The 72089-nt window shown below is 33.6% G+C and overlaps 4 protein-coding genes across 7 annotated transcripts in view; 2 read left to right on the plus strand and 2 right to left on the minus strand.

The window, feature by feature from the left end:
• The window catches only part of 5-HT2B (5-hydroxytryptamine receptor 2B), a 166511-nt gene extending 163190 nt beyond the window's left edge, over nucleotides 1-3321 (plus strand). The window contains exons 8-9 of one of the 2 annotated variants that reach the window (XM_073984450.1): nucleotides 205-322; nucleotides 2131-3321. The gene's annotated coding sequence lies outside the window, so the exon portion shown is untranslated. The remainder of the gene's footprint in view (nucleotides 1-204; nucleotides 323-2130) is intronic. The other variant, XM_073984359.1, reaches the window with a different exon arrangement.
• Nucleotides 3322-27438: 24117 nt separating this feature from the next.
• Nucleotides 27439-29550, minus strand: Or85e (Odorant receptor 85e). Its single transcript, XM_073963204.1, has 5 exons — nucleotides 28827-29550; nucleotides 28559-28758; nucleotides 28112-28394; nucleotides 27791-28051; nucleotides 27439-27727 (listed from the first exon to the last, which is right to left on the minus strand). Exons 1-5 carry the CDS (start codon nucleotides 29421-29423, stop codon nucleotides 27665-27667), a joined length of 1404 nt encoding a protein of 467 aa, XP_073819305.1. The 5' UTR covers nucleotides 29424-29550; the 3' UTR covers nucleotides 27439-27664.
• A 19238-nt stretch (nucleotides 29551-48788) lies between these two features.
• Cyp313b1 (Cytochrome P450 313b1) lies at nucleotides 48789-59673 on the plus strand. 2 transcript variants are annotated; one of them, XM_073984673.1, is made up of 7 exons: nucleotides 48789-48997; nucleotides 49197-49394; nucleotides 49544-49726; nucleotides 49958-50027; nucleotides 58472-58598; nucleotides 58661-58849; nucleotides 58923-59673. In XM_073984673.1, the coding sequence occupies exons 1-7, from the start codon at nucleotides 48841-48843 to the stop codon at nucleotides 58974-58976; spliced, it is 978 nt and encodes a 325-aa protein (XP_073840774.1). In that variant the 5' UTR covers nucleotides 48789-48840; the 3' UTR covers nucleotides 58977-59673. The 2 variants fall into 2 exon arrangements, with proteins under 2 accessions (XP_073840774.1, XP_073840689.1); XM_073984588.1 differs by having other exon boundaries at nucleotides 58928-59673.
• An 8428-nt stretch (nucleotides 59674-68101) lies between these two features.
• The window catches only part of Mkk4 (dual specificity mitogen-activated protein kinase kinase 4), a 7994-nt gene continuing 4006 nt past the window's right edge, over nucleotides 68102-72089 (minus strand). For both annotated transcript variants that reach the window (XM_073985040.1, XM_073985100.1), the window contains one exon: nucleotides 68102-69751. In XM_073985040.1, the coding sequence (XP_073841141.1) occupies nucleotides 69577-69751 (175 nt within the window). In that variant the 3' untranslated portion in view covers nucleotides 68102-69576. The remainder of the gene's footprint in view (nucleotides 69752-72089) is intronic.

The following is a 72089-nucleotide window of genomic DNA, read 5'->3' on the forward strand; positions in this document are numbered from 1 at the left end:
TTATCGGTCACTCCTTCCGCTACCGATACCAAAGTTCAAAAAAAAATTTGCTAAAGTGGAATGCGTAATATGCAGAACAGACAATCTTTTATTCAAATGCATGTTTTACATTTAATTACACTCTTTTCATTCATATTTTGTACTTATTCTGAAAATTACGGTGTTTTTAATAAATTTTTATATGCTTCTATTTTCAAAATTAAGGAAAGAGACATGTTAATGCTGTGTATACCGATTTTCAGTTGATTTGGACCTAAAGTGTAGAAAATGATTTTGGAACGAATTAAATAAATTCACTACTTTTCAATAATGCCGCGGTTAGGTAACGGAACTACTACCTCTTATTATACATGGGTGAATATTCCGAAAAGACTTTAATTCTTAGAAACGGAATAAGAAAAACAAAATGTCCTTAAGCGAGGCTCAAAAATCAAAATAAACTATTCTACATATTTATATGAAAAAATTGGTCGCAAGGTGCGAGTACTTATTACCGTGGCGTGTCCCCAGTCGTGTTGTCGTATTTCAAAATATATTATATAAATGTCGTACGCCGAGTTATTCTAGAAGAATGAACAATGTCCATTTTAATTTCATAAATATAATTTTATTTTTTTTAATTATGATTTTGAGACATTGTAGTCGTGTCCCTATTTTTTGTCATTCCCGTGCGCCAATGTGTTTATCAAGAAAAATTACTTTAAACCGGTTTTTGTTTATTTGTAATCTGTCAATGTAACGACAATTCCCGTTAGTTTTAAAGATAATCGACAGAAGTTAAAAATATAGTCAATTGTTTGAGAACTGTTGAAGTGTTTTTTTGTGCATGTTCCCGAAAATTTGTCATTCCCGTGCTGAGTATTTTTTCCCTTATTTAAAGGGTTATCCATTTTGTGGTTTCAAAAGTAAACGTAAATAAAACACATATAAAATATGTTTTTTCATGATATTTCTTTTAAATTATAAAGTTTTAACGTTGATATTTTTTATGTGAAACACTACATCATTTAAATGACCTTTACGCGAACTGTTGCAAGCATGGAATTTTTGAGGTCGTTTTCGACCACTTTTTTTACAAATATTGGGCGGTATCTCAGCCATAACTTGACGAATGTTGGTTTTTAAGTGCTCAAGAGTTGAAAGTTTGTCTGCATAAACACGGTCTTTCGCGTAGCCCCCCCTAAAAAAGTCTAATGGTGTCAAATCACATGATCTTGGTGGCCAGTTGATATCGCAACGACGAGAAATAAAAAATGTCTCCTGCGATAAAGCCATATACGCTCGAGTTGTGTGGCATGTGGCACTGTCTTGTTGAAACCACATATTCTCCAAGTCGTATTATTCAATAGCAGGCAAAAAAAAGTCGGTTATCGTATGGCCATTCCGCTCCGAATTGACCGTGACAGTTGTTTTCGAAGAAGGAAGGTCCAATCACACTTTCGGACCAAAGACCGACCAAACAGTGACTTTTTCTGGTAGTAATGGCCTCTCTTCAATTACCTGAGGATTCTCAGAAACCAAAATACGACACTTTTGTTTATTAACGTACATTTTTTATTATTATTCAAAAATCACGAAAAATCAGTCAAACAAAAAATAACCATTTTTGTAGCAGGATTTGATAATTTTTATGCGTTTTGTGATAGTTAAGCGATCCATTTTCGAAAATGTCAGACTTTCAACGGAAAATAAAAAATTGGTTTAACAACTTTGTTTGACAAATGTCCAATTCCAGCCCCATACTTTTGAAACCACGAAATGGATAACCCTTTATATTATAATTTCCAAATTTATGATAATGGTGTATTCATTTCTTAAGCCTTCATTGAATTATATTATATTTTGTAACACATTTTTAAGATTTCCACATTTAAATCCAAGAATAATCACGTTTCCATCATTACCGTGACACTCATTACTCAATAACAAAAAAATGGCCCATCGCTAATTAATGCACACAATTGTCTTATAAAACAGTATAAGCCGAAAAATATTTATTTAAACCCATTTTCGCACTTTGCCGTGTTCGACATCAAAAACAAGTTTTTCGCAATATTCACCCACATACATATGTATATGCTCTTATATATTATTTCTGTTTTTTTTTTTTTGTCTTTTTTCTAATTTCAGTAAACCTGTGTCCGCCGAGTAACATGGTTTGTGCCTGCGTCTTAAGTAACCTTTAAAAAGGGGAGCTGAATGAGCGTTAGACAATGACAACACTAAGGACTCTTCGGAATCCTTGTAAATATCTACTTATACAAGTGAAATTTTTAGAATACATATATACATACTTATATAGCAAAACCAACTTTTGTGTATATATACTAAATGTACGATTTTATAGTTGTTAAGTAATTTTATACTTCCTATGACTTATGAACGCTAGACCATAGGAAAAAAAAACTAGAAGAAGAAGAAATATAGTAGAACAAATATTTTGCAAAATAACCCATCAAAGTGAGAAACAAAACGACATAGCAAATAGTTGAAACTATACAATCAACACTTCTTGGTCCTTCTTTGTCCCTTACTGGAAGAATTCAAGGAGTGTGCAATTCATAAAATATGGGAATTTTCTTTGGACTAGTTTCTAAGTAAATTGACAACAATATGATAAGCTCAATTCACACAGACTTACTTACACACATCATACATACTCGTAGTACAAATATATTGGATGGGAAGTCATGAAATTATTTTGATGTGCCTAGGAATTCAGCACAATCGTTTTCACTGAACATCAATATGATTTGATATGTGGTAGTTGCTCGAATGTAATCAAGAATTTCATGAAACAGAACAAGTTTTTGATTTCACCAGAGAATAAATCTAGAAATAGCCTCAATAGGAGGAGGAATTGAAAATCCATATCGTTTTTGTACCTTAAGTTTCAGTAGATGCCAGGCATACATAGCTACCAGCTACCTACAACAAACATATCTGTCCGTAGTTCCTAGCGTTATACCATTCGCTACACGCCATCATTCACCATGTCGGAATATATACATACATAAATACACATTTTGCATTATTTTTTCCTGTTCGTTGTCTGGTTTTGTTTTCCTTTGTATATTTCTATTAGAATTTTTTTTATTAAAGGACTTTGATTATAAAACAGAAAAATGTGTATTTACATATGAATGTTATTGTATTTAGGTATATGACTATTCTTCTTCTTTTGGTTATTTTGTTGTTGTTATTATATTTGATTTTTAAAAAAACAAAAGAACTCTTTGTACAATACAATCAGTGTTTGTATAGCAGTGAAAGAAAAAAAATATAATAAAAAAGACTAGATGAAAAAACTAACAGAAACGTTATTGTCACATTGTAACTTTATTTTCGGATCGTATTCTGCCCCCAGGTAAGTATCAATAAAATTAAAAACAAGGATTAGTTTGCGGGAACATTACTTTCATGGAGGTAGGATCCGAATAAAATACACAAAATGGCACTTAAGAATTAAATTTCACTATCATATAAAACAAAAGCCTTATTCAGGGATTCTGATGCACCAATTTGGTTTTGTTGAAGTCCATGGAAGACGAAAATACCTTTCGTTTTTCGGTCACTTTATAAAATGATTATTTAAATGGTTACAACTTTTTTCACAATGGATTTCTATAATTTTTTTCTTTAGAAGAGTCGAAAATTATCTTTCAAAAAAGTGACATATTTTTTAAATCGGTTAACTTCGGGCTCTAAGCTGTTTATCAGATACCAAAAAATATAAGTATGCTTTTATGAAAGGGCGCTCGGCGGGACAAGACGTGGGTAGATACCTATATTTATCAATTTTTGTTTATTTGTATTATAACCCAGCAAAATGTTCGATGCCAAAGATGACATTCAATCATGGGTGCAAGTGATCTAGCATGTCATCTTTTTAGCATCTTCATCGATGAATTTTATATGAGCGTGGACCCCAAAAGATGACGTTCTTTTCTGGATCCTAAGCATGTAATTTTAACCAATGCGTTGACATGTCATTTCAACCTATGCTTTGGCATGTCATTTCCACCAATGATTTGACATGTCATTTTCACCAATGCTTTGACACGTCATTTTCACCCATGCTTTGACATGTCATTTTAACCAATGCTTTGGCATGTCATTTTCACCAACCCCTTTGCATGAAATTTTCATATTGTTTGGAAAATGGAAATGCTGTATTGAAATATGGTTTTCATGAAAAACAAAACTCGTTATTAATTCAAACGAATTCATGAAATAACTACAATTAATTTATCAGTTTAGTTTTTCAAAAGTTTACATCCAAAATTGCAATGTAATCACCACCGCTGCAACGCAAAAGATTTCTTCCTCCGTTCTCCGCAACTGATATTCTTTCATCTTACAAAAGGTTTTTTCAATTATCTTCCCATCACCAGTTCAGATTTCGACATGGACTCCAAATGCACTCCTTTAAGTATTTTTATTTCGTAAATTACTTTTATTTTATAATTTTGTTATTTTATAACAACATTTTGGTAATTTATACTCTTTTGTTTAGTGACGGAAATATGTAGGGATCTACAACCCGGTTTGCTTTAGGGATCTCTAAGAACAAAATGTAACGAACGGGGAGGAGAGACTTTTTATGGAAAATGCCATTTATGCTTAATTAATTTATTTTTAATTGTTTCTTTCCAAAAGTAGTTTCTTCTTTATTTTCAGATTCTTGTTTCTTTTCGATTCGGACTCGTTTTTCAAATTCCAAGAAGCGAGATTTGATTGATTTCATTCTATGTCAGATTTAGAACAGAGAAGGGAACTTTTAAAATAGCAATGTGTGCAGTCCGATTCTATTTTTAGCTCGATGGTTGGGACTTCATATAATACCAATTGTTTAGAAGTTTAAGTTGTTTAATATGCAGGAAATGTAAGACAACATCACGACGACAGTTCTCACAACTTTGGTCTGTTCCAGAAACTGCAAGAATCTACTTATTTTTACTACGATAACAATTTTTCCTTTATGTTATCGGAAAAAATAGTAAAAATTAGTAGATTTTTGCAGTACTGGAACATACCAAAATAAAAATAAACAGGTGTGTAAATAAAAACACAAACATCATCTCTATTGGATCGATGGAATGGGTACAAATGCTGATGAAAAGATCGGATCTTTCACGACTTCCTTTGCATTGGTTCAAATCCTAATGAAAAGATCGGATCTTCCACGACTTCCTTTGAACCAATGCAAAAGATGACATGAAATCACGTCATCGCAAAGAACCCCTTCCGTCAAATTTTGCTGGGAATTTTTATTATTCTTAGTTTTAGGTTTCAACTCCTAGAGTTAAGATTTTCTCTTTATATAAAAGTCCCGGGAGCAGGGGCGTACACTTTTCCATGTTATCTCCACCATATTGTCATCTTATTAGGTACCCAGCAAAATGTTCGATGCCAAAGATGACATTCAATCATGGGTGCAAGTGATCTAGCATGTCATCTTTTAGCATCTTCATCGATGAATTTTATATGAGCGTGGACCCCAAAAGATGACGTTCTTTTCTGGATCCTAAGCATGTCATTTTAACCAATGCGTTGACATGTCATTTCCACCAATGATTTGACATGTCATTTTCACCAATGCTTTGACACGTCATTTTCACCCATGCTTTGACATGTCATTTTAACCAATGCTTTGGCATGTCATTTTCACCAAACCCTTGGCATGAAATTTTCATGTCTTGTTTGGAAAATGGAAATGCTGTATTGAAATATGGTTTTCATGAAAAACAAAACTCTTTATTAATTCAAAAGAATTCATGAAATAACTACAATGAATTTATCAGTTTATTTTTTCAAAAGTTTACATCCAAAATTGCAATGTAATCACCACCGCTGCAACGCAAAAGATTACTTCCTCCTTTCTCCGCAACTGATATTCTTTCATCTTACAAAAGGTTTTTTCAATTATCTTCCCATCACCAGTTCAGATTTCGACATGGACTCCAAATGCACTCCTTTAAGTATTTTTATTTCGTAAATTACTTTTATTTTATAATTTTGTTATTTTATAACAACATTTTGGTAATTTATACTCTTTTGTTTAGTGACGGAAATATGTAGGGATCTACAACCCGGCTTGCTTTAGGGATCTCTAAGAACAAAATGTAACGAACGGGGAGGAGAGACTTTTTATGGAAAATACCATTTATGCTTAATTAATTTATTTTTAGTTGTTTCTTTCCAAAAGTAGTTTCTTCTTTATTTTCAGATTCTAGTTCCTTTTCGTTTCGTTTCAAATTCCAAGAAGCGAGATTTGATTGATTTCATTCTATGTCAGATTTAGAACAGAGAAGGGAACTTTTAAAATAGCAATGTGTGCAGTCCGATTCTATTTTTAGCTCGATGGTTGGGACTTCATATAATACCAATTGTTTAGAAGTTTAAGTTGTTTAATATGCAGGAAATGTAAGACAACATCACGACGACAGTTCTAACAACTTTGGTCTGTTCCAGAAACTGCAAGAATCTACTTATTTTTACTACGATAACAATTTTTCCTTTATGTTATCGGAAAAAAGAGTAAAAATTAGTAGATTTTTGCAGTACTGGAACATACCAAAATGAAAATAAACAGGTGTGTAATAAAAACACAAACATCATCTCTATTGGAGCGATGGAATGGGTACAAATGCTGATGAAAAGATCGGATCTTTCACGACTTCCTTTGCATTGGTTCAAATCCTAATGAAAAGATCGGATCTTTCACGACTTCCTTTGAACCAATGCAAAAGATGACATGAAATCACGTCATCGCAAAGAACCCATTCCGTCAAATTTTGCTGGGTAACGCATGATGCTGTATAACAACCAATGTTATTAAGATAATACATTATATATAGTCTTAAGGTTTTTTATCATATTGTACCAATATCATCTTATTGTTAAAAGCCTCAATAAATTAACTTAAATTAACAATATAAGTATTTATTTTTATATGTATTTAATATTTCTTACCTAATTAGAAAGGTTAGTTAGAAAGATTATAAAATTAATTAGAAATATTGTTGGCGTTTTTTATTGTTGGACTGCAGAATTTTACATCTTTGTGTTTATTTCAGCTTAAGTCCATATTTTGTTGTAATTCAATTGTTTGAATAACAACAAAATATTTTAAAGTGGATATGAAATTGATTAGTTGCGGGCGAAGGGTAGGGAATACTATAGTTTCAGATGTCACCAAACAACTTCATCAGTTCCCTTTTTCGCCGACTCTGTATCGATAATCAGGTCAATAAAGCCATCTAGCAAATTAGACAAAATGAGAAATTTGCTGTATGGCCCTAAAGCTGTTTACAATACAATTTGAGTCGAACTAAGGAATTTCATATCCACCACTGTTTTTATGTCGTCTTTGCTTCGCAAAGAATACGAACATAGGAATGTGCTTCAATAAGCGGGGTTAAAAAAGGGAACTGATGAAGTTGTTTGGTGACAACTGAAACTATAGTATTCCCTACCCTTCGCCCGCAACTAATCAATTTCATATCCACTTTAAAATATTTTGTTGTTATTCAAACAATTGAATTACAACAAAATATGGACTTAAGCTGAAATAAACACAAAGATTAGAAAGATTATAATAAAGACCTGAAGCAATAGAGACTAGACAAAATTCATGATACAAAAATGTGTATGAAACAATGTATAGAAACATTACTATTAATTTAATTTAAAATCTCAATTAAGGAGGGAAATTCAAGTAATAGTATCAGAAACTAAATTTATCGGTTCAAGGATACCTTCAAGTGCAATTCCTTGTACATAGGATTCTAAATAATGCCTAAATTGCGTATAAAAGTTTTAACTCTGGTCAGTCGTATGGTTATTATTATGTTAAATATAAATATAAACAAAGACATAGAACTGTAAAGGCTGGAAAATATGCGTAATGCAAAAATGTTTATGAAACAAAGTATATACACATTTTACCAACAACAGGGGTATGTTAATGATAAAACCCCATTAAAGCGCAATTCGGCTTACACAAATTGTAGGAAAGCAAAAAGTTTTGAAAACAAATCGCATATCCTTATTTAACATATTCTTTCTTCAAATCAAATTATAAAACTCACGTTATTAAAAGTGCAAAAATCTACTTTTTGCCTAAAAACCTGTCGAAATTACATATAATGCAATGTTAAGGAAAAAAAAGAAATACAAATATTAAAACCAAATTAAAATCATGATTTCGGAGCCATTTTTGGTTCATGAGAAAATCTTTAAGCTTTCAATATATGTCAAATCACGGGGCCATAACAACGTTGGCCTATGATGACAATTTTATGCAAGGAGGATCTCTACATAATAGGGAAATAAGTGACATTAAAAAGGGGTTGAGAAGAATTCTGTGTCAAAAATTCTATATTGAATTCAACAGACAGACGAGCATGACACAATCGGCATTGAAATTATGATTATGGACGATTAAAAATGCAATGCTGATAATTTAAGGTTTGGTGAATCATTGTTTTTTTCGCTTATTCCATTTTATAACTCGGAAATCTACACATAAAAATAAACAAGTGAGAGAGGGCAATAGTCGGACGGGGCCGACTATGTGATACCCTACAGCACTTCTTTTGGGAACTGGGTACTGCAGCACTTTTCATAATTTATTATTGATATACACAATTTGCATCAAGGGAGAGGCCAAGAGTTGGATTTTAGGTTTCGTGTTCGTCATTTGTCGGAATGTGGCCCCAGAATTTAAAATTGGGCCAAACAATAAATTTGGATATTTTTTCCCACAATGATGAATGGACCAAACCTCTTACTTCGTGCAAAAATTTGTGAGTATTGAAATATAACTGCGACCTCTAGAGTGATTATGGTTATACAGTAGAACCTCGATAATTCGTAATTCAAGGGACCGTCAATTTTATACGAATTATCGAGGATTTCGAATTGGCGAGGTTAAAATGCGAAGGAAATTTCTTCAAGGTACCGACAGCTTATACGAATTATCGAAGTACGAATTATCGCGACTCTACTGTACTACAACAATTAAAACTGTGGGATCCCTGTATACACCAGGCTGTAACTCTATTATCTGACCACGTACATCAGCATAACTCGCATCAATGGAAAGGTCAAGAGTTCCTCTTCTAAGTATAACCAACGGGCGAGGACCATATTTTCTAGGAATACAAAAGTTTTGGTCCCTTTCACCCGCTAACTCGTATCTGATCATCGTGTTAACTTTCAAGCTTCTTCTTTGTCGCAAACCCAAGCCTTACTTAAAGTAAATCAGTCCATCGCTATGACCTGCAGACACTCTACAAATTCGGAGAAAATGGTTGTTTTTGGTCCATTTCACCTCATTAACATTTCACAATACCACCCAAAACTAATCGTTTCTATTCATACAAAATTTGGTGACGATTGATCCATAATTGCGGCTTGGAGTTTGAATACAATTTTTAATGGGCGGACAGACGGACACACATCTCAAAATTTATTTGTCTCGTCGAGATATGTATTTCGGTATGCCACATGGGGGGTCTACGACGAATATTTCGCTGTGTTACATGAATTTTCGGAAAAAAACAAACTTATAACACCATTCCCACATTGTGGGTGTATTTCGTCACCATAAATGCCAAAAGTTGTAACTAACAAAATGATAATTTTACAGGAGAAGCAAAAAACTTTATAAAATGAAAAACAGTTTTATGGAATATCAATCTTATAAAGGCGAGTATATGCGATATTGGTTTTGGGATCCGTTATTACAACAAAATCTGCAATTTTATCCCAAATGCCTTTTCTTGAATACGGTCGTTATTTTTTAACGTAGAAGCTTGAAATTTTGCAAGAGCATGTATTTTAGTCTAATGTATTAGATTCAATCAAAAAACTAACGGCATGTTTCACTAAGATGATTCGAATACAAAATCTTTCGAACTACAACCACACTTCAGTTTTTTGAAAAATATTTGAATTGTTTTTATTTTCAATAAAACAAACATTTCCTACAACAATAGGAGTTTGGTAGTAATTCGAACGAATTTGAATTTTTACTTTTTTGGCTTTCGGGATTATAGCAATATCTTCTTGGAATATCATGCAGGACTATTTAGTCTACATTTCGAACGACAAAGCGGGTAACTTTATTACAACGACTCCATGCGGTAAAATGTCTAATTGTACCAGCAAATTGAAGTGGAAAATAAACAGAAGACCAGTAGCTCTTTTCATATAAATTCAGTTGTTCTTTTTATAAAAGTCCTGTGGCTCATAGTCAATCAATAGCTCTGTTCCTTTAAGTGCAAGAATCGTCAAGTTTTACCGCTTTTTACTCGAAAAGCGTTCCTTTACTTCTGACACCATACAATTCATATGCGAGCAGTTTACAACTTTTACTACTTTTGCCGGTTTTACCATTTTCAAAAGGAAATAAACAGACCAAATATGACTTCTATAAAAGACCAGTAGGAGTTATGCAGAAGACATGTTAGTCATTTCATTGATGATTAGTTCATTCATAAGTATTTTCATAGAAAACAAGAATAAATTTTTATTTGAAGAAAAAATGAGAAGAATACGCTCTTTATATATGGGATCTAAAATAAATATGTACTCCAAAATATATTTTATTTATAAATATGGGGTTTTACTAAAAAGTAGATCCAGCTTGAAAAGTGCAATATTATGTAATTCGATTGCCAAGGAATTTTAAATTTAGAGGATTAATTAGACCGAAAAGTTCTCGATATTATTTTTGAAATCAAAATAGTAAATATCCTTCGCTGAGTATAACATAGTTTTTCCTTACATGTTTTCTCATAGTTTTCTTATAATATGATTAAACTAGATACCAATATTTAATAATAAAATAAAGAGTGTATTGATAAATATAGAAACAAATTTTGCCCGGACTCGGAGTCGAGTTATTTTTTTCGACTCAGACACCGACTCCGGCAAAATTGCTCGACTCCGGCTCTGACTAATAAACTTTGGTTAAAACTAATCCGTTGTGAAAAGTTGAAACCCGTTTTACTCTATATTTACAGTTAAATAAAAAACCACCCTAAAAAATTATTATGTACCACAAAAAACCTATTTAAATTACGAACATCACAGCTACAACACGTTTCCTTTCAGATTTCAACTTTCACATAGTACATTTTATCATTTTTGAACTCTAAGTAGAAACTGTAATAATCTATTTTATGAATAACTTCCTACGTAAACTGTTAGGTTAAACTTAAAAAAATGTGATACAGTAATTTTTCAGGAGAAGGTAAATTAAATTTATTTTAATTTATTAAATTATAAGTTCATCAAAGTCAATTTGTCACATCACGGTGATTGAAATAACATTTTTTGGCATCTTCGTAAGTATGAAATCCCAACCATGAACCTAATATGGGAACTGTAGATGACACTGCAAAAAGTTTAGAAATAAAATGGTTGCCACATAACTTTCCATTTTTCTTCCAAATCATTTGTCTAAATAAAAAAAGGCAATTCATGATTTTTATTTTTGCTGGGTCATGCAGCGTCCACATAAATATACATACTAACATATTCGTCTGTCTAATCTTTAGTTTAGTAACTCCAAATTACAACAAAATGTTTCTTAATATGAAAGTGTATAAAATCTATAACCCTTTCAGCTTTATTACTTCCCCTGTGACACATCGGACTTTGACATTCAAGCAGGCGTTTGTATTAGAGTATTATGTGGGCGGCACGAACATTTGAACCGTGTACTCTTTAGTGTCGGAAATGTTTAACAACTCTGTCGAGGTGGAAAACACTCAAATGCGCGCGCACACAAACATACACATTTAAAAGGGTGCGTCTTTATGTGTTCGAGGAATGATGGCTAAAGTCACCAAGTAAAAAATGAAATTATTTCAATTGCCTGCTAAAGTAGTTTGCTAATGTCGCGGTCACATTCCTTTAACGCAATTTTATTCAGTGGTGTTGGTTTGTTGATTAGTCCAACAACTTTGCCTGCAAAAGTGCTGACGGTGGCGGAATATTGCCAATTTGAAGAATGTTATGGTCGAATTGGCGAATGACTTAAATCGCTCACAGTCAATGTTGCTCACTGTAAACTGTTTGCCTGGCGTAAATTAAATTCCTTAAGTATTTCAACGAAAATAACACTTTATTGATTGTTTCCAATTAAAACTTTCTTCCATCCTTGCGGTTTAGTCATCACAATAAATAACTTTAATTCTTCTGGTCATAACTTTAGCAGCATTAAATTGGCGGTATTAGTTGGAGTTTACTTTGATTCTTAATCTTCCGACCTAAATTAAATTAATTTTCTTATGAAACATAAGACGAGACAACTTTTGGTTAGGGCATTCAAGGTAATAAACAATCACTCCTGTATTTAATCTTGGACAAAAATAAGAAACAACGTCGCATAAAAGTGAGAAAATGTAGAATTTGGAAGAATCACCGCAGTTCGGACTCGGCGATAAAAGGTTGGTCCCATATCATTGAGCAAATACAAAATTTTAGGTCTATACCTTGTTCCAATACTAAAACCAATACAATTTAGTGCTTTTCGTTCACTCATAGTACGCATTTCCATAGTAGAAATCTTACGAAATTCCACAAAATTATCATTATAACACACCTTCACTTCAAACGGAACCCTCACTCGAAATTTCAAGATTCGCTATTCATTACAAAAATAAAAAATCGATGTAAGATTTGGCCGTTTTTGTGTATTTACATTGTACTGGATTAAGTAACTTCAGTTGAATTAGTCAATACAATACACAAGTCAAATAAAAAATTATCAAATAATCTATTGAATGAAGAAGAGTTTTGGCGATTGACAGCTGCACTTAAATTTTTTATGGAATTATGTATGAATATTTTATAAAAATGGTATATGTTATGACATATTTTTTCATCTCAATAATAAATAAAAAGGTCCAAACCAAATGATATTAGTTTCATCTTTTATGTTGATACATATACGATTACACCAAACCAGTATATGTTAAGGTTAGAAATATAAATACTTTTCCAATGTCCTACACCTATTTTGGAAAATATCCTAGCAGTAATCCGATCAGAGTTAAGTATAATATTTGTCATATTAATACAAGAAAATAAAAGAAAAAAAGTTATTTCAATATTTTACAACATATCGTGTATGGTATGGATATGGTATTTTAAAGACCAAACACATCATCCATCATTTCAAACTTTTTACTTGACGAACTTCAGTTACAATTACTATTCCGTAAGATATATCTTATCTATTCGATTCCCATTCAGTCCATTGGCTTGCTGGGTTGTTTTTAAGAAGTTTTCGCATATTTGAAACGTAGAACAAATATATTTTAAATGACCATCCGTACACCTTTTACCTACATATTCCATACATGCCAAAAAGTTTTTATACTTTTTTTTAACTTTTGTCATAATGCTGTTAACCGATTTTTCGATAGCACCTACTCACACATAAAGCAATAAGCCTGTGTGACTTAGCTTACGGATTCAATTTCTGATTAGCTGTGTCTTTTTACGTGATAATTTGTAATAATTATTACTAATGTTGCAGATTTTGACAGTTTTATAAAGGAAAAGTTGCTGAAAAAAATGTTTCAGCAACATTTAGTAAGTAAAAAGACACACCAATTATCATGGGAGCAACACCATCAACAAAACATACTGCATGTACATTAGAGTGACACAAAAAAATTTCTTTTTTGTTGGATTTCCTACCCCCTAAATTGTTTCCATTTGATCCAAACACCTTATATATGAAATTTTATGGTGATCGATTAACGTTCTTCAAAATTGTTGTAGAAATCGTTTTTTAGCTACAAAAATGAACTGGTAAAGTTTTTTTTATCGATCGGACCATAATTGTGGCATTTAGAGAACTTTCGTGAAAATGCGCCTTTGGCCCCATACAAATTACTATGGAAACAAGATCGCTAGGTTGGCACGGGATAACCGGTCGCCATAAAATTTCATATATAAGGTTTTTGGATCAAATAGAAAACATTTAAATGTTATGATATTAAAAAAGATTTTTTTTTTTGGGTCACCCTAATGTACATATGTACATACATAAGTGAACAAAAATCAGAACGACTTAACAACTTGAAAGTTTTGACTACTCTCGAGAATACGTTTGGGGTACATTGCGATACAACTTTTCCATTTCATTTACGTGCCTATCAATAGGGAAAAGGGTTTCCTCATTATAGGCATTTATGTATTTTCAAAAACTTCTGAACCTAAACGGATGTGGTAATTTATCGATTCAACGAAGTTTCTTCTTAATATTAGCAAAATGTGGAAATAGACACTTCTGGTTTTCATTCGCCTGAATTTAACAAGATATGTATAAGAACCAATTTTCCTATGGTATAATTAAATAAAGCAAAATATGTGCATAATAAACAATCATATGTTTAACAATTTTTCGAAAGTACGTAGATATGTACATATCGTGGCCATAAATGCCCAAAGACGTAACCCACAAAACCAAAACTTTACAGGAGAAGCAAAAAACGTTTTAAAACGAAAAACTATTTTATAGAATATCAATCTTATGACGGCGAGTATTTGAAGTATTATCAAACATGTACGAATGGAAGTAAGTAATGAAACTGAAACCGCAAAAACGCTTCGATTTTCAGGTGGGTTACGTCTTCGGCCATTTGTGGTGACGATATATACAGTTAGTCAAGCAAATGCCAAAATTGAAGAAAATTTCATATTCGTTTATGGCAACAAATTATGTAAAAACTTTGTGCAAATCTCTTGCTATTGGTCCTCAAAACAATATTCCGTCAAAATAGACGAACTTTATCTCCAACTTATAACAAATACGGACTAAAATAAGAATTACCTACGACTTTTATGTGAAAAGGGAAAAGCAGTACTATAAAACTAATCGTTATTGCTAATTTTTGTAGTCATTCTGTATTTGTATGACCTTTGCGGAGGATCTTCATACAGGTAAAATACGATTGAGACCATATTAACAATAAACAATGACGAATCGGCCACAGACAAATATGCAAAGAATGAATATTTAACTCAATATGTATTGTCAGAAAATGGACCAATGTACAACAGTCCGATTTTCGCTTTGAAAACGTGAAAATACCTCTGGAAAGTATAGGGGAAAATAGACCCTCAGTGCATCGTTTTGAAACGACCTACAGCAGAGCTCTATTTTCTCTCTCAATAATATTGTAATGACTTCATTTTTAATAAATGGATAGATATTGCCCTCTGCTTTCATAATAAATCTCAAAAAGTGAGCCAAATCCAATAAAACCCCTCAAATATGGGAATTAAATCCCTCCTGGAAAAGCGGGAATACCGAATTTTTGGGTAGTATATTCTTTACCAAGCAAAAAAGTATGCGAAATCGGTTTCACGGATATAATAATGATTGGGAAGACATCCCCACTGATATAATTAGGAAATATTTAATAGCCATCATTCTGAAAGTCTGTAAAAGGGATCCAGAAAGCTCAAACAATTTCAACTACCACAATTCCAAAGGCCAGATCATGACATATTAATCTTATTTGTGTAAATTGCTGATGTGATATAATAACACTAAACTAATAAATACCTCGGGCCAAAATACTGATATCAATCCTTATAAAATTGTTGGGTCCATTTTAAGAAAAAAAACTCGAAAAAGATCCTTTAAGGAAGGATCAAGATTTACTAAAAATTGGGGAACCAGTACCCTTAGAATGGAACATGACGGGCCTTAATTTTGGGTTAACTAGGCTCAATAAAGCTCCAATGAATGTCCAAAGTGGATAAACAACTTATTGAGGAACACTACATTGGTAATTCTTCAAGAAATCATAGATTTGGTAATTTTTGTTGTAAAAAAAACCTTTGTTTATTTTGAAGGAATATTGTTTTGAGGACCAATAGCAAGAGATTTACACAAAACCGTCTGCTTTTTACATTCGTTGCAATAAACGAACAATTGGTATGACATTTTTACAATGTTGATCTTTGCAATATACATATTCGTTGTCTAACTGTATATCCAGGTTGAGATTTGAACCCACGTACCCAATAAAGTGGGTATAACTTTTTGTAAGATTTACCGGAATGTTCCATTTTACTAAATTAATGAAAAACCTGGGCAAAATTCGCATAGGTAGTAGCTTTTTATACCCTCCACCATAGGATGGGGGTATATTAAGTTTGTCACTACGTTTGTAACTACTCGAAATAATAATTGTAGACCCCACAAACTATATATCACCAATATTTTTGAAAATTTAACATAGCTGAAGCCAAGGTTTGCCCTTTTAGAACACGCGACTTGTGATTGTATATTATACAAATTAAATGTTTATGGATAAAATGAAATGTTTTTGGACGTGGCAAAAAATATTGGCCTCAAAAGTTAATTTGCGTGGAAGCTGTGGCTATATTTATGTTAGAAAATGGGTAAAAATGGGTTGAAGCCAACGTGTCTTTTTTTGTTTTCTCTCGATTTGTGAGCAAACCACACTTCTCACGATTTTCCTGTCAAAGTAAAAGTAGAAGCCAACTAAATAAGGATAATCTCACTAATGTATAACTTTTCAAAATTTCATCTGCGTCTACCATTAAATGACGCTGACATTTTGAAGCCAAATTTACAGTGTTTTTTGACATTTTCTTCTAGTCGCTTTCCGCAAACAGATTTTTCAAAAAGGCTTTAATAGGATTATAGTACTTGCGATTCTGAGCTTTTTGATACGTATATCGTGAATGTAGCCTCCGCAGCTCCACAGAAATATGTATCGAAATGACGAAATTTTGTGTGAATATTTTTCTAAAAATCATATTATTCGGGCCTAATTTTTACAATTGTCATTCGATTTCCTCGTACTTGATTGCACATTTTAGTTTTTTACGTTCCGGATCTAATAAATCGTTCTCCGTGAAAATCCATCCATTAAAACGCGAGTTACAAGAAAATCCAAAGTAGAAAAATCACCTAAAATTGTTTTTGGAAATATCGCGTATTTTATCGCGTTTTCTGCGGTTCGTTTCCACTGCAATGAAAAAACTAATACAGCATCTTCGTTTTAGCGGAAACAGAGATTTGAAAACTTCACTGATAAGGGAGCTACATCCATTTTATCCCAAAAAATAGTGTGTGATGCTACATCCACGGTTCTTGATTGATCGCCTTGAAATAGATATATATCGATGTAAATTTTTATGGTGGACACTGAAATCGGATGCGGACAAAAGGTGTATGCACTTTGCGCAAATTAGCGATATTTTATAGGTTTTTTAGTGCTAAGACGCAGCCGATGCTACATCCTAGCCTCCAAATTAAATTTCGAAAAATATTTACAAATTAAAAGATATGGTCTTGCTGTACATGAAAATCACATGCGGACAAAATGATTTTGATAATTACGCGATTTACACGTATTTTAAAATGCATATAAATTAAAATGGGTTATTTGACCTCTATTTCCATTTCAGAAGCTTCGAGATATATCCTTATCAACCCAATTACCTTCCTTAATGGGAAAGCTTTAATACGAATGTTAATAAAGCAAAATCCGTCTATTTTATTGGGAGATTTAAGCAAAATGAAGGAAGTATTCCTATAGATTTTTACAATATTTTCTACTACATAATGCATGGAAAAAAATATTTTTCAAACAAAAAATTACTTTTTTGACCAAAATCTGTGCTTATTTTTGATGTAACATCGAAACTATAACACCAATCTGTATGGTTGTAGTCTCATTTGATTCGCCGTGAAGTTTTGATACACAAAAAATTTTTATGTCATTTTATAATAATTATCGTTTTTATAATATTTTCTTTCTTAGAAAGCGAAATAAAAGCGCCATAACTATTGTCCGCAACAACCAAAAATTGGCTCGCGACCAGATTCGTACTGCGAATTTTTTTCTTAACCTACATATCAAAAATCGTTGATGCAGCGCGAAAAAAAATTATCCTTTTTTTCTGAAATGGAATATGAAATAATTGACAATATTCGTGATATATTCTTGATCAGCCTGCAATTCTACATCGATATAGCCATGCCCGTCCGTCTGTCCGTCTGTGGAAATCACTCTAGCGTCCGAACGGATTGACGTAGGTGGATGAAATTTTGGGAAAATCTATTATTTGTACGTAGGATTTTTGGTATTGAAAGTGGGCTATGTAGGTCCACGCTTTCGTATAGCCCCCATACAAAATGACGCGCGACGCGTCGTCGTTTTAAGGAATTGTTAAGATATTTGTCCCATTTTACCACCGAATTGGTTGTAACTTGGTATTTTGTGTCTCCAGAGGCCAAAAAACATTCCTACCAAACTTGGTTTATATAGGTCCACGTTTTGGTATAGCCCCCATATAACGCCCCATATAAAGTACGCGTCATTTTAATATATTTTGAATGTATTAGTCCCATTTGACAACAGAATCAGTTGCAACTTTGTATTTTGTGTTTCCAGATGCTAAGAAACATTTCTACCATAAAATGTTTATATAGGTCCACGTTTTGATATAGCCCCTATAGGACGATATCTCCCGATTTTCGGTATTTTGAAGGTTTTGGCCTCATTAGCACACCGAGATGGGGATACATTTTTATTATAACATGGACATTTTCAGAAAATATGGCAACACCATTATGATTTTTCTTGTGAATGTTGACATGGTATAGGACTCTCAAAAACTATATAGTATGGACCTGTTATCCGAATACAGATGTAGAAAACTTACCACACAAAAAGGGAAATTTTTAAATATATTTAGATGATAAATCTATTTTTGAAAATTTGATAGAAGAACAGGCATTAGACGTCATTGTTGGTTTCGTTTATGCCTAGAGATGGTTTTTACCGGGTATTTACCCGGTAAATACCCACACGGTGGGTAAATACCGGGTAAATACCCATTTGTGGGTATTTATTTGGGTATTTACTATATTGAATGGCAAATACAACATTTTACACCCTATTCCTGGGTTTAGGTTGTAAATTCGTTTCAAATGGATAGTTTTACAATACTTTAGACTAGTGGGTAAATACTTGGGTAAATACCCGATATGGGGGCTATATCAAAACATGGACCCAGAGACCCCATGTTCAGTACCAGAAGTTCTTTTGACATAAGTAAGATTTGAGCCAAATTTTGTCAGCCTACGTCAAGTGGGTTGGCAGTTAATGAGTTTTTACCCAAAAATTGGGTAAATACTCGAAATCGGGGTACCCTTATATGGGGGCTATTAGAAAACGTGGACCTATGTTGACAAGTTTTTGCAAGGGTATTTTCTACATATTGAGAACTCACTATGCCAAATTTCAGCCACTATGATTGTACAATGAGGCTAATAGGTAAAAAATACCTTAAATCGGGAAGTACACGCAGAGAAAAAAATATGTTTGATCCAACAATATTCCAAGAGCAAAATATGTATTGTTAACATATTGTTGGATTCCTCATGTAGTATTGTAAATCCAAAAATAGTTTGTGTCAACTGAACAATATTTCTCTCTTTTCTTCGAAAATTTGTTTCTCTTCTCTCGCTATTCGATGCCGTGTTGAAAAAACAATTTTGGTGAGTTGTGGTGTGTTTGTATGACATGCTGCCTTTACCTTTGTTTTTGTGTGTATATACTTGTGAGACTCTTGTTTTTATTTGTTTCTGTTTTGTTTCATTCTTCTTTCCTTTTCATGTTTGTTATGGTGTTTAATTATTCCTTATGTTGTGGTGGGTGCTTGTGGCTCTTTGTTTGTCTTTGTTGTCAGCCAATGCAGCAAACCATGTATTGTGTTCATCAATGATTGCAATATTATACGCGACATTTATATCCAAGTTATGCGAAAAGTGTATATGAGAAGTATATGCACTCAAATCAAAAATTTCTGGGCTGGTTTTCTGTATTGACAATACTTTTTGTAAACAAAATTAGATTATGATAGTTCCTACAATCGGTATTGTTAACGATTTTAACAATATTGCGGAAATTCGAAAGTTGTTTTTGTTTTCTATGTTTGGAACAAAAGATGGTATTTTTGGATTTGGATTACAATGTTTGAACAAAACAAATACATTTTTGGAACCAAAACATATATTTTTGTTCCAACAAAAGCGAAAAATATTTTTTCTCTGCGTGTACGGCTATATGGGGGCTATATTAAAACATGGACCTAGAGACCCCATTTTCAATACTAAATACTAAATATATCAATATAAGTAAGATTTGAGCCAAATTTCGTCAGCGTACGTCAAGTGGTTCGGCAGTTAAAGAGTTTTTAACCAAAATTTGGGTAAATACTCGAAATCTGGGTACACTTATATGGGGGCTATTAGAAAACGTGGACCTATATTGACAAATTTTTGCAAGGATATTTTCTACTCCTTGAGGACTCACTGTGCTAATTTACAGCCAATTTGGTTGTAAAATGTGGCTAATAGATGAAAAATACCTTAAATCGGGAGGTACGGCTATATGGGGGCTATATTAAAACATGGACCTAGAGACCCCATGTTCAGTACCAGAAGTTCTGTTGACATAAGAAAGACGTAAGCCAAATTTTGTCAGCCTACGTCAAGTGGTTCGGCAGTTAATGAGTTTTTACCCAACACTTGGGTAAATACTCGAAATCGGGGTACACTTATATGGGGGCTATTAGAAAAGGTGGACCTATGTTGACAAGTTTTTGCAAGGGTATTTGCTACATATTGAGAACTCACTATGCCAAATTTCAGCCAATATGATTGTACAATGAGGCAAATAGACAAAAAATACCTTAAATCGGGAGGTACGGTTATATGGGGGCTATATCAAAACATGGACCCAGAGACCCCATTTTCAATGCTAGATATTCTCTTGACATAAGTAAGATTTGAGCCAAATTTTGTCAGCCTACGTCAAGTGGTTCGGCAGTTAATGAGTTTTTACCCAACACTTGGGTAAATACTCGGGTATTTACCCAAGTATTTACCCACTTGTTTAAAGTATTGTAAAACTATCCATTTTGAATCGATTTCATAGCCTAAACCCAGAAATAGGGTCTAAGATGTTGTATTAGCGATTCAATATAGTAAATACCCAAATAAATACCCACAAATGGGTATTTACCCGGTATTTACCCAATTTACCCAATTTACCGGGTATTTACCCATTGGGTATTTACCCACTGTCCATCTCTATTTATGCCAAAATTGGTTCACCAATACTAAGAAATGTTGCTTGATGTAGTTTGAAGAGTATTCTTGATAATTTCATTCACATTATATAGAAAATAATGGGCAAATTTGAGCAGTTTCGCAGGCCACCGTAAAGTACCTAAAACAAAGCATAGTTACACCAGCATTTGCAGAACCGTCTAATAATATGGACATATCCTTAATTGAAAGTTCAATTTGTAAAATGTATGTATGTTATATCAATGAAGCTATACTGAAAATAAAAAATCTTAAAAATATACATATTTTTTGATTTTCATTTGTTAATGTTTGGCGGAAGGGCGGTAAGGCCCAAACAAAGAATCTATGCTGTAAATGGTTTAATTAGAACATATTCTATTCAACGAATTCAAGTAAACTAAACTCGGTTGTCAATAATTACCTAACACCTTCAAAATACATATGTATCTCAAATGGGGAGACCCCTCATATTGGAGCTATAGCAAAACGAGCACATACGTTGCGGGTTTGTACCTAGCAAGAACAAAAAATGCCAAAATACAAACAAATAGGTTGGTAAATGTGCATGGAACCTTTTAAATATGTCATATCGGCCGGTACCGCTCAATTGGGGCTATACCAAAACGCGAACAGATATTGACCATATCTGGTACATATGTTCTCCATCCACTGAAACCCCAACATACCAACTTGCGGCAAAATCGGTTGAAATATTAACCTAGTACATAAAAACGGTCGGTCGATACGTGGGGGCTATAGGAAACCGCGGGTTTATGTGGCCCATATTTATCCACATACGATCCACAAATATACGAAACATTTTTGGAAAATTTTAGTAATCACTAAAGTGCCCATATTTCCCACTGTGCGACCCACAAACCATTATTTTTTTCTGGATGAAGTGGCAGCTCTTGAATCTCTTTAAGTTGCTCTTCTTCACGAATGTGGCAATTTTGCTTCTTTACATACCTATAAAGCCAGAAATGTGCCTCATCGCTGAACAAAATTAGGCTCGAAACACACTCCCCACATAACGCGAATTTTCGTAATAAAGTTGAACGATTTGTAAAAGTTGTAGAGGTGTAAGCTTTTCCATGATAAAATGTCCAACAATACTAAACAAAAATAACACGAACACGTAACACGACTCACGCGTGATCTATCAAAAAAAGGCTGTTGAAAAAAATACAAAAAATCACCCGTTAGTATCAGAAACAAAAATTATGGGTTCAAGAATATCTTCCTTCCATTGTGTATAGAAGTTTCAACTCTGTTACATATGACATCATTAGACATCGGATTTTTGCATGTTTTTTATTTCTCATCTCAAATTTTGGATCTAGGCGTTTTAAGGGTCAACTTTTCGATATTTGGGGTCATATCAAAAACATGCAAAAAATATGCAAAAAATATGCAAAATATATGCAAAAAATATGCAAAAAATATGCCAAAAAATATGCAAAATATGCAAAAAATATGCAAAATATGCAAAATATGCAAAAAAATATGCAGAATATGCAAAAAATATGCAAAATATGCAAACAGTTTTTGGCCGAAAATCATTATAAAAGTCGTAAAATTGTCAATTAATGTTAGAAAAATCGTCAAAAATCTTCAAAGTGTTCTAAATTAAGATAGTTGGCCGCTTAACGTTGATTTTTTAGCAGATTATTGTGTTATCGAGACCTCTTACGACAGTGTGATGTAGGGTATAAAAGAATGGTATTGTAATACAATTTTTTTATTATTAAACTATGCAAAACTATAAAATTTGATAAAATATCAAACGTTCTTTGTAAAACTCAATATTATCTTTATTATAATTTGTAGCGTTGGGCTGGTTATTGTTCAAAGGGAACACATCGATGACAGATTTTTTAAGGCGGCAACCGCATAAAGTTTTTAGTTTGGTCAGATTTTAAGACTGTCAAAGTTTGAGCACAATTGGAATATGTTAAAATGTGCCATTTTTTGGCTATTTAGCGATTTCGGCGACCCATTTCTCTGGAATGGTTAAAGCTTTTTGTCCATATTAAGCATTAAATTAAAGGTCATTCCGTTTATAACATTTCTTGCTGAACAACAAAATATAAGTATATATGTATAATAAATCTAATACTAAATAGGTATTACAGAATTCGAGATAATAAAGCCAATGTCCCGAAAAACGTGACTAGGTACGCCTTTGTGCAAAAACGGAGACTATTAAAAAAACATTATCTTCATTTTTATCAATTTTTGGAATGAAAACAAATGTCTTTTACATTTTGTTCTAAATTAAATTTATTCGAGAGTCAGACATCATGTGGTTTTGGAGCTATCTGGGTAGTCTTTGCTTTGTTAAGATTTTTGTTGTTATTTCCTTTTTCGAAAATTTGTGTGTCAATGTTTTCATATTTCAATACATTTTCAATGAGGTCTAGGTCTTGTTTTGATGCTAAACGTATCGTAGAATCTGAAGAACCTGAAGAACGATCTGTCACGAATACAATCAAGCGTGGCTTCAAGAAAGTCGTAACTATGCAATTGTCATTGGTGCTGGACCCCTGTAAGTGTATATGAACGTTACTAGTATCATTATGGCTACAGTAGAAGCTATCGGAGAGGATCCCTACAAATATAAGATCTCTAGAAGCTTTATCCGTGAACAGCGGAGAATAAATCGTGAAAAATAAACGCAACAGCTTCAAGGAACGAGGCTATTTGTGTACACTGGCATGGTAAACTATTACCAGATATACTCAAAACAGGGAAGAAAAAACGGGTTGCTGCTCTGGTATCACATGGGGGTAAAGAACAACTCCTAGGTGTTCCTGAAACTGACAGTAGCTCATGGGAGAAACAAGAACTAGCAGTGTACAAATGCCTAGAAAAATGGGGTCTCACCACCTCGAGCAGATATTAGGTCGAGAGCTTCTGTACCACCGTACAAACTTGTTACAAAATTGTCGACTTCTATAAGAATAGTCTGCGATTGCCAAATTCAAGTTCGAAGTAGGCGAAAATGTTTTAAAACTACTGCCCAACCCACTTCCCAAGAACAAGAGGCCGTAGAAGCACCTTGCGTTTAAATCGTTCTAGATTGGACGCCCCAGAATGTTTTTTCTATTTTATTTATTTATTTGGTATCCCACACGACAACAACTGAGTGTTATAGGTGAGAGTTTGGTTTATTGATTTTACAAAACGTATAAGGAACAAGATAATGTTTATATAGATATAATATAGGATATATTGGGTAAACATTATCAATAGGTTAAAAAGAAATAGAGACAATAGATTGAGTTTAATACAAAAAATAGTGAAAACGATATTCAGAAATATTTTTAGGTCCAAAACAAGACCTAAACCGCATTGAAGATTTACTTAATACGAAAGGCATTCAAAAACAAATACCAGATAAAGGAAATTAAAAAAATGATAAATCATATGTGGTACCTTAGTCCTGAATTTATTGGTCTGGCATTGTTTGATCTGATAGTGCAAAACACCGTAAAGATCCAAAAGACGACAAAAATCTTAACAAAGCAAAGATAGAAATTTCTCCAGAAATAATCGATCCAAACTTACAAAAATCAACTGCCGAAATTCCTAGAAAAAGGTTTACCAGGCATAATTACAAGTGAGACTTAATTGTTGTTCAAGAGATTAAACTTTAACTCTGAATTTCTTGAAAAAGATAATGCAACTTGACCACAGAACATCAATTACCAGGAGGGGTAAAGGATGGTAAATGTCACGAAAATTGTGAGTCGAGTTCATCACCAAGTTGTCATCTGTACCCAGATGGCTCCAAAACTACATTATGTCAGTCCCTTAATGCCCGTAATTTCAAGACGTAGCTATCTATGAGTTCACAGATATCTCCCGTGTAAGCAACATTTTATAATTTCAACGCATAGGTAACGTTACCGAGTCAAAAATGGCCGTGTTACTTACACCAAGGATTTTACCGGTTTAATCGTTGCCAATGTGTTAAAAGTTGTTAAACACTTCTAAGTGGCAATGATTTGGCGAAATCATGAATGAAAATCACCAATATTACCACATGATTTCAAAATTTACACGACTCGGTAAATGACATGTAGAAATTACCAAACGCGTAGGTAAAGATAACTAATAGGTAGCTACCTACCCGTTTAACCAGACGTTGAAATTGCGGGCATAAGTAAATTAAAATATGTATGAACAAAATGTAAGCGTCATTGAAGCCATAAAATGAATGTACAAATGTCCATCTTTGTGAAAACAAAATTACATTTGAAAAAGGAAATGTTTGATGGATAGCGATGCCATTCCACGGCCGATATGTCTGATGAGCCTCTACAAAAGGGGTTCGAATCTTAAGCTTTCCTTTTTCACTTGCAAGCATCATCGGTCATTAAGCTCGACTCCAACGAGAAATGAATAGAAAAAATAGACCTTCGCCCTAATAAGCAACATTTTCAAATAAAGTGAAATATATTCGTTTTCATTCGCTAAATTTTGATAATATAGGAAGAAAACAAAAATTTTTTTTGCCCTAAGGCCTTTTTCGGGACATTGGGTTTATTATCTCGAATTCAGTAACACTTACGTACTTTGTTGTTCAGCAAGAAATGTTAAGAACAGAATAGCTTTTAGTTAAATGCGTAATACGGGCAAGTAGCTTTAACCGTTCCACATGTATGGGCCGTCGAAGTCGCCAAATAGCAAAAAAATAGATTTTCATAATTTCGAGGCCCCAGTACCACGTTGTAACATATTCGAATTGTGCTCATACTTTGGCAAAATCTAACGATACTAAAAGGTTTAGGCGGCTCCCCGGCTAAAAAATCCGAAATCAATTTGGTCCTTTGAGTTAAAAGCAGCCCAATGCTACAAATTAAATTAAGATGCTACAAAAAAGAAAATATTGAATTTTACATAAAACGTTTGATATTTTATCAAATTTTATATTTTTACATAGTGTAATAAAAAAAAATGGTATTACGGTACAATATTTTTATACCCTACACCGCACTGTCGTAAATGGTCTCAATAACATAATAATCTGCTGAAAAAATCGACGTTATACTGTCAACAGGCTTAGTTTAGAACACTGTTATGTATTTTTTGATGGTTTTTCCAACTTTAAATGCCAATTTAACGACTTTTATGAAGATTTTCGGCCAAAATCTTTTTGCATATTTTGCATATTCTGCATATTTTCTGCATATTTTGCATATTTTTTGCATATTTTGCATATTTTGTGCATATGCAAAATATGCAAATATGCAAAATAAATACGAAATATGACCCTGCCATTGAATTTAGATTTCTTTGAAACGAATTTTGGTCCAATCAGAATCTTCGTATCTCTAATATTAAAAAATATGCAAATATGCAAAATCCGATGTCTAGATATCATGTTATGTGCCTAACATAATGGTTACCTAACATCATGCTATATATTTAGCTGATGGCCATTGTAGCCAATGCTTTTTCCTCTGTTAATTTACCATAGTGTTAATAACTGTCCCATCGTACTATATTTATGTCTTTGTTAAAAACAAGTAAAACCGGGGTTAAGTTACGACGGGCCGAACTTTTTATACTCTCCAGCATAAAAATGTGGACCTCTGAAAACATGAAGTCTCAAATTAAAATCAATTCGGTGGGCAAATGGGACTAATACCTTCAAAATTCCTTAACGTGTTGCATTATATGGGCCTACGCATAAACGAAGTATCGCAAACATTGTTCAATCCATATAAAACTTCCAAGAAATGTGATTATTTAAATTTCCCCAGTGCCCTTCAATTTGAGATGCCTTCGACATAGAGCAGTTATTCTAGTCGTGGGAAAGTACACCTGTATGAGCCACAAACTTTGCATGTATCTTTTATTTGTTTTAAATGTTTCGAATTTTTTGCTTTCCAATGATCCCATGGCTCTCCTATACAGTAGACCGTAATAAGTTTGCATTGATGATTTTAGTTGTGGATAAATTATTCCATTGACTAAAGGTAAGATTGGATGTGTACTCACAATCTTCCTCACCTTCCCACTTTTATCTGCAAGATTAACTTTGAAGTTAAATTGCCCCAGGTTGATAAATTGTTTGGAGATATAAATTACACAGTGATTTGTGTTTAACCTAGATTTGGGCTGAACCAGCAATAATTACAAGAAAATTACAACTACAACAACATTCGTTTGGATGATGACTGGAGTACCTAATTTTGTTAACTTAAGTTGTCATGATATCTTTGCTGAACTTGAAATATTGAAATCAAACGTTGGAGTTCAGGGCCACGGTGCTATTATGATATACATATTATTCATATTTTTATTTGTTTAATTTGCGTATAATTGTTTTTAAGTGCATGAATCTAATTTATTTTAATAAATACCCAATATGAAATATAACATCGTAATAGCGACAGCAGCTGCAGCAGGTGGATGATGAATTGACAGCCTGAGCCGCGATTTATATATGTAATGTGATAAAAGTCACCAAAAACTAGGTGATTATTGATTTTTCTCCGCCAACTTCTGTAGTAAGGTAAGGAATGAAAAAGCCTGCGTAATGACCTACAAAGTGAACAGCATGAGAATGAATAACATTGTTATATCAGTCACTGAGTCGAATGTTACCGAACGTAGTCTTTGCACATCCATACGATACAATTTTCCAGCTGTGACAGTTACAATTCGCTTACTGTTGACCATAAATATCAAAACGTCCCGCTTGATAAGATGACTGTTTGACCACCATTGTGAACGCCAGAATGCTTCGCCGACACGAATGCTGTGACTACTTAACAGTTCGCCACAATATGTAAACATCAATAGCTCCGATAGAGTCAGTGCGAGGTACTGAATCAGGTTGATAGTCCTCATGGTGGAACGCTCACCCTATATTAAGACGTCATTAACAACGTTGTATGGAAGAGTAATTGTAAGCGAAATTTTTACCTCCACACCCACGAACGCCAACAGACAAAGCTGGAGGGTGATTTGAAGCGATTTGATAAGGCAATACGGATTGAAGAGTTCTTCCAAAGTATTGCAACTCCTCAGAATGAATTGATGAAGGACAACACACTCAACAAGAGAATTGTGTAGTGCTTCCCTTAGATTCGGTCGTGCAGTTGATTTGGAGACTTCGAGAGTTTTTAAATCTGTTAAATGTTCCTCCAAAAGTGCATACTGATTTAATTCGTCATCTTTACTTCTTGGTAGGTCACTTTGAATTTTCCTACATTGAAATACATACATACATACATACATACATACATATTTGTTAATAACATAAAATACCGAACTTATTCATATTTTCCTGACTACCTACCTGGTGTTTTGTTACAATGATCACAAAATGTAATATCTACATAAATGTTGTCTTCAACATGCAATACTTACCGCAATGTGTTGAGGTCTTCTCCCGTCAACAGCCGAGCATTATAATCAATATTCTTTAGACTGCAGTAGAGGACATCAAACTGACCCAGCATAATTAAAACCACTGACACAAAAAGGGCGGAACCATTGCCGAAAATGCAACCCATTAAAATCTGACACCACAATTGGGTGGCATAAACAATTTCATAAACTATTGGCCTCTGAAATGAGCAATCGAGCAACCATTAAAAAAAAAATCAAAACCGAAGGAAAACATTTTAATACGCACCAAAGCATCAAACGGATACCAGCATCGCAAAGGCAGGGTGTGAGAGTGTAGCAAAAGAGGAGCTAAGGCCCAACAGATTACTCCCACAGAACAAGCAATTAGCCAGTACAAACTTATTTTATAAGCCAGACGGATCGACTGGTGGGCACTAACAAATGTCAAGCCCGCCATTGAATGATGACGATAGTTAGAGTTGATGTCGGCAACAAAATTATTCAGCGCCCCCGACCTCAGAAGCCAGTAGCAAGTGGCAAAGGTGGAGAAAGAAAATATTATAGTCATTGTCAAGGCGTCAGTAATCTCTTCCAATTCGCCTCTTTGCAGCATATCAAACGTTGTTTTTGCGTACAAAAGCGCCAAATGCAGACTGGAAATCACACAAAATATGCAATAGCTCTTGGCCAAATTATTAGCGACGTTTTTCCAGCCGGAGGGCATGTATCGTTCCAACCGCATAGGTACTTGACCCATGAATTTTAGAAAAAGTAGCTGCAGTTTAAAAATATCATCCTCCCGTTCACTGTCTCGCTCTGAGTACAATACGTCCGGATTGCCACCGTAAAAGTAAACCGAAGACAATATCTTCTGCCGAATCATGTTGCTTCACTTATGAAATTATTGTCCTCCAAGGACCATTTATATATGTTTGCTTGAGGCGTCCATGTGTACATGTTTCACCCAGCGGACAATCAGTTAGTAAACTATTGCACACGAATTCATATTCTTGGTTTAATTTTTAATAGAATAAAAAAGTGACGAGGTTCGGATTCATTAGGAAGGTGTGGAGTTGTGTCACGTCCGATAACACTGGTCAACAACATGGAAAAGTTGTTTCATTCGATCTTTTTTTTTTTTTGCATATTTCTATCTCAAATTGGAGCGCCACTTTCCAACCTTGAAACAGCAATTGTTTTTCAGATATAGCTTCGGATCCTAATTAAGATTTTTACCTACATATTCGTTGTAACATGGACTCTCTATTGATGTTCTTTCGACACGAATTGTGAAGAATATGTTGTTTATTTGTTTTAAAAATATATTTGTAAACATTTTTCAAAATAGTCTGGCTTTAAAACAACGAAATTAAATTTAGCATTGTTTGCCAAGAGTTAGGCAGGGAAGATAATAGTTTCGATCCTCACCACAGGATCTCATCAGCTCCCTTGTTTCTTGTTTTTGGATATTATATAACTTCTTCAACAAAAAACAGCTATCCCAATAAAAATGTCACAAATGTTCATTTTGAATTACCTTATCAGGATAAACTGTGGGTTTGCAAAAGAATATACCTAATGACTGTGTTGGGAAATTTTTAGTAATTACCCCTGGATATTGAAGTAACTGCATTGGCTATGATCTTTTAGGATACCGCTATTTATGCAAATTTCTAGCGTTAAAGTAGCAGCCATCATGGCATGTTAACGTGGCTATGTCACGAATTTTAGCATTCAATATGAAGAACCCATTGCTTATCCTCTCGACGTAAGTCTACCATAAAGTACCCAAAATATTAAATTTTAGCAAAATCCTTTGTGGATATGTTTGGATCGAGCGCACAATACAGCAAAAATCAAGTGAAACAATAATCGTGTTGACCAGTGTAATTAATCGTTCGTTTAATTGCCACACACTTCCCCACATCTCCAGAACCTACCTGCTCAAATATGAATCTCAAGTGAAATTTTGTCCGAAAGTTTAATTGATAAATGAAAAGTTTCTGTGACCGCCCACTGCACTCTCGAGTGACAAAACGCCAATTTAATTATGAACCTGTTCTAATTTCATGAAAAGACAGCCAACAGCATTTAGCTAAAATGGAAATTGTTTCATTCTAAAGTCAGTGGCTAAAGCGCTCATGTCCATTAACAATTTAACGATTAGTAATTTTGTTTGCAAATGCTTAATTAACACAGTTCACAGAATGAGTCTCATATAGAATTATACAAATTTCATTTCGGGCATTTTTAATACAGAAAATTTAAAAAAAAATTTATAATTTCCACCATGTTTTAAAAGTAAACAAAAGCTACAGGACGAGACCGACCATATGATACCCTACTGCTCTTAAGAAAAACATTCAATTATTATTTTAAATTTATAGGTTTCTTCCATTTTGCTTTTCAAAATAGTCAGGCTTACTCCCATAGTCGTTGTTTTAATATTTTATTAAAACAACTAAAATTAATTAGTGGGAAACATTGGCGATGTTTACCAAGGGGTAAGGCAAGTTTCTTCCATTTTCGAAAGTTAACTTTTTATTAAATATATATTTTTTTATTGAAATAAAAATTATACGGCTTGGTATCTTCTAAGCAGCATAGAGCCCGAGCATACCCTTTTTTATTATACCCTACACCACAATGTGGAAAAGGGTACTATAAGTTTGTTTTGGTAAAAATTCATGTAACACCGCAAAATATTCATCGGAGACCCCCAATGTGGTATACCAATTTTCATATCTCGGCGAGATAAAGCGATTTTGAGATGTGTGTCCGTCCGTCCGTGTGTCCGTCTGTCCATTATAAATTGTAATCAAACTCCAGGCCGCAATGATAGACCGATCGTCACGAAATTTGGTGTGGAGGTCGGTTTCACATCAGAATAGATCGCTATTTTTATTGGTGATGATCGTGAAATATTTAGCGGGCGAAATGTACCAAAAACATAATTTTTATCCGATTTTGTATATGCTCTGTAGGTTGCAATACTAGTCCGATCGCCTCGAAATTTTAACTATGGTAAGAGTATATGACAAAGAAGAAGCTTACAATTTGAGATGGCGATCAGATAATATTTTAAGTTTATTTTAAGTTTTATTTTAAGTTTAAGTTTAATGGACCAAAACTTTTGTGTGAAAATTGCGAAAATTTTTAATATACCGGTTATATCTTTATTCCTGGAACACACATTCCGCTCAGGTAAATAATATTTGGAAGGCCAACTCTTGCCCTTCCATTGATTCCAATTATGTGGATTTACGTGTTCAGATAACAGAGTTACAGCCTAATATATCCAGTTTTTTGCTTGTGGTGTAATCATAAGCACACTAGAGGTCGCAATTATAGCTCAATAATCACGAAATTTTGTACGAGGTAAGAGTTTAGGTAGAGGAAGATGCTTACAATTTTGGATGATGATCTGATATTATTTATGCTAAATAAAAATATTTTATTTTTGGTCCATATTTGAATTCCTGGAGGGCATATACCGACAAAGTCGCCTATATATGGAAAAATAACTACTGACCTTTCCTCTGATGAATATTGCAATAATAGGTGTGCTTGATAACGGACCTACTACCTAAGATATAATGAGTTTTGTGAAGAGAACCACATCTTCCTTCAGGTGGAAAGTTTAATACCCCCAACGAAGATTTAATACCAAATTTTAGCCAATTCGGAGGGATATTGAGCCCATAACCTTCAAAGTACAGAAAATCGGTAGGTACTGGCTATGGGAGCTATATGAAGACGTAGACCTATACCGACAATTTTTAAGTGGAAAGTTTTTTTTACCTTCAATGAAGACTTAATACAAAATGTCAGCCATTTCAGTGGGATATTGAGGCCACAACCTTCAAAATACCGGATATCGGGAGGTACGGTTCTATGGGAGCTATATGAAGACCTAGACTTATACCGATAAATTTCTGGTCGAAAATTGTATACCCCAACAAATACTTAATAATAACTTTCAACCAATTCGGTGGGATATTTAGGACACACACACCTTTGCTTACTTGTTTTTTAATGTGTTTTTATACCCTACACCACCCTGTGGTAAAGGGTATTATGTCTTTGTGCATTAGTTTGTAACATGCAAAAAGAAACGCGATAGACCCATAGTTCGTTTTAGGGATATACATAGAATCACTTTCTGAGTCGATTAACGCATGTCCGTCTGTCTGTCTGTCTGTCCGTCTGTCCCTATGTCCATGTATTTTTGTAAACAAAGTACAGGTCGCATTTATTGTTCGATTCGCATGAAAATTGGGGAAGATAGTTTTTTTTGGCCAAAGGACAAACGCTATTTATTTTGGTAAAAATCGGTTCAGATTTGGATATAGCCCCCATATATATCTTCGCCCGATTTAAGGCATATGGTGCACGAAACACGCTATATATGTCCGATTTCAATGAAATTTGGAATGTGCGACGGTATTTAGTCTAGAAATAAGTGTGTTAAATTATATAGAAATCGGTTCAATTTTGGTTATAGCTCCTATATATATTCTCGGCCGATTTTAGGTATTTGATGCACGAAACGCGCTATATATGTACGATTTCAATAAAATTTGGAATGTTTGCCGGGATTTGGCCTAGAAATAAGTGTGCCAAATTATATCGAAATCGGTCCAGATTTGGATATAGCTCTCATATATATTTTAGGCAGATTTGAGGTATTTGAAGCACGCTATATTTGTCCGATTTCAATGAAATTCGGAATGAGTGGCGGTGGTTTGCCTAGAAATAACTGTGGCAAATCATATCGAAATCGATTCAGATTTGGATATAGCTACCATATATATTTTCGACCGATTTGAGGTATTTGATGCACGAAACACGCTATATACATATGTCCAATTTTGATGAAATTTGGACTATGTGACGGAATTCGGTCTACAAATAAATGTGAAAAATTATATCAAAATCTCTTCTGATTTGGTTTTAGCTCCCATATATATTTTACATATTCACAGTGGTGTAGGGTATTATATAGTCGGCCCCGCCCGACTTTGAGCCTTTCCTTACTGGTTTTACATAAATCACAAACCTTCGTTACGATTTAAAGTTAAATAATGGCTTGTTCGAAAGATATTATTCTCCCCTCTAAAAGAAGAATAATAGAAAAAATATGTCGAATATATAATAAATAATAAAATAAATAAAAAATAAAAATTAATAAATAAGAAATAATAAATTAGTTAAAAATCTAAGAAACCCCGATTTGCTCTACATTTGCTCTTATAAAATCAACACGATGCTCTTGAACCAACTTTAAATGAAAGGACTTGCGGTTTCCAAGCAGAATTGTAAAACCTAAAAATGTGAATTTTGATCCCGTTTTGTAATTCAGGATCCGCAAAAACTTCCCAGGTGTAAGCTCCTTTCATTTAAAGTTGGTCCAAGAGCACCGTGTCAAACAAGTACTATAGGATATCCTACTCTGCTGCCCCTGTGTTTTTACCTTCGAAGCAGAAATATTCACCACTGTGTGACCAGTAAATATTATCCCAAGGTCGCCAAATTAATTAATAAATAGGCTTCTTCCTCCCTGCAAAATATGTTTGCACTACTTCGTAAGTGCGCAACCACCGACAAATCGTAAACAAAACGATTCAAATAGTTCTGTATATGCCATATATTAAAGATGGAGATTGAGGGCTTACACCATTATCCTTATGCAAAAACATGATTAGAATAGAGCTCTAACAAAAAAAACTTAACTTGTAATTAAATCCTTTGCTAAAATTGACCGTTCATTGACTTAATTCATTTGTGCTACTCACAATTTTTTTTATATTTGTAAATAAGTGAAATCCGTCCATTGTTCCTTCCACTCATGGAATTCGGCTAATATTGTTAACATTTGAAAAGTTTTCAAGTACCGTAAGAGAAAATTACCAAACTCTTAGTAAATAAAAAGTAGGCAAGTTTCTAATTGTATCTTCTATACAGCGCATCATATGTATAGTTTTTGGCCAAAGCCTTCGTTACGCAAACTTCAACGTGGTCGTGTGGACAAAACTTAAAGTCACTTAAGGATGTAACGATTCCTTCTTCTTATTCAATGCCAGCCATTTTTTATTAACAAAGCTTCAAGGCTTTCGTATTTAGAGTGTAGATTCAGGGCTGTCAGTATGTCAATCAAATTTGGTGTTCGGTTTCGAGTTTAAATATTTGTGAAATTGCAACATACATATGCAGAGCCCCAGCAAAATGTTCGAAGCCAAAGATGCTATTCAAGTGAAATAGAATGTCATTTTTAGCAACATTCTTGTTACAAGAGCGTGGCGCCCGAAAGATGCAATTCATTTTCAGATCCTAAGCATATCATCTTCGCTTTCTCGGTGGAATGACATCTATACCAATCCTTTGGCATGTCATCTTATCATCATCCCAGCAAAATTTGAAGGGGTTCCATGCGATGACGTGATTTCATGGCATCTTTTGCATTAGTTCAAACGAAGTCGTGAAAGATCCGATCTTTTCATTAGCATTTGAACCCATGCAAAGGAAGTCGTGAAAGATCCGATCTTTTCATCAGCATTTGAACCCATTCCATCGATCCAATAGAGTTCAATTTTGTGTTTTTATTTATAAAATTTTTTCTTAATTTATAATGTATAAGATTAATATATGATATTAATTATTTACAATAGGTTTGATGTTGTCGCAGACTCGATATCACAAACAACGTTGTCAAAACTCTCGTCGTAATGATAATGTCATTGCAAAGGTTTGGTGAAAATGACATGTCAAAGCATTGGTGTAAATGATATGCTTTGGATCCAAAAATGAATAGCATCTTTTGGGGTCCACGCTCATATAAAATTCATCGATGAAGATGCTAAAAAGATGACATGCCGGATCACTTGCACACATGATTGAATGACATCGAACATTTTGCTGGGTATGTTTGTATGTTCATTTTTTTCTGCTTAATATGACTCTGGATCTATCAGTTGTAATAATGTGGCTATTTCGATGGTTTGTAACCACAAAGCTACATACTTAAGTTTGTTAGTAGGTTTGGTAGGGCAGTTGAAAAGGTGCAGTATGTCGTGCGGCCCTGTGTCGCATGCTGGTGTTTAGCACGGTGTCATAAAGTTTTGACCTATAGGAATTTAGACGGCTGCACTATCCCGAGCGTATTGACCCAAAACTACTCTGCTTTGCCCTGGCAGCTGACGTTCCTCAGCTGCCATAGATGGTGGATGTTCTCCGAGGACCGCATTCACGCGATAGTTGTTAATTGCATCTGCGACTGCATTCATGTGAATGCTACTTAAACCTGCTTTATAAACTTGTTGATCTAGGGGTTATCTCTTGTAACGTTGGCCTGGCCTGCCTGGGTCTTTGGTGTGAATTCTGCTACCATCGACCATGACACCGCCCAGGTGGTGAACAGAGCGTAGAAAAAGCTTGTAAGATCAGACAAAAAGGAGTTCAGCGTTTCACAAATTTCATCAGGGATCGAACAATCTTCCGCATACGCTACGATTTCAATGCCATCTGCAGTGGCTGGAATTCAGGAAAGGTATAGGATAGACAGTTCCGGCAGTTTCACTCTACGGGACTTCTTGATCTTAAATTATACGTACGACTGTCGTCCACACATATAATTTATTATGCAACGTTTCAACTTTGGCCGGAGCGTAGTCTGTTCGATGACATCAAACAGCGTGGAGTGCTTGACAGTATCAAAGGGTTTTGAAAAATCAAGCGCCACTATCACTGTTCTATCGCACGGATTGCTCTGATTGAGTCCTCGACTAATATGTGTGGAGATGGCGTGCAGCGTAGTTGCTGTGCTGCTTACGGATCCCATGCTATTGATCGGCAACTGAACAGTTATTTCTGATGCTGGGGAGGACTAAAGCCCCAAGATCTTTGCTACGGGCGATAAAAGCGAAACCGGTCTCTACGATTCACCTTTGCTAGCATTCTTGCCAGGCTCAAGTAGCTGGGCAATTTTCCAGTCTTCGGGAACGATGTGGGTGGGTAGCGACAGGTAAAGAACTTTAGTGGGGTACTCGACTTCCTGTCGTCCAGCTGTTGCAGTTTAAGCACCGCCGCTGCTCGCAACAGATTTTACTTCCTCCGCAACTGATTTTGATTCATCTTACAAAAGGTTTTTATTTTCCATCACCAGTGCAGATATCGACATGGACTTAACTGTAGATGACTATTTCGTGAATTTTATTTTACAACATTTTGGAAATGTATACTCTTTTGTTTTGTAGGAATCTACAAATCTACTTGATATTAAGGTTCTGTAGATCAGTGTTCTCTAGACCAGGCAAGGAAACTTTTATAATACCAAAGAGTGCAGTCCGACTCTATATTTACCTCAATGATTGGGACTTACTAGCATAACAAATCGTATATAACTTTAAACGTATTTAGATAGATAAAAGAAAATATACATGTGTATAAATAAAAACACAAAATTCATCTCTATTGAATCGATGGAATGGGTTGAAATGCTGATGAAAAGATGGGATCTTTCACGACTTCCTTTGAATGGGTTGAAATGCTGATGAAAAGATTAGGGATACACAGTGAAATGCTATAATCGGTTTTTCGATCATTCGGTTTTTGTGAAAAAAAAACTAAAACTCGATTTTCGGTTAGTCGATTATTCTAGAGTGTTGAAAAAGTCGACTTTCGATTAATCGTTAACCGCCGAAAACCGATTATAATCGAATATAATCGACCATTTTCGTTGATGCGAACCCTGGTGGTTATATGTTCCGTTGATTACGCGGTTTTAGCACACCCAATAATCAACTACGACTAATAGTCGACTTCGTTTAATAGCAGACTACGAATAATAATCATTATCCGGTTTTCGCACATTTAATAGTCGACTACGACTTTTAAAAATTTTACGGCTAATAACCGATTAACCGAAATCGATTTTACGTATCCCTAGAAAAGATCGGATCTTTCACGACTTCCTTTGAATGGTTTCAAATGCTGATGAAAACATCGGATCGTTCACGACTTCATTTGAACCAATATAAATATGTATCATACAACGCTTTCAAAATAAAGCACTCAGGTCCATCGTTAATGCACCATGGTTCATACGTACAACCGACTTACATCGTGATCTCGGTGTAAAAACAGTCACACAGGAGATATTGCAATAAAACACAACACCCGCTTACGGGTACTCGTGAACACTGAAGCATCATCCCTTGGTGATCCCGTTGGATTGGAGCGCAGACTGAATAGAAGTAAGCCCTCTGATCTGGTCCGAAATTTTAATGTCGTAGAACGACAATATACTTGAATATTGTATATAAGAATACAAATGAATTTTAAATTGAAACTTTTGAAATAAATTGCTTGTTAGTTTTTTGTAACTAGTTGCAGTAAATATTAATAATAATAATAATAATTATTAAATACAAAAATTTAACCAATGCACAGTGTCCGATTTTCTAAAAAACCTGGCCAAAAATCGAAAAAAAATTATCAATTTACACTAAAAAGAATACATTAAGAATACCTCCGGCCTTATATATGCAAACGTCCTGCTCTTCTATGAAAAGACGTCCTGCTCTTCTATGAGCATACCTCCTGCTTTTATATAAGAATACCTCCTGCCCTTCTATATGCAAACGTCCTTCTCTTCTACGAGAAGACGCCCTGCTCTTCTATGAGAAGACCTCCTGCTCTTGTATAAGAAGTCCTCCTTCTCTTCTATAAGAAGATCTCATGCCCTTCTATATGCAAACGTCCTGCTCTTATATGAAAAGACGTCCTGCTCTTCTATCAGAAGACGTCCTGCCCTTCTATATGCAAACGTCCTGCTCTTCTATGAAAAGACGTCCTGCTCTTCAAGAAGAGGACCTCCTGCTCTTCAAGGAGAGTACCTCCTGCTCTTCTATAAGAAGACCTCTTGCTCTACTATAAGAAGACCTCCTGCTCTTCTATAAGAAGACCTCCTGCCCTTCTATATGCAAACGTCCTGCTCGTCTATGTGAAAACATCCTGTCCTTCTATGAGACGACCTTTTGCTCTTCCAGGAGAAGACATCCTGCCCTTCTATGAGAGGACCTTCTGCTCTTTTATTAGAAGACGTCCTGCTCTTCTATAAGAAGACCTCTTCCTCTTCTATAAGGCCTCCTGGTTTTCTATAAAATGAAATTTAATTAAAAACTTGAATATTTTAGTTTTTTTCCTTTAAATACATTCTATGCCATAGTGTCCAAAAACCACTTTTCCAAACAAAATGTTAAAAAATTAGTTTTGATTATTCATTTAGTGGGCTTAGATATATATAAAATTGGAAAAATATATTTTTCAGATCAAAACAAAAAAGAAGCAGCGAAAGGGTTAAATATTTTCTTTTTGTAATTGTAATGAAAGGTATGTGAAACGTATTTAAGATGTTCAGTGTCGCCAATGAATTGTGCGTTCTTTAATAATTGATGTCCGTACTTGTTAATTTTTTTCAAGATCAATTTTCACAATAAATTATGAAAATAGTTGTGAGTAAGATCGAGTTGGGCCGTGTAATTTATCATTTCATAAAAAAAGGAAGGGTTTTTTACCAATTTCCATCGCACATATTTGCACTTTTTGTTTTTATGTGATATTTTGTCTTGCAGGTATGTACAGATTTTCTTTCATTCAGAATGTCAGAATATAGTATAGGGTCACTTTCTGACGTTTGGGTATAATTTGGAGTTTTGGTATATTCTAAGACCTATAGTAAAATTTTATGGCGAACAAATTTCTAGAATATTTTGGTCTGATCCGATCACATTTTATAGGAGATTTTCAAAAGGACCCCTTTTACGACTCGCACGGGGGTTAATTTTTTTAAGAAAAATATTCCTCGCATTCTTGTCAGTATATGTAGTTACCACAGACATTATACACCTAAACTCAAATATTTCCAAAACTGTATAAATGGTGGAAGCTTGCAACCCTATTTTAGTTTCTTGGTTTTTTGGCAAAATTGATACCGATATTTTCTTGGTATGTAATGCAAATAGAGATTTCTTTTCTTTGGCAACTTATAGTGAAATTAGCAGAGAACATTTTTGTCTATGACGGCATTTTTCTAAAATAATGCTTTGTATGACAATTTTGCCAAAACTCACATGAAGTACGCCCTAAACCCTAAAATGTGTTTATAATTTAGCATATTTCTGGAGTTTAGATAAGGTATAGAGTTCTGGTGTATTCTAGGACCCATAGTAAAAATTGATGGCGAACAAATTTGTATAATATTTTGATCCGATAAGATCACATTTTATAGGAGGAGGGACAAAAAGACCCCTTAAATGACCGCCTGAGGGTTAAATAATATCAAAAATGTAATCAGCGGCCGGAAAAACATAAGAACCAAAGGTTAGGTCAAAATCTATTCATATTTAGAGTTTTGGCCAGGTTTTTCGGAAAATCGGACCCTGTGCAATGCAAAAAATCCAGTGAAATCATGGCATCTCATGGAACCACTTCCATAAAATGTTGCTGGGACTTTATATTTTGATAAGAATATAAATTTATAAAAAATATGTACTACAAGTAAACAGATATACCCACAGCTGGTGATAAAATTAAATGAAGATATTTTCAAAAAATTGTACGACATGCAAAGTTTCGGGCAAATCGGATATTCAATTCCTAAGTTTTCGTGTTCATCAGTAATCTGAGTTGGTACTGGCAGGGTTAGAGCTTTTGGTAAAAGGTACCCGACGATCCGAAAAGGGTTCCTAAACTGCACTTGAGAATTTTGGACCAAATGGGTTAATCCGTTCGAGAGTTATCATGTGCATCAACCAGCCAGACGGACAGACATGGCTAAATCGACTCCAAATTGTATGAAGCGGACTTCGTTCAAAACGTACTTTCGGTAAATTACTAAGACATTCCATGTCTGATTTTTACAATGGCATGGTACGGTTAAACACACCTTTAGTATGACCCTCTCTATGCATACCAGTGTTAATATTGTGTTTTTTTTTTCAATTTCTAGAACTGTTTCCCTGTCTACATTCCCTTCATATAAAAAAGTAAAGATTACACATTCCTGTAGTGCAATTCTGTATCTCGTTTTTGGTCACCAATTGAGATTACAATCCATCAATATTTCATAAATGTTGTTGCCGTGTTATTATGTATTTATTAAAAAGGGATTGCATTGAAATACAATAATGGAAGAGTTATAATATTTAAATTATCAAAAAATACAAAGATAATTTTAATAGAAAAAAATAAAAAAAATAGTTGTTCTAATTTTTGTTCAGTTATTCTTTTTGCCAAAACCCCGTCAATTCGGCCACATTAAATTTCCCGTACTCATTTTCACATTAGTGAAGATTAGTAGAGCGTTTTTTACGTTGGTTGTTGATTGCTTTACTTTTATGACATTGAGGTAAAGGCTTTTCCAATTATATGTAATATTTTGGTATTCAGTGAAAAAAAAATTTTGTTGTTATTTATTGTTGACCTGATGTAATTCTCTTTATTAGTGGTTTTGTTTGGCTATAGGTCAATTGAAAAAGAAAACGATGTATTTTTGATTGTTATTCTTCTTTTATTTTTCCAATATTTCGATTGTCATCGACAATCATCTTCAGGGATCTATTTCACAAAAATATAAACACATATTACAAAATGATGAACAACCAAATATCACACAAAAATATTACATTTTTTGGAGATCACCTGTGCTGGTTCAATGTCACCATCAAACTAAACTTTTTTACATCTATGTTTTTGTACTAAATTCCTATAAATATGTGCACAGTGGTCCGTATCAGTCTTATAATTAATTCTTTTTTCATTAGGTACGTCTATTATATGAAGCATCTCCAAAGTGAATCGTCGTTTATAATTAGTTTCCTGTGTTAATATGTCTACATTTTTAAAGTTTGGTTTATGTCCAGTTAAGGCACAATGGGCCGCTAATGCTGTTTTCTGTTCTAATGGCTTGTCAGTTTTTTGATCCGACTTGTGTCCGGATAGTCTAGTTTTGAGTTTGGTTTTTGTCGTACCAACATATACCTTCTGGCATACATTGGTGTTGTCCCCGTTACATGTAATCTTATATACTACATTGCTTTTGTCCTCTTTTTTAATTTTTGACTTAGTTTTACTAAACATATTGTTAACATTATTATTGTTTTTGAGAGCTATGTGATATTTGTCCTTATTGTATACATTTGACTTGCAGAACCTCTCTGAAAAACCTGGAATATATGTAATTGCCTTGTATATCTTTTCCGCATCATCACTGGTTTGTTTCTGATTGCTTCTGTTTGTGTGTTTTATTAGGTCGTCGATGACCACTAATAAAGAAAAAAAAATTTTTTTTGAGAAAAATGATCGGATGTTTATTTCATAATAAAGAGGGAAGGTATGCCAACTTTTGTTGGGAACCCCTTTATAAGAAGAAGCCTATTACCATTTTTTTTTAATGTTGAACTTGGCAAAGAAAATTACAAAGTGTTACTATTATTTTAAGCAGGTGTATATTAGTTTTACACAATGAGTCCCATACACATACTTATGTATATAAGTTTCATTTGAAATTGGCATCCCTAGTTGTTACTGTACAGAAGCAAACAATAGCAGAGCAATTCTGTGAGCGGAGTGGTCTATTTGATGTCAAAACTTTTCAATTTATCCCGAAATTAAGTTAACTTGTTTATTCTCAACACGGCCATTGTTGTCAACTGAAAAGCAAGTGATTCTACAATTGTCTCTTAGAGGCATGAAGGACTCAACAAAGTTCGTAATAAAACTTTATTTTTAAAACAGGAGAATGTCCGCCCAGATATTTAGAAAATATACAAAAATGTATGCATTAGAAACGGCTAGTGGCAATTGAATTGGGATGACAGAAGTAGGAAATGTAGTACGATTAGATAAGAATGCTGAATTAGTTTATAACACTTTTATACAAAATGGCACTCAATGTCTGAGTGTTGAAATTTCGGTTTGGGGATGAAAGCCCCCATAAAAGGACATTTCGCCATAGGTCACGTTTCTGGTATATGGAGTAATGTTCCCTTCTAATTCTTGAGAAAACAGTTTATATCTATGTTTGGCCTACAATAAGTCGCTTCGTTTTGAGATTACATTTCTTCAGTCAAATTGAATGCCGAATTATTTTAAGGACATTTCATCCTTATATGTTAATTCCTTCTATGTATGTGCCATCTTTCGTAAAACTACCGCAAGATGAGATTTTGCCAGATCCAAATATTCTACAAAAATGTTACTCACAAGATGTTAAGTACGGTTCTCAAAGACAACTAATAGATGTTGTTCCGTTTTCAGTGTCGTTTTTTACATTTACCCGGTTCAGTATTGATTACACTGTGCGACAACAAAAAAATGACAAGGAAAATCGAGTAGATTATGAAAGTAGAGCTAAAAATATGAGACACGTGTATCGGCGTTTTCAAAGTTTACGTCGGAAAGTAACCAAAATAGGCGGGGCAAGTTCCGCCCATTTTTAAATTTGTCGAAATATTCGAGTTTAGATATCTTGGAATCCTTGCATTTCAGGTATATAGTGTCTTTGACACTTAGGAGGGCGTGGGAAATATTTTTGTTAAAAATTTTAACCCTCATGCGGTTCAACAAAGGGGTCTTTTTTGTCCTTTTTTCGAAAATCTTTCAAAAACTCATTAAAAATGTGATCGTATCAAACCCGAATATTTTACAAAATTGTTCGCCATAAAATTTTACTTTAGGTCTCAGAATACACCAAATCTGTAACTCTTGTCTAATCGCCAGGAATCTCTGAAAATGAAAAACACGTTTTAGGGTTAAAGTCGGACTTCATCTGAGTTTATTCAAAATTGTCCCACAAACCATAATTTTAAAGAGATGATGTCAAAGACAAAACAAGTAAAAAAGCATTAAGTTCGGCCGGGCCGAACTTTTCATACCCTCCAACATAAAATGTTCTGAACTAAAATGGAATAATTACTTTTCATTCCTGTCCCCAACCTTAAGTGGGTACGTTAAAATGTCAGATAATGTTTATGTACATTTATGCTTCATTCGGGAGACGCTTTTTTATGGTGCCTATATCTAACTATGTATGTTGACAATTTTTGGTGGGCTAGAAATTGGGAGGTACTGTTATATAGGTGTTATAATAAAACATGGGCCTATGTTGACAGCTTTTGATGGGAGCCTTTAATGTCAAATAACTCCTAATTCGGTTAAAAAATTTAGCTAGAATCTTCAAAATATCGAAAATCGGTACATAACGTGGGAACTTCAAATGTCTTTAATAGCTATTTCGGAGGTATCTGAGCTATACTAAAATATGAACTTAAATGAACCGTTATATGGGGGCTATATCAAAACGTGGACCTATGTCCACAAGTTTTGTCATATAAGTTTATTGACATTTAAGAACTTTAAATGTCAAATTATAGCTACATCGGTCTGAAAGTGTAGCTACAAACGTCAAAACACCGCAAATCGGGGGTACCGTTATATGGGGGCTATACCAAAACGTGGACCTATGTCCACAAATTTTGCTATATAAGTTTATTGACACTTAAGAACCCTAAGTGTCAAAATATAGCTAAATCGGTCTGAAAATGTAGCTAAAACTGTCAAAATACCGTAAATCGGGGGGTACCGTTATATGGGGGCTATACCGAAACGTGGACCTATGTCCACAACTTTTGTTATATAAGTTTATTGACACTTAAGAACCCTAAATGTCAAATTATAGCTATATCGGTCTGAAAATGTAGCTAAAAACATCAAAACACCGTAAATCGGGGGGCACCGTTATATGGGGGCTATACCAAAACGGGGACCTATGTCCACAACTTTTGTTATATAAGTTTATTGACACTTAAGAACCCTAAATGTTAAATTATAGCTACATCGGTCTGAAAATGTAGCTAAAAACGTCAAAATACCGTAAATTGGGGGGTACCGTTATATGGGGGCTATACCAAAACGTGGACCTATGTCCACAACTTTTGTTATAAAAGTTTAATGATACCTATGAACCCTAAATGTCAAGTTATAGCTAAATCGGTCTGAAAATGTAGCTAAAAACGTCAAAATACCGCAAATCGGGGGGTACCGTTATATGGGGGCTATACCAAAACGTGGACCTATGTCCACAAGTTTTGTTATATATGTTTATTGACACTTAAGAACCCTAAATGTCAAATTGTAGCCAAATCGGTCTGAAAATGTAGCTGAAAACGTCAAAATACCGTAAATCGGGGGGTACCGTTATATGGGGGCTATACCAAAACGTGGACCGATATATCCCATCTTCGAACTTGATCTTCCGATGGCTAAAAAAATGGTATTCCCCAATTTTCAGCGAAATCGGTCAACAAATGCGACCTGTATGTTGCGAACGGACGGACGGACGGACATGCATAAATCGACTCAGAAAGTGATTCTATGTATATCCCTAGAAGGAACTATGGGTCTATCTCGCTTCCTTTTGTATGTTACATACAAATGCACTAACACATAATACCCCTTACCACATAGTGGTGTAGGGTATAAATGAGGCGCTCAGCGCCAAAACGGCCTAACCCACATTTTCAAAAAAATCAAACTGACTATGCTGGACGAACCGGAACCTTTTGCAATACATACTAAAAAATCCCCAATTGCATAGATTAACCCTATGTTATTCTACATTTCGAAAACCGTTTTTCCTTTACTGAAAGTTTGAAAAAATGTGGGCGCCAAAATGGCCTAAGCCACATAGACAAAATCGAATACTGGAAAAAAATACGTGTGGGTTAGGCATGTTACGTTTTAGTCAGGAGTATATTTAAAAATAATATAAAAATAAATTTTCGAGAAGATTTTGTAAGTAAAAACCAAAGGTTATATAATAAAGTTGACTTACGCCCTGGCGTCAATGTAGAATGTAAGAAGTTAATAATGTATCGCGATCAATGTGGTGGCCAAAACCGTAACATAAGAATGAACACTATTTGCACATTCATAGTCAATAATTCGACCTTCTCAGTGGAACGGATAGACCACAAATTTTTAGTGTCTGGCCATTCATGCCTACCATGCGATCAAGATTTTGGTCTCATTGAAAAGGAAAAAAATTTATAAGGGCATTTTTACGCCTGATAAATGGGATCGTGTAATCCTCACGGCAAAAAGGGAACCATGTCACTTGGTAAAGATGACGACAGATGAAATAAAAAGCATATCCTCAATTGAGAAACTAGTATCAAACAGAAAAATCTCCGAAGACAAGACTTCAAAAGTTGAATGGTTTAAGATTCAGTGCCTTCGGTTCCAAAATGCAAAGCCATTTATAATGCAATACAAATATTCAAATAGCATAAATGTTTTATTTCAAGAAGTTAATATTTCAAAAAGGAACTCCAGCAAGTACGTAAATTTTGAATTGGAACCGCTTTATCCGGGAGGAAGATTCTTTAAAGTTGCATAGTTTAAGGATTTACAGAAACTCAAAGAGTAAATCATGCATTTTATAATAATTTAAAACAAATTCAAGAGCCGAAGATGACGATATCCAGGAAGAAGACCAATAATTTTTATTAATATGTATCAATTAAAATGCTCACAGTTATTTTTATTATTCATCTGCATAACTTTTGTTTTAATAAATGGAGACAAAATGGCCTAACCCTCAGTTCCTATCAATATATTTTTTTTAAATGGATGCCAAAACGGCCTAAGCCACTTTAATTTTTTTTATTAACTGATTAAAACAGTCTTTATCTATGTAAACTAATACCTAATGATTAACCTTAAACAAATATTACAACTAATATGTATTTATGATTAATAAAAAAATTATAAAAATATTTTAAAAACTTGTTTTCTTTGAACTTCGTTTTTCTCAAAACCATCTCTATGTGGGTTAGGCCGTTTTGGCGCTGAGCGCCTCAAATATTCTTCGTCAAATTTCAGCATAGGTCGCCAAAGAAATGAAATGTCTATTTACATTCTATAGCATGAAAATATCAGTATCAATTTTGCTGAAAAAAACATGAAAATATTTACCAATTTTTTTTATGCAAATTTTTTCTTTCTTTTTTCTAGTTGATACGTGGAAGTAATATAAAACTTGGTTATAGGTGAAAAGTGTCAAAGGATGAAAAATTCTACACAAAATTTCACTATGAGTTTCAAAATAAACCATAAATCTATGTACACTATTTCCTTAAAAAAATTAGATTACAAATTTATATATATTAGGATGAAATTATATGTTTTAATTTTGGACTGTTAATTTTACATAATTCTATACTGGATAAAAATCTAGCAAAATCCTTTACTTTTTGGGAATATTGTTAAAGAAAGAAATGTTCCAAATGAAATTTCATTATGAGTTTCTGAATAAAAGAAATCTGTAACCATAACATATAACATTCTTAGCAGCACTTGTTTTTGATATATAGGTTTTAGGAATATTTCTTTCTTTAACAATATTCCCAAAAAGTAAAGGATTTTGCTAGATTTTTATCCAGTATAGAATTATGTAAAATTAACAGTCCAAAATTAAAACATATAATTTCATCCTAATATATATAAATTTGTAATCTAATTTTTTAAGGAAATAGTGTACATAGATATACGGTTTATTTTAAAACTCATAGTGAAATTTTGTGTAGATTTTTTCATCCTATCACCAAGTTTTATATTACTTCCATGTATCAACTAGAAAAAAGAAGGAAAAAATGTTCATCAAAAAATTGGTAAATATTTTCATGTTTTTTTCAGCAAAATTGATACTGATATTTTCATGCTATAGAATGTAAATAAACATTTCATTTCTTTGGCGACCTATGGTGAAATTTGACGAAGAATGTTTTTGTCTTTGACATCATCTCTCTAAAATTATGGTTTGTGGGACAATTTTGAATAAACTCCGATGAAGTCTGACTTTAACCCTAAAACGTGTTTTTCATTTTTAGAGATTCTTGGCGATTAGACAAGAGTTACATATTTGATGTATTCTGAGACCTATAGTAAAATTTTATTGCGAACAATTTTGTAGAATATTCGGATTTGATACGATCACATTTTTAATGAGTTTTTGAAAGATTTTCGAAAAAGGACAAAAAAGACCCCTTTGTTGAACCGCATGAGGGTTAAAATTTTTAACAAAAATATTTCCCACACCCTCCTAAGTAAAGTTGTCAAAGACACTATATACCTGAAATGCAAGAATTCCCAGATGTCTAAACTCGAATATTTCGACAAATTGAAATATGGGCGGAACTTGCCCCGCCTATTTTGGTTACTTTCCGACGTAAACTTTAAAAACACCGATACACGTGTCTCATATTTTTAGCTCTACTTTCATAATCTACTCGGTGTTTCCCATCATTTTGAAACAAATTGAATTTTGTTGCACAGTGTTTTAAAGTAGATTAAAACTATAAATAAGTTATTACGAAAAGCGTATACGTCAAAATAACAAATAAAATTAAATAATGCATTACTGAACTTCAATGCATTTGGTGCGGAAACATTTTTTTGCGATAGAGAAACAATGTCACCGTGTTTCATAGTAGTTTTTCATGCTCTATACGGCATTGCGGTGGTATTTTTGATATTTTCAAAAATTGCAAAAAAGTTATAACATGTTCTCTTTGGAAGTCGTTTCCAGAACAGTACAGTCTCATTGACTACTATTTCTAATTTTGTAATAGATTTTGAGTCTTCCATGAGTTTCCCTGCTTCGAAATATCAGCTCTAGCTGTTGTTTTCTGGTTTCGGTACGGCAACTCACATCGAGGAATTAGTGTACTAGGTCTATGGTTCGATTTGCATACAAAAGTGGTCCACTTGACAAAAACTCTTAATCACAAACTAAGCTCCAAACATTTTGCTAATGCATTTACGTCAGGCTGCCAAAGGCTTACAAATTGCCTAATTAATTGTGCCTTTGACAAAATTTGAATTGCTGACTTTGTTAACAATTGTGGTTAAGTACAGCGTACGTGAGTATGAAACTATGCATTTCACAAAGTGAGGAATAGGGTGTACAAGGCACACATTTATCATATACATAGAAATAGATAATTGTCAATTATGTATTACCAAAGTCTATGTCAACAGCATCAACGTTAGCCAAGAAAATGAGAATTTCATCTTTAGGTAATGTCGTCTAAAATGAAAAATAGCTGTCATTTTATTTCATGGAAACTGGGACACCCTATTATGATTTTTCGGGAATATAAAAGCGAGTTCGCAGTACGCACTCACGCTATTCTCAGTATAAGTTTTGGTTAATATTGTTGTTTTGCCGTCGGTTATCAATAATGGTAATGGCTACAAATTTGTTAATAATAGCCGTATTTCTGCTTTGGATTTACACCTTGTGGTCCCGGCGACAATTCTACAAAGCTTTTCTTCAACTGCCAGGTCCATTAGGTTTACCAGTTGTCGGGTTGGCGTTTAAAATGATGAAACCGGAAAGTAAATAGCTAAATTATCCATCCTCATATCATAAGCATCTGTTTATTTGCTAGTTCTTTTTGGAAGAAATTTGCCCATTTAAAACCAGCTAATTCTCAATGGATTACTTCAAAAAGAATTTGACATTTGGTGTTAACAGAAAATATTCAGAAACTGAGCAGAGAAACTTAAATTCGTTAGTGTGTGTCGTTCCTTTCAGATTTTCTACAGTATATGAAGGACATTGCCAAAGAATACAAAACCCCATTCATTTCGTGGATGGGAAGCCAATGCTTTCTCTACGTTAATGATCCGGAAACAATGGAAATTATTTTCAATTCAGCAAGTTGCACAAACAAAGGAGACGTGTATCGCTTTATGGCACACGCCATGGGAGATGGTCTTTTCACTTCAAGCTGTAAGTTAATTGTAATCAAGAAAACGTGGAACATATGCCGCCGACGTAGAGACATACAGACGGCGACTATTTAACCAAACAAGCTGCGTCCGATACTGTTCTTTGACATTATAAATTAATTGCAATTCCTTCATTGTCCAAACATTTAGCCCCGCGGTGGAATAATCATAGGCGCTTACTGAATCCTGCTTTCAGCCGCAAAACCATCCAAGCCTTTCTACCAGTTTTCAATCTAGAAGCCAACTCTCTTGTGACAAAGCTAGCTATGAATCAAGGCCGGAAACTGGAGATTTATGAACTATTGAAAAAAACAGTCCTAGAGGTGGCATGTCGTAAGTATTGACAGTCGATAATACACACTATTGAACGAAAATATTGATTGCTTTTATGCCCTCAACTTTGACTTTACAGTATTGTCGGATTCATTTAAAAACCATTTGTAATGTCTTGAGTGATTTCATTATTTCGTTTTTTCTTTTCTTCTTTTTTTGTCATCGCCATGCTACGTCCCGTACCAACAACCACCTCGCACCACCACAATACTGCTCCGTTTGTTTGTTCAGAGACAACAATGGGAAGAAAGATGAATTTCCAAAACGATAGTTCCACTGCCATATTTCAAGCGTACAATGGGTAAGACATACCAAACACCCACAACCACATACAACTACTTAACAATTAACGAGGCTTTTGAATATACGGGTAGCGTTGAATAAATTTCATTCAGAGTCATTTTGTAAGGACCTCAAAGATGAATGCTCAGGGAAACATTCAGAGAATAAAGAAATACAATATACAACCCAATTCTAAGTGGTCACTGGTAGGGAATTCCTTCCTCACCTTCAATATCTCTACGAAGATATGAGTAACAAAGTGTACATACAGTGCTGCTCAAAACATTTGCAACTGAGATGCCTCATTCACATTTAATATATATTTTAGGGACATTTTGGGTTTTGAAATATGGTTATGTTTGTAATTTGATTCTTTATTGACCCTATTTTCAAGATTTATAAATGATTATTCAGTTATTAACACTTATGGTTCATAAATGTGTGAAATAAAGGAGGAACTCATGTTTTAGCATATGCAACTACGTGATTTGAATATCCATTGCATTATTTTTGGCGAGTTTTTTGTATTAATTGGTATTATGCCCGCAATTTCAACACCTAGGTATACGGGTAGGTAGCTATTAATTATCATTACCTACGCGTTTAGTAATTTCTACGTATCATTTAGCGAGGCGTGTAGTTTTTGAAAACACGTGGTAACATTGGTGATTTTCATTCATGATTTCGCAAAATCATTGCCACGTAGAAGTGTTTTACAACTTTTAGCACATTGGCAACGATCAACCAGGTTAAATCCTTGTTGTAAGTAACACGACCGTTTTTTACCCGGTAACGTTACCTATGAGTTGAAATTATAAAATTTTGCTTACACAGAAGATATCTATGAACTCATAGATAACTACGCGTACAAATTACGGGCATTAATCATAGGAATTATTAAACAGATCTCTGAGATGTCATCAATATAAGTTTAAAAATGCCTAACACCGATTAATCTATACAAACCCCTCCGATACATACCATGGATACCGGTATACGAATATAGACATGGTTTAATAAGAAAGGTAAGCCAAAGCTTCCTGTCAATTAAAATTTTTTCTTTCGACTATTCCTAAAACGTCAAAACAATATACACAATCTGTGTATGTGTGTGCTGTTTGAATAATATGCCAAACAATTTTAAAAACAATCGAATTCAATCATTTTTAAATTCGTGTTTAGAATATTAGTATGGAAGAAATTTGTCAGCTTATCATTGAAACAAACATTTTATCATATCCGAAACTCGATTATGTGGAGAAACCTTGGCCCTTCATTCATTTTTCGTGTTTTTTATAAAATGCTCAAAATTGGTATTGTGAACAAACCCACATGTTGCTTTTGTGTTTACCAATTTTAGCTGTGTTCCTTTACGTGCAAGAATCTTCAAGTTTTACCACTTTTTACTCGAAAAGCGTTCCTTTACTTCAGATACCATACAAATCATATGGGAGCAGTTTACAACTTTTGCTACTTTTGCCGGTTTTACCACTTTCAAAAGTAAAGGAACAGGCCATTTGATGTCTTAGGAATTCAGGAAAAACAAGGGTTTTATAGATTTTTTTCATTTAAATCTACCTCTTTACTTATACCATAAATATAGACAAATTTTAGGAAAACATTAACGTCCAGAAAAATAAAATTTTCCATGAAATTTGAAAAGTAAATGTTGGGAGTTATTCTATTATTTCGCTAAATTTCCATCCAAATCCTGAAGTATTTTGCTTAAACTGCTACAAGAAAAGTAATTAGCCATCGTGAAAGTATATTTGCTTTCTGTAATAAGCAATAGAAATAAGAAGTAGAGAGTAATATTGAAATTACAATCAAAGAAAAAACATAGAAGTTAAAAACCGTATATTTCGCGAATTGGTTTAAATCAGTTGAGGTGCATGTGCTTTTCGGATACAGGGAGTCCATGTCTATAAATATGCATGGATTTTCCCATGTTTCATTCAGCGGCCAAAGTGTGCCACCAGTTGCAAAAATGTGGGCAAGTGGGCAAAAATTACGCGATGTGCATATGATTATAAGGTGCATCCGATTTCAATGGCCGCCTATTAAAAATACGTCGATATAAATTATTTTAGACAGATTCGTCAAGAACTGCGGATGTGCCACCACATTCTATTTTGGGATAAACAGGGATATTACTCCTGAATCTTTGTATTTTGTGACACACCTTTTTGGCAAATATTATAATCGCGTATAAAGGATTACATTTATGTAAAAATAATCAAAGAAAATCGCGGTTAAATTCGCGGAATTGTCAAAATATATTTTTGCAAATTTTGCTTCTTTCAAGGTATATATATCCGGCGTTTTAGTGGATGGATTCGAACGCGGAAGAGCTTATTAGATCCGGCACGTAAAAAAAACTAAAATCACGCGGGGTTCAGGGGTACCTGTTCGACAGTTGTAAATTTCAAAGCCAAAAAATAGGTTTTTTCAGAAAATTTACGCACCAAATTTTCGCCTTTGGACTCCTATTACTAGGAAGCTGTACGGAGCACATTCATGAGATATACATCGAAATTTCAAAGCCAAAAAATAGGTTTTTTCAGAAAATTTACGCACCAAATTTTCGCCTTTGGACTCCTATTACTAGGAAGCTGTACGGAGCACATTCATGAGATATACATCGAACGACGTGGAATCGCGAGTTCTACAATCCTATAAACTAGTTTGGATTATTATCTAGTTGCACCCTCTAATTATAAGAAAAATTCGAAAAACACTGAAATCAAAACTTCAAAATGTCAGCATCGATTTTAGGGGGATGCCGTGTATATATCGAAAAGTCATACACTAGAACCATGTTGCCCAAGAAGTATTCTTTAGTTCTTTCTTTGGGCACAGGTTCGAAGTTTGCGTGGTTTGGCCAGAAATCAAAAAAGAACACAAAAAACTTGTTTACTTCAACACATTTTTCCCATTTTTTTATATTACCACCAACGCAGCTTCCACGAAAATTATTTGTTATGGTCCATATTATGAGATCGTGGCAAAAACACTTCAATTAATATAAATATATTCTTATTTTATAAAATATATTAACAGTTCGCGACTTCTTAAATGGTGAACCTCAACTTCAACAATTGAAAAACTTTTTGAATATTACCATATACATATATAATTTGTATCTGTCATTCCCGGGAATCCGGGATTTCCCACCATGTTCCCTGGAATCTCCAAGTCCATTATTCAACACTAAATTGGGTTTATTAGAGCTGTTGAGCCATTATCTGAAGAAGTTTGGGCTTGTCCCCGAAAAAAATATACCGTCGTAAAGGGCGCTGCAAGGACAACATTCTGAAAAATTTCAAAACTATCCAAGAGGAGCTCTTAAACTTCACATTTACCGAATTTTGTGTGGGAGGTACCAGATGGAGTGGGCCGATATAGTCCATATTCGAAGCCGATCTATATCTGAAAGGAATAATACGATGTGCAATGTTTGGACCGATCCGGACCAATGTTTGGTTGATCCGTTCGAGAGTTATCGTGCGCACTAGACAGACGAACGGACGGACATGGCTAAATCGACTCCAAATTGTCTGAAACTGATTTCGTCCAAACATACTTGGGGTCTTAAACCATTATTTCGATGAGGCACATCTTTAGCTTTAAGGCTGAGGATATAAAAATCGAAACAGAGACTTTAAGATACAAATTTCATCGTTCTGGTTAAAATGTCGATATTTGATATTTATTTTGTTTAAGATAACCTTTGCTTTCAATAACTTTTTTCCGGAGTTTTAACTTCTGTAGTTTTAACTTATATCCAAATTCAATTGTCATTTCGTGATTCTGTAAAATCATAATTGGATACCGATTCCATGGTGTAAAAGGGACGTACAGCAGCCAAAATACTGAGAATTCACGGCGCAGGAAATCATACCTAAAACCCTATTCACAAAATAAGATCCACTTCCAAAATAGACATATCGTCGGTGTCATGCTTAAGTGTTCCATACGCCATTTGCCTGTTTTGAGATAATCGCATTTTAATGTTTTGCGTCACAACTGTGCACAATGGTCCCATATCCAAATATTCTGGCCAAAACTACTTCAACGTCCATTTTGTATTGAAATTAATTATTATTTATAATAAATGTGCACAAACAGCAATTCTTACGTTTTATCGACCAAAATGACCAACAACTGCCAAAATTTGTTGAACAGGGTGGTCCCGTTGTGTGGGGTCTAAACCAAAATATTGACCTATGTTAATAATTTTTGGTACGAAGGATTCATATCTTCCAAGAGGTCAAAATACCAAATTTCAGCCGAATCGGTCATAAAGTGTCGCTAAAATCCACAAATATCTAAAATCAGACAGTACTTTTACGTGGGGGCTACGACAAAAAATTGACCTATTTTCAAAAAAAAATTATACATACTTGTTTTCTACACTCTGAAACCCTTAAATATGAATTTTAAGGGGACTTGGTTGATAGATGTGCGTATTACCGTTCTATTTCAATTGGATACTACGTACAGTCACAACAGGAATTTACAAAAAAATTCTCCCATCTTAAAATAGAAAAATCCACTTTATTTTAACTGTGGCAAATTTGAGCACGATTTGACTTCTGAATGTATTAGTACAGACCCCCTGCTATCTTCCAAATTCGATTTGGAGGTGGACAAATTTGGACATTTTTTTAAAAGTTTAAATATATTTAAAAAATATTTGTAAAAAATAATTTTGAATATATATACAAACATTGATTTTATTACGCTAATTTTACAAATTTCATCGTTCCTTTTGTAAATATTATGAAAGTACTCATTAACAGCTTCCCGATTCATAATAACTTTGGTCTCACTTCTGTATATTTATGCAGCGACGCAATACAACAAAAATTGTATATTTTACAGCACAAAGTCTGTTTTATTTTTACATAAAAAAGTGTCAACTTTGGTACTGCGCCAATCAACGAATACTAACGTTATTTACAGAAGCTAATTATTTTCAGATGACTTGATGTGTTTTTTATTATTCTGTGCAAAAAAAAAAAAAAAAATTCGAAACTTCAAAAATAGGGTTTTGGCCAAAAATTTCCTGATTGAAACCTATGTGCTGTGTGGAGCTGGCTAAAGCAAATATTTATATTTTTTACTTGAAATATTAATAAAAGTATATAGAACATATTTGCAAAAATTTAGAGGAATATGTATTGGAATATAAAAGTTATAGGGATTTTATTAAAAAAAGAATTTTTGTCGAATTGTTCCATATCCGCACTTATGACACAAATGTGAAATATTGTAAATCACATGGAACAAAGTGACAAAAAAATTTTCCATCTTTTTCTCAATAAATTAAATACTTCTAAATCGAAAATTAAAATTCTGATTTTTGAAATGTGTTTTTAAACTTGTAAGTTTTTAAAGTATTAATTTCATAACTGAAAAAAGTTTATGCTTTCCCGTCGAGGCGTGGATATCTCGGAAACTAGAGCAGATAGGAGAAAGCCGACTAGAAATTCAGAAAGAGCATACCGGAAAACCCTAGAAACCACCTGTATCTCAAAAAGTCAAAAATGGCGTATGGAACACTTAAGCATGACACCGACGATATGTCGATCAATTCTTTACCACATATTCTATGTTACTTGTACTTCAAAGTAAGTCAATAGTTTAAAATAGTCAAAACTAATCGATTTTAGATAAGTTTTTGTCAACTTATATTGCCTTTCACTTTATTACAAAATGTTGGTTTTATCTAAGCCATGCCTCCGAAAAAACTTCTTCATTTTTTCAATCGATTTTCTCCAAACCTCAGAACAACTTAAAAGAAAACAAACGTCCCAATTTTTTTTTCATTCGATTTTACTCGACTTTACTTTTAGAGTAAACTTCTACTCTGCATATTTCGATCTTTTTCTCTCCCACTCGTATTTTTCTCAAAACTAGAACTCCACAAGTACTCCTAAATACTTTTTACTCGGGAGTAAAATCAAGAAAATCGGAAATATTCTTCGCGAGTGACGAAGAAAAATAGAGAATACTCGATTTTTTGTTTCTACTCGGAGTACTCGCGCACCAATTCGAGCGAGTTTCACTCGCGAGTAGAGCGAGTATTTCGGAGCTATGCTAAAAAATTAAGTGATTGGAATAAGATGAACCCAAGGTATGTTTATAGAAAGTGGATGCTTGACTTACAACAACTAACAATTTCACAAAAACAGCATTGTTCATATTGTAAATAAAATGCCAAAGAAAATGCCAAAGAAAATGCCAAAGGTTGATTCAAAAACAATTGATTCAGATTTGACTCAAAATGTAATAATAAAGCAGTTAGAACTGTCGAAAATCTTTTTATTATACGTTTAGGATAAAACGAAGTACTTTATGGTAGCAAATTTTTAAATGGACCGACCCTATTAAATTCTAATAACTTATAGTACGTTTATATATGACCGGATTTAACAAACCCGCTGGGTTTCAAAAGTCAATTCTTTTGCGTACACGTCAAATAAATCCTCATTAAGAAGGTTAACCCTGCAAAAGGCTATAATATAAACTGGCCTTACAGCCTGTTTCTGTAAGTAGAAATGAAAATGTATGTCCATATTTACATTAGGCAATTTTTATAGCGGCAATTATAAGTTCGATGGTGAGAGAGGGTGTTGAGACGCAAAGGGTTACCATATGACTCACCTCTCTCTCCATCAAGTTGACAATTGCCGCAAAGAAAAACATGCAAACGAATTGAGATACGTCACTGAAATTTTGCAAAAACCTGTGTACCTGTGTAACCTATACCTGTGGGTAATAATGTGCAAAATATGAACAATATCGGGTGATGTTTTGGTATAGCCCCCATTTAACGGTACCTTCCGATTTTCGGTATTTTGAGGATTTATGCCACAATTTCGTAGCAAATTAGCTGCAATTTGGTACTTAGGGTTCCTAGAGGTCACAGAATATTTCCACAAAAAAATTATGGACATAGGTGTCCGTGTTCTCACTGCGTATAAAATCTTCTTACAAAACATTTTCAATACGGATTTATGTTTCGATGTAGCCCCTTTTATGGTACCCCCGATTCGTTGCATTTTTACTTGTTATCCCATATTTAATAACATATTTAGCTATAATATGGTATTATGGTGTCTCCGGGAGTAGAACTCCTCCTTGCTAACATTTCTCAAAATAGGTCCATATTTTGATTTAGCTCTCATACAAATGCACAGTTAAATTTGTATGAATTTTATACAAAATCCCTTATTTTAAAATTGCAGTCATCAAAAGATTTGCAAATATTTGCAGCCCTAATGTGGTTATTCTGTATCTAGAGAGTCCAATTTTATTCCCCAAAAAATAATCGAACCCAAGTTCGGCCAAGTTTACAAGATGCACTCTATGGAACAAGCGCGTACAACCCATAAAAACACTAAAAAATTGAATTTTTTGAAAATTTATTGCTATAAAACTAAGTACCTCCAGACCCCAAACTAATTATTATAATTTAAATCACACCCTCTGCTTTTAATTAAAAATAAATCTTGTCCAGTTTCATTACGAATCTATTTAATATTTAAACAAATATGAAGTTAATTTTTTTGCTACAATTTTTTTAAAATCTGATGCAAAAAAAACTCTTGTATTTCATAGTGAATAACTGAGTGAATATTTACAACAACAAAATTGAAAAAACAAAATCTTTGTCTGCAAAGTGTCTGTAATCGATACAATGAAAAATATTTCGCAATTTTATAGTTCGATTTTTTTACTTTCGCGCTGCTAGATCAGTGGTTTCGACCGGTGTGCTACGGCCTGAATTCGCCTTTTGGATCACCTTGTTAAATTCGCCTTGGTTTCGACATACAGAAACAGGCTGTTAATTTACAAAAAAGTAAAAAGACAACTGATTGTAACTTCTGCCTTCTTTAATATACCTTGAACATAGAGTTCGTTCAAATCGAAAACCAACATATCATATCGCCCATTTACTCAAAGAGTGGCACATTTCAAAAAATCCAGTTTCGAGAAAAACGCATTTAAAGTTGGCGATTGAAATTTAGCTTCCCAACTTAAAAGGATTGTTTCACAAAAATTAAAATCACTAATTGGACCCTATTTTGCAAACAGTTAGCCAGATATTAGTGCTAAATTTCTGTGCAAGATCAAGCATGATTTGAAAACTTTTTTGTTGAATTATGCCAAACCCTTAGTAAATGAGCTGTAACTCGTTGAGTCTTAGAGATAAGAACATTAAAATTTGACACAGTTTTATAGAAATTGCTAACCCAGAAAATGCATTTTTTGAGATACGTCACTCTTTGAGTAAATGAGCGATATGTTGACATTAGTAAAATATACCCTTTTTTAAGACTGTGTTAACTACCTCAGGTATGTTGCACTTGTTACAAAATCTATTTTTGCTAAGGATAGCTCTCGACTTATGCTATTTTCTGTAAAACCACCAGATATGACAACTTCATTTTACAGCATTACAGAGACATGCGTGACGAGAATGTTATCACCCTGGTTGTATCCAGATTGGGTATATAAATTGTCAACTTTATTCAAACGGCAGCAACAATACAGCGCGGTCCTACAACAGTTTGTTGAAAATGTAAGAGTTCGTAAATAACCTGTATCCTTTTTATAAGGATTTAATTTTCTTCTTCCGAATAGTTTCTTCCATTTGATGGAAACGTAACAGCATCGCCATTTGGACTTAAGGAGAATCTCAACACTGACGATGAGGACGGTGTTCAAAAATCAAAAATGCAAAATTTCATAGACAAAGTTCGAGAGTGTATAGAAACTGGAAAGTTGACATGTCAAGATGTAAGAGACGAAGCAAACGTTATGGTTGCAGCGGTCAGTACAAATCTTTAATTGAGTTTTAAGATAATCTTTAATTGACTTAAATTATGCTCTTTTTCTTTTCTAGTATAGACGTTTGAGACAACTGCGACTGCTCTCTACTTTGTTTGTTTGTGTCTAGCCATGCATCCAGAGTGTCAGGATAAATTGTACAACGAATTGATTGAAATTTTTCCAAAATCATCGGAATGTAGTGATACTAATATTGCTATAACTATAGACCAACTGGAACGTATGAGGTATGCGGAAATGGTGATAAATGAATCAATGCGTCTATTTTCTCCTGTCCCAATGGTACTACGCAGTGTATCCAAAGATTTACCTCTAATAAGCATTTCAGGCAAGCATGTACTTCTACCAAAAGGAACTCAAATTGCACTTGATATCTTTAATATGCATCGCAATGAACAAATTTGGGGTCAACATGCTTGTTCTTTTGAGCCTGAACTACATTTTGGGTCTACAAGAGAACGCCATTCATTTGCATTTGTACCATTCACAAAAGGACTTCGTATGTGTATTGGTTATCGATATGCACAGATGCTTATGAAGATCATGTTGGGCCATATTTTCCGTAATTTTCGAATACTCACCAATACACAGCTGAAGGATTTGCATATAAAAGGCACGATATCATTAAAATTGTGTGATTATCCTTTGTGTACAATAGAAGCTCGATGAAAATATAATATGCATTGCGAACAACGCAAATGGAATCACTGTTATTTCAATTACTTTTATGGAGGATTCTTTTAAATTGTTCTATAAAAAAATAGTTATTAAAATTGTTATCTTTTTATTAATATTAATAACTGACAGCGCTGTTTTCATCCAAGTTTTTTATTTGACTGACAATGGACTGGCAAAGTGATACCTTTTGCCATCAAGGCCTCAAACTTTTGGGTGCCCTTAAGCGCGAAAGTGCAAGTGATAGAGAAAACGCCGGGACACGTGTTTTCTTATTGTTGTTGTAACAGTGTTTATTATTATATTTGTACTAGCTGAACCCGGTGCGCTTCGCTACCCCGACCAAGACAAAATATAATGGAATGCTATACTTATATTGAAATTATTCTTTAAAATACTTTAATGCATAAATATAGCAGATATGAAGGCTTTCTCTACACATTCAGTGTCGTGTATGGGGCTTATGTTATGGTATTTTTGTATGGTGCAGGTAGTAAGACTCCTGCTAAATCCTTTCCTACTATAACTACACCTAAGTGGGTGACATTTGCAAATGTCATATCGTCACCATAAATGTCCCCTTTAAAGAAGAGAATTAAATTAGGAATAACGTTAAGATTGAGAACGTTTTTCCTAGGGCATATATCAAGCTGTTGTGACACCTTAAATTACTATTAGGGTAACTCCCACTTGCATTGACAATTTTTAATCCAATAATGAGGATAAGAACATGTCTTAAGTAAATATAGGTAACTGTTTCCCCTTCGCCAATCCCACCTAAGAAGTCTCTCAGATATATATTTAATAATTGTAGCCTTGATTTTCTCCAACTAACAGTACACGAATACTATAATGATGACTTCTACTGACTTCAAAGACACTTCCTTAAATAATGAATCAGAGATTCAATATTTTATTATTATTCCTTATGTGATATTTTTTAAGAAAAGGATGACCTGAAATCTGAACGGTTTTCAAAATATTTTTTCGAACATTTTTTAGTCCAAATTCTGCACGCAAACCTTCACACTTAAAAACTTCATTGAAATTGGACATTCATAGCGTGTTGGCGCATCAGATACCTCAAATCCGCCAAAATGTTATATGGGAGCTACATACAAATCTGGACCGATTTCGATATATTTTGGCACATTTATTTGTAGGAAAAATTCGGTAACAAATTCCAAAATTTATTTCAATCGGGCATATATTGCATGTTTGGTGCGTCAAATAGATTAAAAGGCTTATATTCAATAAAATATTCCGTATTTCGAGGCGAGTCGTGTCGCGTCGTCTATCGTCTCTGTGACAAAATTTAAAAAATGCACTACGTAAAGCGATAGCAAATAATGGTCGATAACAAGTTATCGGTGATGTAGCGGAGCGTTTTTTGTTTTGATTTCAATAAATTAGAAACAAATATCAGAACAAGTTGTTCACAAAAGTTATAGTTTTCTAAAATGATAACCTCAGTGGAACTATTTTTTGATGATAGTGAAGAAGATATAGTTAACGTAGCATCTATCAGACGAAACTTAAGAGAAAAATCTAATTCTTTAGAATTGTCATCAGTATTGCGAGTTTGCTTGGTTTCCAACATTCATTAAAATAATTTTATTTTTTTAGGTTTAAAGCCTATTTTCGGCTTCCAAAAGACGCTGTTATTTATATAGTGGAGGCGTTAAAAATGACTTCAAAAAACCCACAGATCAACAGCAATACAGCCACTACTTAAAGTGTGTGCTGCTTTAAGATTTTTTGCAGAAGGAAGCTTTCAAAAATCTCATGGCAATGACATTAACCTCGGGATGGCTCAACCCACATTGTCAAAGGTATTAAGCGAAGTTCTGGAGTTAATAGAGGAAAAACTGTGTACAATTTGGATTGTTTCCAAATTAACAGAAGTGGCTTTAGTTTCGCCAAAAAGTCTGACTCCACGAGCTACGTTCAAATTGCTGTTTTGTAGTAATTTTTACCAATATAAGTACTGAAAACCCAAAAAAATTATATAATATTAAATAAATTCACTTAAAATAAATGAAAATGCGATCTACGTTTCATTTTTTCGTTTTTATTCGTTTGCAAAAATGCATGGCGACAGCTAATTTGTTGTCGCCGGAAAATGAACTTTATGGCGACAGAATTTGACGTCGTCGGTCGACTTTTGCCATACGTAACACGACTCGCGTCGCAATACGGAATCTACCCAATAGCTTTTTTAAGAACGACTTTTTGCCGTTATGGCGAAATGAAAGAACTAACTGCTTTTTTACACCGCTATGTGGTATTTTAGATATTTGTAAAATATACAAAAAATGTATGACCCTAGTTAACATATTTTTAATCTGCATAAAATGTCAATTCGATGTCCCTCATTCTGCCCGTCTGTAGAAAAGTAGATAAAGCTCTCAACATTTTTGATGGATTTTTTAATGAAAATTATACAGCTCCTAAGACTTTGGACGGGTCTGCACGACGAACGAAGTCTTTTGATAGCCGCCAGAAACCGAAGGAATTTTAACAATTAGTTAAGTTAATTATAGTAACACGATATTGTAATTGTATAATCGGGAACATCCGAATACAAATTGGCAGATGAAGAAGAGGTGATTTTGTTATTGAAGATGATTTTATCGGTCGTTGTTTTAAAATAGACTCCATAGAACAATACCACATTTTCGGTATTTTGAAGGTTCGGAAATTAGATGTATACCACTATGTTGTAGGAAAGTGTTGGTAGAGACCCATGTAAACATTTTAAGACAATCGCGTAACAAAACAGCCTTATAAAAAGCTTTTGTCGTTACTTACGGTCACAAATATTCGCATTGGGAAACCACTACATGTTGTATCATACTATCGGTCTCAAAAATGTTCTGTTGCAGATTTTCTTCTTTTAATGGAAAATTAAATTGAATCTTTTAACGGAACAACAGTTCTTGTTTTAGGTGATACTAATATCGATCAATTTTGTGGTGATCGCTTGAAAGATTTGCAAGACTTGTTTTTATGTTTTGAATCAAAACTTTTGATATTTATAGTTGCCACAACCTGACAATGAGACCTCAAAGTTTCACATGTATTGATCATGTATTTTGCAGTATACCTAATTCAACTTATGTGGACTAAGTAAAGTGTGGATTATCGGATCATAATCTTATCTCTTGCAAAATCAAATGTGATCATAAATCCAAAAACTACTATGAAGGTGTGCCGAGTTATTGCGATCTAAACAAAGTTAAACATATTTTAGACGCAAATTTGTCTTTAGATTTGGATTCTTTAAATGCCAATGATAGCACAAATAAATTTATTGACGTTTTATGTAAGTCTGTTCATGAAGGAACGAAGGAAGTCAAATACAAAATGCTACGGCAATTTGTAATAACTCCTTGGGTTAATAAAAACTTACAGAATCTTATTCTTTACAAAGAAAAATTATTAAAAATGAGAAGAACATCGAATAATTTCAAATATGGCAATAATCTTAAGACAGTCTAGAGTAAATTATCATCGTGACGGCATTGCGGAAACAGCCGGTGACCAAAAGAAATGTTGGAACTTTGTGAACAAGGCTCTTGGACGCAAAAAAATCGCGATATAACGCTCTATGAAATTGATGGCACTGTTGTTAATAGTGATCAGGAAAAGGCTAATTTGTTAAATAGTTACTTTACAAACTCAGTATTGGAGCTCCGAGAAAATATAGTTAATAACAGGAATGATCAGTGGAATTGTCTTAGGACTTTGGGTGAAACAAGTTCCAGATTTTATTTGGATACGGTAAATAGTGCTGATGTTATCGATGTTATAAATGTTTTGGATAACTCACCTTCTTCAGGTTATGATAAAGTACCAGCAAACGTTCTTAAGGAATGTAAGGACAAAATAGTTTCACAAATGGTACAGATTTTCAATAAAATCTTCCAGACATCAATATACCCAGATGCTTTAAAAATTAGTAAGATTGTACCAATATCCAAATTACCTGTTTGCAAATTAGTACAAGAGTACAGACCAATTTCTATTTTACCTACAGTGGACAAAGTTTTGGAAAAAAACTATTACAAAAAGTTGGAGAGTTTTTTAATGGCAAACAATCTTTTATATAACTACCAGTTTGGCTTCAAAAAAGGTTGTGGAACGGAGGAAGCTGTAATCAATGTTGTGAATTTTATTTGCATGGGTTTGAATTCTGGTCTGACGGGAGTTGGTGGAGTGTTCTTAGATTTCTCAAAAGCATTTGATCTTGTAGATCATAGTATTCTGCTCCGTAAATTACCTCACTACGGAGTTTGTGGAAATGAACTTTTACTTTTTAAAAGGTTTTTGTCAGGACGTTTCCAATATGTAGAAGTTTCCAAAGGTACAAGTAACAGGTCTCCTGTAAAGTGCGGTGTACCACAAGGAAGCTGTCTTGGTCCTCTTCTATTTTTAATATATTTAAATGACTTGTCAAATTTGAATTTATCTGGGCGTCTCTTTATGTATGCTGATGATGTATCCTTATTTTATCCCTATAAGGATGAAAAAATGTTAAAGATGTCCATTGAAAGAGATGCAGCATTAATCACCGAGTACGCAAGATTAAATAAGCTAGTCTTAAATACGACTAAAACTAAAGTTATTCGGTTTAAGCATCATACAAATAGAACGGAAACACATTTTAAAGTTCTTGTTAATGGTGACTTTATTGAAGAAGTTCACATTGTAAACTATTTAGGAATTGTGTTTCAAAGTAATTTATCATGGGATTCACACATTTCGAATATAAAGAAGAAAATTGCACCAGCAATTGGGATATTAAATAAAATGAAATACATTTTAGATACCAACACGAAATTAACTATTTATCGGTCCCTAATCCAAAGCCATCTGGATTATTTGTTGCCTGTATATGGTTATACAAATTCAGCAACATTAAAAAGCCCACAAACCATGCAAAATCGTGCATTAAAGGCCGTATACAAATTGGCTATAAGGTTTCCAACGGAACAGCTATATAATGATATCTGTACGTCTATTGTGCCAATATATACAATGTATAAATTACTTTTGTATGTTTTTAAAGTGTTACATTCTATCGGTTATCACACAATAACGTTTTCCCTACATCAAACTGCCATCGCAACTAGGAATCAACGTGATTTAAGAGTAGTAAGATGTAGATTGGAGTTGACTAAACAGCGGATTGAGTTTATAGGAGCGCTAGAATATAACCATTTGCCTCCACATATTAAATTTGAAAATCGAATATCAAATTTTAAAACCTATTTAAAAGGTTACCCTGTAAATGATTAACTGTAATGCTATTTTTAAGTATGTAGATTTGCTTTTGTTTTTATTCTGTATTAACTATATTTATTGAATTCATAATTTGAAAACTGTTATTGAAAACTGCCAGCTTGCCTCAATTATGCCTAATGTGGCGCTGAGGACCTAATTTTTGTAATTTTTTATGAATGAAATAAAAAATAAAAAAAAAATTAACCTCGAAATATATTTACTTTCGGAAATGTACGTATTTTCTTACTAAACCAATAATAAAAATAATTGCCTCTCTCGAAACCACTAATAATCGTTGACAGCTTTTATCCTTTTAATTACCTTTAAATAATTTCAATGCAAATTAAATTGATTGTCGTAAATAAAACATTTTAGAACTTTCAAATGTTGATAAAACTAAAACATAAAATGTCACAATTTGTGCATATTTGGAAAAGTCAGAATTTTTTAATATTCCATTTGAAAAAATTAAAAAAATTGTTTGACGCTACATGAACGATTTTTGGTACATGAATTGAGGAAAAATTCCCATTCTCAAATCTGTTCGAGATACTAATTTTGGATATTGCGCGGTTGCAATTCTGATTAATAGAAAAAATCTTATAAAAACGCTATTCATTATATCGAGAAACATTTTTAACTTATGGCTTCCTACATACTATTGGGTCGTGCATTTTTACCAACGAATAAAAACGAAAAATTGAAACGTAAATAACATTTTCATTTATTTTAACTGAATTTATTTAATATTATATACGTTTTTTGGGTTTCAGTACTTATAATGATAAAAATTACTACAAAACAGCAATTTGAAATGCTGCTTGAAAAAATGGAAGCCCATCCAAACGTAGCTCGTGGAGTCAGACTTTATGGCGAAACTAAAGCCACTTTTGATGAGGTGTGGAAGGATGTAGCGGATCAATTAAATAGTTGTGTGCGTACACCAGATGAATGTCACAGAGTATGGACTTAAATCGAAACTAAAGAAAAGCTGTTTATATATCCGAAAAATATATAAAAATATGTACATACGTAATCTAAACGTCGCGAAGATTCAAATGAAATTGAAAACTATACAAATCCGTTTAGTGGTTTGCATATTATAGCAAAAACAAAAAAATATATTGAGGACATTTATAAAATTTTTGTAAGAGAAAATATTTATTAAAATTTATATTGTGAGTTAGTTGAAGAAAATGTAGTAAAAATAGGTCGGAGTTATTCTATTTTAGTAAAATTTCATGAAAAAATCACATTTTTTATTGTATTCACTTCTCGAATATACGCTAACATCTAACGGAAGATCAAGTTCAAATAGATTTTGGGTTCCTTTAAATGGGGTATAATCTTGAAATAAAACTCTATCGGGTAATGTTCATTTTGAAATGCGTGTGAATCGCGAAATCCTCAAAATAACTTGATGCCCATGTGGTTTACCAATACACCGAATTCTTCTCTTTTAATTTGTACACATTTGCCAGGATTTACTTTGGCCGCTAAGGTGTAGCATCGCCTGCAGTATAGTGTGCAAAAAACGGTAAAACGCTTATAATTTGCACAAAGTACATACACTTTTTATGCGCATCCGATGTCACTATCATCCAAGAAAAAATACATCGATTTAAACGTATTTCGATAAAATCCATCAAGAACCGTGGATGTAGCATCACACACTATTTTTGGGATAAATCGGATACAGCTCCCATGACACTAAATTTTTCAAACCGATATTTTCGCAAAAACGCGAGTGATGTGTCAGTTTCTACATTGAAAAGGAAACGATCCACAGAAAACGCGACTAAATCCGCGATATTTCCATAAACATATTACGCACATTTTCGGTTTTTGCTGTTGCTGTTTTCGCCGTTCTAGTGGATGGATTTTCACGATTTATGATTTATAGGATCCAGACCGGCAAAAAACTAAAATATCTTGTGGTCCCAGCACAATCAAATGGATATTGTAAATACTGTACCCCAAAAATAGGGTTTTCGAAAAAATATCGCACTAAATTTTGGCAGTGGATTACTCTGATGCTGTCTGGGCTACATGGTCAATATACATATCAAATTATGCGTAAGGGGGATGCAGTGGAAATTTTGAAATGTGATACATTAGAAGTGTAATCTTCATTTTTATTCTTCTACTTTTCCTTTGGACAGATATCCGTTATTTAAACGGTCAATCGAATAACAACGTATAAAACTCGTTTACTTCAACGTGTTTTTATTCATTTACGCGGTCATAGCTTCCGCGAAAATTAACTTTTTAGCCACATTTTTGAGCGTTGATTAAAAACTCTGATTATATTTTTGTCGACCTTTGATCTTTATATATTGTTGTAGTTTGTTCGGCTGTAGGTCTCTATTTAATAAAACAGCGTTACATTTGTTTTATTTTGTTTCCAATATTTCGGCCGTCTTCGACGGTCATCATCAGGGATTTTTTGGTATTATTCAACTAGCAAACAACTTTCATCCTTTGTCACTGGTGGTGTTGAACTCAGTTCAACTTCAGTTCAACTTGAACTCAGTTCAACACCACCAGTGACAAAGGATGAAAGTTGTTTGCTAGTTGAATAATACCAAAAAATCCCTGATGATGACCGTCGAAGACGGCCGAAATATTGGAAACAAAATAAAACAAATGTAACGCTGTTTTATTAAATAAAGACCTACAGCCGAACAAACTACAACAATATAAAAAGTTGATTAAAAACAATTCGTTTGATGCAACCATGGTCATATTCCGTGGTACACTGCAATATTTCGCGAATTATAACAGTGTAGCGGATATTTCGTGCTAAAAAATTGAAAAAGGTGGAAATACTCTAGTCGGCAACAAAAGCCTGCATCGAAATGTGAGGAAACAATTAACTTTCTTCAAAATATATTTTTGAAAATTTTAGCGGATTTTTCGCCCTAAAAAATTTAAAAAATGTGGAAATAAGCAATTCTACAACAAAAGCCTCCAACGAAATGTGAGGAAACAATTAACTTTCTTCAAAATATATTTTTGCAAATTTTCGCGGATTCTTCGCGAAACATTTTAAGACAAACGCGAAACAAATCGTTTGTAAATTGGTCGAGTTTTTGATTCACGTACGAACGCCATTTGAGTTGTATATAATAGATATATCACATCAATTAAAAACGAAAACAATTAAGAGAATCAGTAAGAATAATGATTTTCGAATATTCAGACATGAAACCCATCCCTCCAATCCTACGGATCGATTAAATTCCCAAAAAGAAATACATCATACAACAAAAGTTATTCATTTATGTTTTTATTGAGTTATTAATTTAATAGTTCTCTTTATAAGTATTTTAAAATGTTTTACATATGACTGTATTTAAGCGATTCGCATTGTTTTGCTAGCATGTCTTGTAGTTAACAAACGAGTAAATTTACACATTACCATGTGATTATAAATAACATCGCTGGTATGCATATACAAATGTTCAGAATGCCATGGACGAACTGTTGGTAGTGTAGTGACTTTGATCGTAGGTTTTATTTAGCAAAAAATACGTTTGTAGCTTCATAGAACCAAAACCAAAAAATCCAATGTTAAATCGAAATTGAAGCAAACATATCATATGTAGCTTTACTTATGGCAGGTGGTAAAAAATAATAATAATAATAATAATATCTACTCGTCTTCGTTTTATGTATTATTTATTGTGTTGTGTTATAACTTATGCCTATTCATCTAAAGTGGACTACAAATTGCTACAGAATGTTTTTTTTTTATTGTTTGAATATAAATTTAACAAATACTTTCTTCACTTATTTTATTATGAATATAAAAGCTTTTACATCAGTAATGGCAAACTGTGTTAATTTTACGACTATTGTTTTTGTTTTCAATTATTTTATCAAATATTTAAAAATTGGACGCATGCGGGAATTGTTATTAGTTTTTTTTTTTTGAGCTTAAGTTATATTGTAAAGGATCAATGCATCATTCCTTGACTTAACATAATGGACAAAGGAACGGGCAATCCGTTTCCATCGTTCTAATCCTTCACATAATTGCCTCTTTTATGTTTATAAGAGTCTTTCAATTCTTTCAAATACCTACAACTTGCAAATGTTTGTCAAGTATGCAGTATTTTTTATTAATTAGCATATTTGTTTTGTATTTTTTTTAAAAAAGCTGTTTTGTTATTTATATGACTATTTCATAAAACGATATGCGAATCGTCAGTGTTACGTGTTCTCATTTTGGGTATATTTTGTTCTCATTTGCAGTGGATATAAACCTATGTATACGTGTTAAAATTGGTGTCTTGGCGTGATGCTTCACTCACAAAATTTTCATACTATTGCGTTCGTGAAGAAATGCAACTTAAACTCTGATTTTATTTGTATGACATTTTACACATTACTTAAAAAAATACAAGGCAAATAATTTAAACTTTAAGCTTCTTTTTATGTTTTTTATTTATATTTGTGACCTTCTAAAAGCCTATTTTTATTTAAGCCTTTCAGCTTCATTTGTGATTGGTTGTTATCATTTTACATTTTATGTGTTTTTCTTATTTGTTGTTACTTAACTGTTTATTGTTGTTTTTTAATTATAGAACTACACTACGAAATTTTCCAACGAGAATCTTACCTTCTATCAAGTAGACAACAGTGGTTTTGTAGGGATTTATTTTGTTTTTTTTTTTCCTACGATGGTTTATTTCTCAATATACGAGGAGTGTTCCAAATGATCAATTTACATATGTGTGTTCCCATTAACTTTCGGCTGGTTGATTTGTTGTGAATTGGGTTATACCATCACTTTCCATGGCCTCCAAGATGTCAGTAACATAGGCAGCTACATCAGTATTACTACGTTCTCCGCGCAATATGAAAGGCATCTGTAGCAGACGATCATATTTTGGTCGTTCACTTTCATTTTTAATCAGGCTACAAAGAGAGAAAACATAGGTTAGGTACAAATTCTGTTTGTGCATGAATTTTAGTGACACAATAACAATAATATATTTATGACAAATTGGTTGTCCGAAAGGTATTCATAATGAAACCACATTTTAAATTATCTTGGTTATTGGGCTTTGTTGGTCAGATTTTGATTATAATGAAAATATCTGAAAATTCCACGCAACTCTGTCAAATTACAAAAAAAAAAAGATATTTACTAACAGAGGCTTTATGAGGGATGGTTTCTACTACTTGAGAAATTGAAATGCTAAATTACACAAATCATTTTTAGAACTAATTCAATTAGAAAGAAAAGTAGGCCGCTGATTGGAAATTGGTGGAGAGCTAGGGTTTGGATATTGGTACCAATGTTCTAAAACTCAGCAACCATCCCAAATGTGTAAAAAAGTCAATCAGGGTCAAATGCAGTGTTGAAGAATTTGACGATTTTTTGAACCAAAAATGAAAAATTTTACGATTTTATGGTCTAAAATGATGATTTTTGGGTGGGCCAAATTTAATCAAATGAAATATTTTGATAATTTTTTTAGTTTCTTTCCACCCGCGTATTTCAAAAATTGCTAATTTATGTCTGAATAGAATAAATATATGACTAAAGTCGTTAATATATGCTTAAATCTGATATGTGGCTATTCAATTTGTTGAAAAATTCTATGTTTTAGTTGAGATAGTATTTCGACTTATTCTCGTTTTAAAAATGGAACAATTCGAAATATTAGGTCTGTTCGACAACCCAAAATTTTGTACAAAGTTTTACAAAATGCTGTTCGATAACGAACTTTCAGTAAAAGAGAAATATGGGTAGTTGCAAGTACTTGCAAGAACTTGCAAATACTTTTTACTTGTTATCAAACAGTCCTATTGCTTGACTTTTGTTAAAAAAATTGTGATATAGATGCCTGAAACACGTCGACGCAAATACAAAAAAAGTATATTTTGTTTATACATAGTAGTTAGGCTGACTTCCGTATCGTCAGTTGCTTTACAAATGACTGAAAATCTGCGAAGTATTATGTTTCTTAATGCCGTTGAAATTAACAACTCCGAAGCTACGTGTTTCAAAACATCTAACATACGCATTTTCAACGCAGCTAACAAGCAAACATGTATCATTTTTATTTCTGATACATTTAGTTGCTTTTTCGAGCAACAATGTATGAGTGTGCAACTGAAATATTTTGACGAAGTTCAAACAACACAAAGCAAATGACGATACCGAAGTCAGCCTAAGGCTGAGTATTTTATAACATATATTCCTATCGTATTGATATGCCTTATTAATTTAATGATATAATTTCTAAAACTGAATAATTATGTATATTGTTTGTTTTTTCTTTTTTTTTTTTTTTTTGTATTGAAATATATAATTTTTTTTTTTTTTTTTTTTTTTTTGAAATTTTGCCTGTAAGGGCGAAGATCATTTTTAATGATTTTTTATTAATTTTCTCGTTTAGAGTTAAGCTTGATGATCGGAAATTATTTGCAAGTGAAAAAGGAAAGCCAAGGACTCGAACCCACATAGTCACCAAATTACGTTACCTGGTTTCATTGGTGGTAAAGCAAATCTTCGGACGTATCGACTATGGCTTTCCTTTTTCACTTGCAAATAATTTCCGATCATCAAGCTTAACTCTAAACGAGAAAATTAATAAAAAAAATCATTAAAAATGATCTTCGCCCTTACAGTCAAAATTTCAAAAAATAAAAAACAGGCTGAGCCCGACTGGGATTTGAACCCACGTCCTTGAAAACATATCAAAAAATGTCACCTCGTGTTAGCGTTCAAAGCCAAAACTCATAACTTCAAAGGCAGCGCAAAAAAAGCGTTTGTCGTGAAGAAAATACATTTCTGTGGCCAAGTATCCGCGTAAATGTACAAAACACATTTGCATTTGAAAAACGATAAGTTCTAGGACAGAGAAGCCATTACATAGTCGATACGTCCGAAGATTTGCTTTACCACCAATGAAACCAGGTAACGTAATTTGGTGACAATGTGGGTTCGAGTCCTTGGCTTTCCTTTTTCACTTGCAAATAATTTCCGATCATCAAGCTTAACTCTAAACGAGAAAATTAATATAAATTTTTTGTTTTAAATTCTGACTATATTAGGGTTGTAATGGGTGCGCTTCGGAACCGTTCCTTTTAATGCGCTTTCGATACGCTTTCTTTCAGCGATCTCGATGCGCTTTCTTTCAGCGGTTTCGATACGCTGTCAAGGATAACAAACGATACGCATTTTAGTGGGACATTTCTTTATATTTTCCCCGCGGAATTCGTCGCTATAGCTAGCGCTGCCAAG

The sequence above is a fragment of the Musca autumnalis genome, unplaced genomic scaffold (genome assembly GCF_047663935.1).
Source record: "Musca autumnalis isolate F117 unplaced genomic scaffold, ASM4766393v1 scaffold_1, whole genome shotgun sequence".
Lineage (NCBI taxonomy): Eukaryota > Metazoa > Arthropoda > Insecta > Diptera > Muscidae > Musca > Musca autumnalis.

Coding starts and splice junctions, on each gene's coding strand:
- Or85e (XM_073963204.1), bottom strand. CDS start 29,423: ATGATTCGGCAGAAGATATTGTCTTCGGTTTACTTTTACGGTGGCAAT. Junction 28,759..28,826: donor GGTATCCGTTTGATGCTTTG/GTGCGTATTAAA, acceptor TGCTCATTTCAG/AGGCCAATAGTTTATGAAAT. Junction 28,052..28,111: donor TGGCGTTCGTGGGTGTGGAG/GTAAAAATTTCG, acceptor GTCTTAATATAG/GGTGAGCGTTCCACCATGAG.
- Cyp313b1 (XM_073984588.1), top strand. CDS start 48,841: ATGGTAATGGCTACAAATTTGTTAATAATAGCCGTATTTCTGCTTTGG. Junction 49,727..49,957: donor AGTCCTAGAGGTGGCATGTC/GTAAGTATTGAC, acceptor TTGTTTGTTCAG/AGACAACAATGGGAAGAAAG. Junction 58,850..58,927: donor CAAACGTTATGGTTGCAGCG/GTCAGTACAAAT, acceptor TTTCTAGTATAG/ACGTTTGAGACAACTGCGAC.